This window comes from Calidris pugnax, unplaced genomic scaffold, assembly GCF_001431845.1.
Source record: "Calidris pugnax isolate Ruff unplaced genomic scaffold, ASM143184v1 scaffold8, whole genome shotgun sequence".
Taxonomy (NCBI): domain Eukaryota; kingdom Metazoa; phylum Chordata; class Aves; order Charadriiformes; family Scolopacidae; genus Calidris; species Calidris pugnax.
In genome coordinates, this window is record NW_015090830.1 from 21226233 (window position 1) to 21298321 (window position 72089).

General features: G+C 42.7%; 1 protein-coding gene across 1 annotated transcript; it reads right to left on the bottom strand.

Annotated features, from left to right (window-relative positions):
- Positions 1-19843: 19843 nt before the first annotated feature.
- On the bottom strand, positions 19844-34772 carry CD83 (CD83 molecule). Its single transcript, XM_014940820.1, has 5 exons — positions 34712-34772; positions 34453-34583; positions 23624-23840; positions 23407-23510; positions 19844-21599 (listed from the first exon to the last, which is right to left on the bottom strand). The coding sequence occupies exons 1-5, from the start codon at positions 34752-34754 to the stop codon at positions 21441-21443; spliced, it is 654 nt and encodes a 217-aa protein (XP_014796306.1). The 5' UTR covers positions 34755-34772; the 3' UTR covers positions 19844-21440.
- Between the last annotated feature and the right edge of the window lie 37317 nt (positions 34773-72089).

Consider the following 72089-nt stretch of genomic DNA (forward strand, 5'->3'; position numbering starts at 1 on the left):
CGCAAATTGTAGGCAATTCTTAACAGTAGAAATGAATCCAGTTTCACAGGTATTGGGTCTTACCTCTCTGCAAGTAGACTCTGTTTTCACAAAGTAAGTAGATAAAGAGGTTGAGGTTTGGAAGCCTCCGAAGAAAACAAGTATTATGTTACGGGGGGGAGATGAAGACATTTCCCACATGTAGCATGCACTGAGCTAGTATCTCCATGGCTCATGTTACTGCACATCTCCTCACACTACATCTCTGAAGTGAGGCAGTGCGGTCATTGTCACTGGATACAAAGGGTCGTTTGATGATGGGCAGATGGGAAATGTGTAAGAAAGCTAGAAAATAATCTCGATTTCATGAGTTCTGGACCAGGAAAAGCAAGTTAGGTGGCTAAAAAGTGTTATGGATTAGAGTATAAGTCACTAGACTAGGAGACCAGAGTGTGTTTTGTCAGAGATTTATTGCACTTACTCTTTCTCAGCTTACAGTGGTGAAATAAAAATGTCAACAATTGACAAAGAAATTAAACTGATCCAATAGCTATTAACATTTTATAATCCTCAGGTGGCACTAGTCACAAAATAACCCTTGAGTAATACATGTGCTAAATATCAACAGTAAGTTTCAGTATTTGTCATCAAATGTGCTTTGGTACTGAAGCTACTCATGTACAGAAAAATGGAAGGAGCAAGTAATGTTTGCAGACAGCAAGAAGACTAGAGACTACATGTCTAATACAAAAGTAACCCTTCAGAAAACCTCTCTGGTTACTAGTAAAATAAAACTATTAAAAATAAAATAAGCATTAGAATGAGAAAACTATAAAAGACAAATACTTACATGTTAAATGCTAAATGCAAAACTACATTAAGCAGGAAAAAAAGATTTTCAGGAGATCTTTGCCAAAAATATAAAAGGTACAAGGGATTGTAATGGCAGCAGAATCAGCAATAACAAATACAACCACCTTTGGTACAGGAAAAGTGTCAATGAAACCAGTAGATGGTCAAGAAACAAGAGAAGTATTGAAGAGAGGCAAGGTCACTATAGAGAGAGGAAATTAATTATTGGTCTAACTGTTCACTATTTGTGAGTCAGGATCTCACACCAGAACTGTATTTGATGCTGAGAAGCCTAAGGACCTATCTAAAGCTGAAGTGTCAATAGAAGAGATTGCCAGTCAAATCACAAGAAGACGACAGAGGTCACTGAAGAGTTATAAGGGAGTTCAGATGTTAAATTATACAGCAACTAATTGTGGTATGTAACCTTTTTTTTTTTTCCCCAGAATAACGTACAGTGGCAAATATGTCACTAGTCTTTAGTAATGACTGTAGGTATCACTGGGAAGTACGGATCAGTAAATCTCCACTAAAGACCAGTCAAACTTGTAGAAACGGTCATAAACAGAATTCTTAGACACAAAAATACATACTTGTTGCTGAGGAAGAACTGAAGAGGTTTTGTAGTCTTGCCTTTAAAACATAGCAAAGAAACTTGGAGGAGCTAGGAACTACCTGAATAAATGTGATCCAGCTGATAAGAAATGAACTCACATTCGTTGCTGGGGAAGAACTGCAGAGGTTTTGTAAAGTCTTACCTTTAAAACATAGCAAGGAAACTTGGAGGAGCTAGCAACTACCTGAATAAATATGATCCAGCTGATAAGAAATGAACTCACATTTCACAATACTTTTGACAAGATTTCTCACCAGGGGTTTTTAAGGAAGGGAGGCTCTCGTGGAGCCCATGGGCCAAGGGACATGGCAGGGAGGGGAGTTACCGGGCAGCAAAGTTCTTGCTCTTGTTCTTGCTCTATGTATTTGTGTGTTTTCCATCAAATCTGATGAATCATGAAGAGATAAAGTCTGCAGAAAAGATAAAATTACTCAGGGTAATAAAATATTAGACAACTTCTTAAGGAGAATATCAAATAAGTCTTCAAATTTGGAAGTGATGTGGAGCAGGCAAACGGGGAATGATGATTCATTATTTCTGTCAGTACAAGACCCATGAGATACCCCGTAGATAGAGATTAACAAAAGCATTTTTTGCTGTAATATACATAAACTCTTATAAGGTAGTACTCATTGCCACTGAACATTGCAGACATCAACTAAAAACAGGTTCAAAACCAGATTAGGCAACTCAGGGCTATCAGTGACTAAGTCACACTGACCTGAATGAATTTCATGTCAGACTCAGCATGGCACTTTCAATACCCTGCAGAAAAAAGTCATGTTGCTGGTGGTATGAAATTGTACTTCTTGTCTTAAAGTGTTCTCATATTTAAAATGTGTCCTTAGATGGTGAAGTGAGCTGTCAAAGTTATGTTCTTGGCACAGTTGGTCAGAAAAATTGGAAAAGAACTGTATCAGAAATCAAAACCCCTCGCAAAAGAGGATTGCTTTCAGCAGACTCCTGGAAGAAAATCAGTGAGAAAAGTACTGACAATGTAGTATTGAAACATCCCAGTCTATATTTTATTTTGAAACAACTTTCTGACTTGATTTTTTTTTTTACTTTGTATTAGCTTTTTCGCTACAACATAATATTAACTTTAAAAAGTCAAAGTCAAAACAGAATGTTTCAGTTTCCATTACAACGAAACCTGTCAATCAACTTGAAATACGTAGATTTTTTTTTTAATTCCCCTTTGCTGAGAATTTCAGACTTTGGGGGTTTCACTGCAATTCAGAATAAAGTCAACTTTCAAAACCTGAAAGATCTTTAAAAAACAGGACTCCTAATCTTTAAAACTTGGGCAAAGTCACTCTATGTTCTTTCTCTTTCCATTTGCTTATCTGAAAAGTGGTAATAATGTCACAGATCCATTTTTGCAAAGCCCTTTCAGACTGAGAACCGAAGAATCACACATTTCTGTGTCTGATGTTAACATTGCACAATCTTAAGCACCATCCCAATCCCGTTGGTCTCAACTTTTCCCCTTTTTCCCCTAGTCATATGTTCACAAATTTCAAGGGTACAACATATGGTGTAATTCTTCTGTGAAAATTGCCCAGAATGCATTTTGGGCCTTTCTTTTTCCTCCTCTCCTTTTTCTCCTGTAATTGCCTAATGTTTTCGCTTTGCCTTTTTATTTGTGCAAACTGGTATTTTTTCCCTTCTGGGATGGGAGGAGGAGTTACTGTCTTGGGGACTATTGGATTTTTCCCCTGTCCAAGATCTTTTTATGGTTAGTGGCTTATCGAGTGGAGCATGCAAACTCCTGACAGTCCAAGCAGAGCTGAATCAACTTTGGCAGGACAGTATGAGGAAGCTTACAGTGCTGCCACTTGTGCTATAAATACAAAACTAAAAGGAAGATCTCATTCCCTCAACTATGCACATTACGTCCTCAAACTGGGGACTCAAGCATGCTTTGTACTGTACGTTAGCCATCTGCACCAGAGGGAATGTCTTCCTCGTTTCGTTCCCAGGATGGAGGCATCAGGATTGCTATGAGATAGCGTGAGGCAGGAAGAGTTTTCTGGGTCCTGGAATGCCAATAAGCACTTCAAACATCTCCCTTGGCTTCTGGAGTCCCTGCATCCAGCACCCCAGAGCGTGATTTCTTTTTATAAAAAGAAAGCCTGTGCTATTTTTCATACCAATCACATGCTGTTCTAAATGGCTTAAAAGTTTCAAGGACTCCAAATGCTGAAAAACAGCTGTATGCTGATGTGAGCAGCATGTGTAAGGATGATTTAAATCTAGTTTTTATCCTATTTAACTCCCAGTGGCTTTTATGTTTTCCATAAATGGCTTAGAAAAGTTCTTGGCTGGAAAGAGCCATAAAAACATGTAATAAATTCTTTGTAGTCTCAACATGAGCAATTAATCATATTTTGCATGTTTGTTTTCTGGGATTTTGTTTGCTTTCTGTGACTTTGACATGTCTTGGATTTCTGATGAGCCTCCCATTCCTCACTAAATGCTGATCCACACTGATAAACTGTCTTTTATGCTTTGGTTTCAAGGTAGTGACCCACATGTGGAACAGAACATCTGTTGCATGGGACGGCCACAAGGACAAGGACCACCTGTGTCCTGCTGAAATGTGAGTCTTCCTAAAAATCTTTCCTGTAGGATGATTATTCTCAGCAACCCAGAGGCCACAAGAGGCAGTAGGACTCCTTAGCAAGAGCTTAGCAGATAACAAGTAGTTTTGGGTTTTGACTGTGCCCTGTTGCTAACTTGGGAAAGTGCTCTGCGGTATCCAACCCAGCCCAGCAGAACTGCTGACAGAGGATTTCAGGTCCTCCTAAGCAGATCGTAGTGCTCGTATTCACGTCACATCTCCAGGGTCAGATTTAGTGATAATTTGACTCAAACTAATATCTACATAAGGGGATTTTGCAAATTTATAATTTCCAAAGGGCACATCTGCTAATATTCTATTATAATTTCTGAACTCCATTTCTTTCATTAAGGAGCTAATTTTGTTCCCAAGAGGATCATTAGCTTTTACCCATTTTGATTAATTTAATTCATATTACCAATAGCTACCTAAGGCTTTAGAACTGGATGGGAACTTTTAGCTTTTGCTTTAACGCAGTCTCTCATCATGAGAAATCTTGTCACCTCTAATTGCATTTAAAGGAATTTAAATTCACTTTTTCAGACTTTGGGGGTTTCACTGCAATTCAGAATAAAGTCAACTTTCAAAACCTGAAAGATCTTTAAAAAACAGGACTCCTAATCTTTAAAACTTGGGCAAAGTCACTCTATGTTCTTTCTCTTTCCATTTGCTTATCTGAAAAGTGGTAATAATGTCACAGATCCATTTTTGCAAAGCCGTTTCAGACTGAGAACCGAAGAATCACACATTTCTGTGTCTGATGTTAACATTGCACAATCTTAAGCACCATCCCAATCCCGTTGGTCTCAACTTTTCCCCTTTTTCCCCTAGTCATATGTTCACAAATTTCAAGGGTACAACATATGGTGTAATTCTTCTGTGAAAATTGCCCAGAACGCATTTTGGGCCTTTCTTTTTCCTCCTCTCCTTTTTCTCCTGTAATTGCCTAATGTTTTCGCTTTGCCTTTTTATTTGTGCAAACTGGCATTTTTTCCCTTCTGGGATGGGAGGAGGAGTTACTGTCTTGGGGACTATTGGATTTTTCCCCTGTCCAAGATCTTTTTATGGTTAGTGGCTTATCGAGTGGAGCATGCAAACTCCTGACAGTCCAAGCAGAGCTGAATCAACTTTGGCAGGACAGTATGAGGAAGCTTACAGTGCTGCCACTTGTGCTATAAATACAAAACTAAAAGGAAGATCTCATTCCCTCAACTATGCACATTACGTCCTCAAACTGGGGACTCAAGCATGCTTTGTACTGTACGTTAGCCATCTGCACCAGAGGGAATGTCTTCCTCGTTTCGTTCCCAGGATGGAGGCATCAGGATTGCTATGAGATAGCGTGAGGCAGGAAGAGTTTTCTGGGTCCTGGAATGCCAATAAGCACTTCAAACATCTCCCTTGGCTTCTGGAGTCCCTGCATCCAGCACCCCAGAGCGTGATTTCTTTTTATAAAAAGAAAGCCTGTGCTATTTTTCATACCAATCACATGCTGTTCTAAATGGCTTAAAAGTTTCAAGGACTCCAAATGCTGAAAAACAGCTGTATGCTGATGTGAGCAGCATGTGTAAGGATGATTTAAATCTAGTTTTTATCCTATTTAACTCCCAGTGGCTTTTATGTTTTCCATAAATGGCTTAGAAAAGTTCTTGGCTGGAAAGAGCCATAAAAACATGTAATAAATTCTTTGTAGTCTCAACATGAGCAATTAATCATATTTTGCTTGTTTGTTTTCTGGGATTTTGTTTGCTTTCTGTGACTTTGACATGTCTTGGATTTCTGATGAGCCTCCCATTCCTCACTAAATGCTGATCCACACTGATAAACTGTCTTTTATGCTTTGGTTTCAAGGTAGTGACCCACATGTGGAACAGAACATCTGTTGCATGGGACGGCCACAAGGACAAGGACCACCTGTGTCCTGCTGAAATGTGAGTCTTCCTAAAAATCTTTCCTGTAGGATGATTATTCTCAGCAACCCAGAGGCCACAAGAGGCAGTAGGACTCCTTAGCAAGAGCTTAGCAGATAACAAGTAGTTTTGGGTTTTGACTGTGCCCTGTTGCTAACTTGGGAAAGTGCTCTGCGGTATCCAACCCAGCCCAGCAGAACTGCTGACAGAGGATTTCAGGTCCTCCTAAGCAGATCGTAGTGCTCGTATTCACGTCACATCTCCAGGGTCAGATTTAGTGATAATTTGACTCAAACTAATATCTACATAAGGGGATTTTGCAAATTTATAATTTCCAAAGGGCACATCTGCTAATATTCTATTATAATTTCTGAACTCCATTTCTTTCATTAAGGAGCTAATTTTGTTCCCAAGAGGATCATTAGCTTTTACCCATTTTGATTAATTTAATTCATATTACCAATAGCTACCTAAGGCTTTAGAACTGGATGGGAACTTTTAGCTTTTGCTTTAACGCAGTCTCTCATCATGAGAAATCTTGTCACCTCTAATTGCATTTAAAGGAATTTAAATTCACTTCCTTTGACATTTTTTTCCAGATCCATACTGAGTAAAGTGCATGTTGCGCTCTTCATAATGCTCTCATTCTACCTTCATTAAAACCTTAAGCCTGGAGGGCTCTTTGTCCAGGATTTTCCAAAAATCATTCTCAGAAGGCTTGATCCCAAGAGATATGAGATTTCCTCAGCTCCCACTGAGCTACAGAGCAGCACTATAGATTTTCTTCTCCTTGTATTTGTTGCAGCAGAGTTCAGCCTTGGGCTTTCTTCCTCCACAATTCTCTCTGGGTCCTTACATCCATCTTTACAGCTATCTTGGGACATTTATGCACAGGAGAGAGGAGGTGGCCAAGGAAATTATCTTTCACCCATCATGGACATGAGGATGAGGTAACAACAGCAAAGAAGTGACCAAGGGACAATAACCACACTTTTACAGAAGTAGGAGTAGATGCTGTTAGTGAATGGGCCAAACTGGGCTTCTTGGACATCTCTGATAGCTACCATGCTCTCTGCAGCCTCTATTAGACAAAAGCCACTTTGCTTTCTCTTTTCCCACTACCACATTTAAGCACCAGGCACTGGCTGTGACCATAAGTATGTCCATCACCAGCAGCTTCTTCTCATATCCTGATGGTGACCTGATAGCAAAGTGCAAGTGTATGTTCCTGCATTCCCCCTTTCTTCCCATTTTTCTTTCAAAGGTTTGGACTTGCAAAGTCTACAGGGGTGTTCAGTTTTCATTTCTATTGACTGTCAATGGGAATTCATCCTCGCTGGATGAAAAATCACCCTCCTCAGGCCTAAAATGCCACTCTGCATGTTCCTAATTGCCTTGTTGTTTTTGGATGCTCAGTTTCAGCTGTGGGGATTGTAGTTGATCTTGCAATTCCCTGATATTATCATTAAAACTGGTGGGTAGTGATCACAGGTAAAACCACATGATGTAGGAAACAGGCTTTCAAAGCCCTTTGCAGTGGCAACTACAAATGACAGAAATGTGGTAAATGTTTTGCATGGACGCAGTACGAGCAGAATCTGCATTCTCCAAATGGCACATCTTGGGAGACCACAGGGTTGCTATTTAGAGACCTTGAACATTCACCAAATCCAGCAGGAACTGTGGGCGCTATAAATAGTACGTGCTGAGACTGACGTGGCAGAGCTGGAGCCGAGGAATAGTGCTGTGAAACCTCTGGGATAAAGGCAGAGAAGTGAAAAAAATGGGTCTGGATGCAGAGTTTGGCCCATACTGTTGAAGCTAAGGTAGTTACAACCACAATTATGTGAATTCCCTTGCTGCATGCATATTTTGTAGTGCACAAGTGGGAGGCAGCCTGCAAAGCCGTGCCTCGTTGCACGCTGATTTTGATATAGAGACAACGCTGAGTACCAGCGTGAAGAGGACCTTCTTCTGAAATGGCTGGCTGCCCTATACATACAGCACAAATGCAGTAAACTCCTTATCTTGCCAGCCTATAAATCTTTGTTGACCATCTCTGTACATGTCTCCATAAGAACATTTGATCTAATAGTCTTTTTAAAAATTTCCCTTCATTTTCCAGTATAACCCCCCAGTGAATCATTAATGTAACAAGATAAAGATCTCTAGCTAAGGAATTATTCTTATTATAAAGTTCCCAAGTTCTAGTAGCAAACCTCTCCAGGGTATATATTAAACCAAAAAGGTCCCACACAATCATTTAAATCTACAAAATTCAATTCATTTCTGACTCCCTCCAGGCACTTGTTTTATAGTGATCTAATAAAGGGGAGTTGTGGCTGTTAAATGATAAAGTCTCCAAAGGGGACATGGGAACTCTGCACACAAGTCCCCAACATTTGCTGGGAAGCTTTATTGCTCCATCTCGCCTGCATCCCTTTTGGAAAGAAAACCTTTCAAAGTCTTTCAAAATGAATAGATGATTCTGTTTTTAAAGAAAAGCAAAGTCCATAAAATTTCCTTAGATCAATGTACTGCTCGAGGATATAGGTTACAAAAAGATTAAGCACTTAATTGTTTCAGAAATTATGAGTATGCCTTCACCAAATCACTGAAACTGAAGATGGAGAAGATGCACAACTGCTCTGCTTCCTTGCTTGGGCAGGAATGTTCGTGGTGATGCTTTTCCTGCTACTTCCTCCAGTCTGGTTCTAAATTAGCTGTGAAATTATCATTGGTTCAATTCTGCCGTGCGATAATGCACATAGATTCCCTGGCAGACAATGTCTGATGGGGTTTTTTTTCCACAGGCTTAAAAATAGAGAGGTAGGGATGATAAAATACTAGCTCTCCTGATTGCATCAAAAGCATAACTGCAGGTATATCGGTATCATCCACTAAACCGCACTCAAGAGACATCAGAAGCTTTTTTTTACAGTTGGAAAATATATGTACATGAGGTGGTGTGATAGAAAAAAGAGCTGCTTACCTGATGTTAAACACAATTTCCTACCTAACGCAGATGAAGGGCTAGGTCAAGCTTGGTAATACCACTGTGAGTTCCAGTTCAGCTGAAAAACCCCAGGGCTAACCATCATCAGCTAATACAGGTTTTTCAGTATCCATTTTTGTCCACACTGAGAGAATATTTAATTTTACTTTTAACTGTGCGGGTAACTACTGTATTTTGCAATGTCTTGTATTTTCCTGGTAAAGATGAGGCACAAAAGAGAAAATTGGAGCTTCCATCCAAAATGTAAAAAACAACCTTTCTGAGGTGAACCCATAAGAGACCAGCTGAGATCCAGCTTTATTTCCAAGGAAGCCAATTCATTTAGTCCTCCAGCGCCCACACCTTAACACGTTAAGTGTTTTTTGGGGTTGCCACTGGGACTGAATGTTTTTTCGGCCAAAGGCAGGCTTTGTGAGAATGTTTAAAGAAATCAATATGTGAGGTTTGTCTAAGGTTACATGTTTGTTAATGTTTTATTGATTACGCTATTGGTTGTAAATTATGTAACTTAATAAAACCGGGGACTCTTTCTAATAAAGACAAAGAGGTTATTCCATTAGCTGGCAACTTAAGGCAAAGAAACTTAATAATATAGCACATTATAAGACCACAGCCCAGAGACTGACAAATCCAATTCATCATGTAAGTGGCTGTGATGTTGCAGACACTGGGCTACGTCCTCATGCAATTAGGCAGCACAGGTCAGGTATAAAAGAGGGTGAAGTTTGCTTTCTGAAGCAGTGATGTGGCCATAAAAAGAGGACAAGAAAAGTGAAGTGGCCTGAAAGGACACCTGGAGCCATTCTGGAGCCAGGGGCACCCCCTGAGCACCCCGTGCATGTGGAGATGGCATGTGTGCCATCGCAGCCTTGTTAGCCGAGACTACTTTTCAACAGCAGTTTTCCCCAAAACTGCTTCCCGCATCTCCTTGGTGATGAACCTCTTTTATTTATTTTATTTTAAAGAAAGCTCTCATCATACAGAAAAAAAACAATCCTGAAAATGCTTTTATAAGGAAATGAAACACTGAATTTCCAAGATTGCCTCACCACAATACAATTGCATTTCCACAGCTGTGGAGGACAGACACTGCAGCTCCTCGCGGCACATGTGGGATTAACAAGCGATTGGTTGCAGAAATGGGTCTTATATTTGACTTCATGGCAGTTGCCAGGCACGGGACTTGTTCTGAGTGCAGAAAAAAGCATCCCATGTCAGAGGAGGAGGGAGCACCTCCTCTCACTGCCTCGGCAACCTGCTGCTTTTTATTTAGCTTGGAAGCAGAGGCTCCAGAGCCTGTTTCCTGAGCGGTGCCCAGCCCTGACCCCCTCCCATCCACACACATTCCAGCCAGCACCCTCTCAGATCCAGGCACAGTATTTAAAGACAGGTGTCAGCAAGGCCACCCGGACCACTCTTTGGGTGCTTGAAGCACCATCAATCCACAGAAGGCCCAGTGGTCACTGGGATTTCCAATTAATGTGAGCCAGGAGCTGGAGGAATCTGTCTCTTGGGTCAATGAATCCGGGCAGATAAATGGACGTATTCAGGATTGCCTGGTTTGTTTTGCAAATGTAAGGTCTTTCAGCTACTGCATTAGGAAGTTTTCGGTTTCTCATCCTCCTAATTAAAATCCTTATTTTATTAAGAAATTCAGAGGTTGGGACCCAATTCTGCTCACCGTTACACACGTGTAAAGTCAAGGCAGTTACGAGGTGCTGCGTGCATGGAGCAGCTCCAACACCATGGATTTGAAGCTGTGAATTAATCCCACAGGAAGGCTCATTTACATCATTGAGAATTTAAGGGGAAAGGCGTAACAAAACTGGCTCTGTTTATTTGGGCTTGTTTAGGAACAGGTGTGTCCTGCCCTACAGTATCCATCCTAAACTGAAGTCCATCCCCACAACTAATACCATACCTTTTCACTCCAATCACTGTCCTCTCAGTCCTGGAAGAGTAACAAAAAGCTCACAGCCCAAGTAGTAACTCAGAAAAAAACCCAAAAGCTTAAAGGAAACACCAAAATAAAAATTTAAAATATCCTCAGGGACAGCGATCTGCTTTTATATGTCTCTATAGCAAGAGGAAGAAACCAGGCCACACTAGTACAAGAGCGATCATACAGCATGTTTGGAACAACTCTCAGAATGAGCTTGTGTAGCAGGATTTATTTTTAAAACCCAGCAATCAGTGAAATGATGGACTGCTGGTGCTCTGCAGGGCACAAAATGAGCTCCAAAGCATACGACCCACATAACAGCAAATTATTCTGACTTGACCGTTACCCACAGGTAATGAAGCTAATGAGCTAACGAGGAACTGCCGGCCTGGTGTTGGTCTCAAGTGGGAGATGATGGCCTGAACCTTTTACCATTGCAGCAGATGACGAGTTGCCTCAACCCCTTCATTTGTCTGGTGTGGAGGTAAATTTTGTGGGGGGCATGAGTAATGGTGGAAAGGAATGATTAAACAGTTCCAAACGTAAGGTCATGTTTGCAAGCAGAAATACTGCTGTAAGGAATGGAATCTCTCAGGTAATGGTTGTTTCTGCCACGTGGCTGTTACCCTGATTTGCGCTGTCACTGCCGCCAATTTAACCCTGACCCCAGCCCCCATCCCGTTGTTCCTGGCTCTGTCTGATTCCTGCCTTCAAGCAAACTGGAAAGGAAAAGGAAAACCAGAAAAGCTGCCACAGCATCAGGACGAGCACACAGCTCTCCCAGGTATGCTGTACCCGGTCATTACGTTTTTTCCATCTTTCTTTTGTCTTGCAACGTTGTGTTCACATCTAATTAGGACCTGATAGTGCAAATGCTCAGTGTCGTTTTAATATTTATTCCCATGAATAACCTTTCTGAAATGAAAGAATTAGTGATTGCATGATCAAAGCCACCATAAACTCTGTGTTCTCTGAGGTGGCAAGTGTGTTTTATATTTGCTCCCTAAGCTGCTTTGAGCACTGTGGCCACTGAAAAAATAATGCATAGCAATGAGTTTTCAATAACAATACTTAAGAATTCTTCACTGATGAGAAGGGAAAATGTCTGATTCAATCATAATTTTTTATGTGTTGAGTTTTTTTTTTCTTTATGGGCTTGTTAAATAAGCATGAACGAGGTACAGTATCCTGGGTTTTATTGGAGGCATAAGCATCAGACTCATTCACAAAATGCTCCCCATTATTGCCTGTAATTGAAAAACAAAAGAAAATAGTCTCTTTGGGAGTTTAACATATATTATTTCTTTTAAAGAGCTAATGCTGGGGGAGATAGGCAGCATTAATTCTTTGTGCTCTTTTTAATTTGCATTATTTTTTAATCCTTTCAATAACTCAAGACCCAGCATTCATAGTTAAATGTGCTTTTTCTTTTCTTTTTTTTAATTAATGCTTACAGTCCAATGTCAGGTCACTTTCTCTATGCGTGCCTTGGATACTTAACTTTATTGCTCATTGATTTATGTTTTGGTGGGACCCAGCACTATCAATCATTGTGCTAGATACTCTACAGACTTCTGATAAAGATGATGGCCCAATCTACATGATCAGAAACAACAGTTGGACAAAAGCACTAAGCAGCAGCTCCGGAGCAAGGGGGATGTGGGAGGGAAGGCAAGGCCAAGAGGACAAGTTCAGATGATGTTGTTGTGGAGTTTTGCAGAAACCTCCACCCTGTTTTCCCAGCATACCTTCTCTGTGCCTTTTAAAAGCTTTTTAAAAATATAAATCACTATAAAGTAATAGAGAAGTAAAACTAACACTGGAGAAGGGGGTGGAGGACAAAGCAGTCTCCTGGTGGGAATTGTGTTTTATTAAATGGCCCCTGGTAGAAAAACATTTAGCAATGACTCTAGAGATTTCTCGTCCTCTTCAGTTTTTTTTGTTCCTGGGAGAAGTTATCTTGCTGACTTTCCCAATTTTAGTGACTCCAAGGACAAATGTGTGCTGAGGTAGAGACTTGTCACAGAGCGATGGCTGGAGCATGCAGAAGCCCCAGTGCAAGGGGTGTCATGCAAATGTACTGAGAAGGTCTTGACTTTTCTTGTGTCTGCAGGGGATGCTGGTGGCAACACCCCTTTCACATCTTGGGACAGAGTAGTTCTCGTCCCCAGCCACGAAGAAGCCAGGGAACTTTCTCCTTGCCACCCTTGCAGCATCTGGGAACAGCACAATGGGAGAAAGTGGGAGGAGAGAAAAGATGTTATTGAAGATCATAGGTCACGATCTGGGAAACTCTTTAAACTTACCCCAATTTTGTCTACTTAGCATTTCATCAAAATGCAGCCATGTTTTAAACAAATCTCTGAAGCCTGTCTCTCCAGTGAAGCCCATTACGTTTTGTGCTGCACAACTTTGATCTCACAGAACAGTCTCTTTATATTAAGTAATAAGGCATCATTTGGTTTGCATTTCATCCATTCTTTATCACATTTACATTCAGGTAATTGCTTCCACATGCTCTTTAGTAAAAGAGAAATCCAACTGCAGTTCAGGCATGTTTACGTTTATGGATGGATCGAATATGTCAAGTGTCGACGTTTTATTTCATTTTTTTTTCCCCAAAGTGGCCAATCCTCAAAGACTGCTCTGGAGGGGGGAGGAGAGGGAGAGTCAGTAATTCATGTTTCAAAATTTTCCAAAATTGCTCCCAACTGAGATGTTTTTCAAAGCCCTAATTTACCATACACAAACCTTTAACGCTTACCATGCCATCATGTTTATGTCAGGGTAGGCCTCCTGTGCATTCAGTTGTGTGTTGTTATTTAATATGGAAAAAGCTTTAACTCTTTCTATGCTATGAGATGTAAATAAGTTAGGCCTGGGAGTATTTTTGCAGAGTAGGAGAAAGCTGTATTTTGTCCTTCCTAGGAATTTACGGTGAGTAACCCCACTTGTCTCCTGCGCTGCTAGCAGAAAAAGGAGTAGTTTGCCAACTACAGCATGAATCGTGAAGCCTGTGAGAGTAGCAGTGTGAACGTATTAATGCTAAAATACAGTGAATTTAATTTTTATTTTTTTCTTTTTTGCATGAAAACAACTGTTGGGAAGGATTGGAAACAAAGTACGGGCTGTACTGGAAGATGTAGAACAGATCCGTGTTCTGTGTGCTATATAAAGATAAATCTTCATACGCCGACAGTTGTTGTCAGCAGAGTTGATGGGTTTTTTTTCTTTTGCTAATGTTAATGGTAATGTACTAGCACAATTTAACAGAGACATTTACAGCTGTTAAGATGGAGTGAAATGGAAGGAAGCTGTGAGAAGACAAACCCAGGAGATTTGACACGTGCTTAGGTGACAGGAAACAAGAACTGTGGGGAGAATCTCTTATTCTGAGGTCATGGCAAACTTTACCAAATTCTGTTGTTTAGGAACTGTAGTAAATGTTGTAGGACTGCTGCTCCTCTTTGTTTGCTGATGTTGAGTGAGTTGGGGGACGGGAGATGGGGAGGTTTGTTTCTGCAATGGAGGGAGTGCTATAACCAGTCCCTCTTTTAAGCAGAGCGCAGTGAGCCGGTCACAATTGCCTGGATCTTAATCCACTTGACTGTATTTGTGTAATAAGTAGGGCAGAGGGCCCAGCAACCCAATTTGGGCACAGATACTGCTCCGTGCACTTAACAAAAGTACTACTATAGTATGCAAATCTCACATTTCTGCTTGGGACCCGGGCAGCCTCCAAAAAGTCCCATGCAGATCATCTGTTTATACTAGGCACTTACCATAATGTAAGGGCACTTCACAGCACTTAGTGTAGGTCTCCTACTACTGTCCCTAGAAAGTAAGACAGCCTTAAAGAGCTCCTCAGTAACTTGGGTCCCGTGAAATGCAGGTCTAGAGGGGCTTAGCTGAAGGACCTATCCTCAGGACCAGTGTCTTGCAGCCTAGCAGAAAGGTCCCAGCATCTGATCTGAGATTGCAGTTTTTATTAATTTAAGGGCCCAGTTGCAAGCCCACGGATGGGAGCTGCGTGAGACAGTACAGAGAAGGGGGACCTGGCTCCCCCAGCCAGGAGAGCCGTTTGGCTCCAACTCCATGAGCAGTGGCCCACCTGCTAAACTGCCCCATGAGGCAGCAAGTCTGTGTAGAGCATCCCAGCGTGAGAGCTGTATCCTTGCCTTGTAAGCAGGAAGCTGGCTCTTTTGCCACCTTATGCCACAAATTAGGAATATTTTTTTTTTACTTTTTAAGCTGTGGGAAGCAGTCTTAAAAGTTTCACTAAGGTCTAGGTAGACAGCATCCACAGCCTTCCCCTCGTCCACTAAGCAGGTCACCTTGTCATAGAAGGAGATAGGCAGGTCCTGCTTAACTAATCTTTCATAAACCCACACTGACCGGGCCTGATCACCTGGGTTTTCCTGTACATTCCATGTGATGGCACTCAAGATGATCTGCTCCATAAACTTCTCCAGCACTGAGGTCTGTAGTTCTCCAGATCTTACTTCTGGCTGCTCTCGTAGATAAGTGTCACATTTGCCAACCTCCAATCAACTGGGACCTCCCCAGGTAGCTGGGACTGATGATAAATGATGGAATGTGGCTTGGTGAGCACTTCCCCCATCTTCATCAGTACCCCTGGGTGGATCCCACCTGGCCCCATAAACTTGTGTGTGTCTAAGCGGTGTTGCAGGTTGCTAACCATTTCCCCTTGGATTATGGGGGCTTCATTCTGCTCCCCTTCCCTGTCCTCCAGCTCAGGGGCTGGGTACCTGGAGAACAACTGAACAATAATTACTAACTTCCTCATGGGTACTGAGGAGAATGCTTTTAGGTCTCCCCAAACCCATCTCTTCTCCAGGCTGAACAAGCTCCAGTCTGTCAGCCTCTCCTAACAGGGCAAGCACCCCAGCCCTGACTGCCTTGGGGGTAGTTTGGGGGCCCAGAACTGGACAAGGTATCTAGGTGTGGTCTAAGGAGTGCTGCGTGGGGGATCTACTTGATATGCTGTGTTCCTGTCCATGTAGCCACAGATGCTGCTGGCTATCCAGACCTCTGGTGCTCAGTACGTACCTGCAGGGTTTCTTTAGCAGTAATGTGCTCAACACACTCTCCATTTGTGGAGCTGACACAGGCCCATCAGCTCAGCTGCCCACCTGAGCTCCAGCAGCCGCATCTCAAGAGAGGCATGCTAGCTGGTGCTAACGAAGGGAAGGGGTTAATTTCTCCTGGCTTGTACATAACCCTACACTTCCAGCTCAGTAGATGGAAGGAATGTGATTAAATCAGTGTTGATACCAAGTCTGAGAACAGATGTGAGAGTGAATTGGCAGAGCTGGAATTCAGATGGGATGAAAATAGCAAAAGGGAGTGGGTGGAAACTGTCACACATTTGTGTTACAGGTGCTTGGTCTAGACCCCAGCATTTGCAGAGACTCCTGTACTTTTCTGCTTATCAATTCTTATTAATCCAGTTTCTCTTGTCAGCAGGGCCTTTTTCCTTCAACGTTAATGTCCAGCAGTTCAAACCTCCTGTTCTCTCCCCTGAAGGACAGCTGGGGTAAAAAGTTCCTTCCAGCTCCAAGCAGGCAACAAGGTGTAAATATTGCCAATTTCCCCACCTCTCACACAAGACAGCACTTGAACTCATTCACTCCCATTTATAGACAGGGAAACTGAGGCACACAGTGCAAATGTTTGGTGCAAAACCACCAAACAAACAAAAAAAACCCCTAACCAATACAGGCTGTTTTTACTCCCTTGGCAGAAGGCACTGAAAGACTCTGCAGAGAGCAAAGCCCATGTTTGCACTGGGCTTGTAGAATGTGTGTTTCCATTAGGACCTTAGTTGTTGCCCCTTGCCTTTGATCTGTCCATGGGGTTGGCTTTATTGGTTTTGGGGTTGGGGTTTTTTGTTTGGTTTTTTTTTTGCACTGCCTGTGATCTCTGTTTTGTAACCGAGTAAATGCTTAAAATCAGCCCAGACCATCCATTTGCAGCGCAACCGATGCACTTGTAACTCAGCCACAGGGATGGAGCAAGTCTTTCCATCAAAGGGAGGGGAAGACTCGTATGGCTTGGATGTAAGATGAAGCCTTCAAAGGATCCACCGCTGCTTGCAGCGACCCATGTCGGTCTTACCACCACCCATCCCCTCGGTGGATTTTTCAGGATTTACGTCACCCCTCCAGAGAGCTAACAGCACTCTTCTTGCAGCTTTACCAGAAAGTACTATCAGCTGTAGTCAGCAAAAAGCAAAGCACTGCAAACACAGGTCTTGGCAGGGAGGTGAGGAGAGAACAGACCATCAACCAAAAAAATTTGGTATTGCCTTTATTTGTAACTCTTTAATCTCCCCAGCAGTTTGTTCCGCAAGTGGCTAAGAATCAGGGGTTTGCTGATATTTGCTTAAAAAGGAAAAACTTCCAATTTACCCTTAACGACGTAGCTGTGACATAGCGTAGAAGTGGTGCCTTTGTGTACGGAGATGAGGAAAATCAATTGCAGTTCCCGAGGGACAGGGGCATTGTCTGAGAAGGTCGCCAAGTACTCGCAGTTGCTAAATGGACTTGGAACTGGATCCCCCCCCAGCGCTGCATGGCTGCTCAGCTCCACGCCGAGGGGGGGAAGAAAGGGAATGTGTGCACCAGGGACATGCTCTCTGTGCTCTCCAAAGTGGTCTTACCAAGGGCAGAAGAAAGGAGGGAGGCAGGCATTCAGCCTGCCCAAAGAGCCGTATTCTCTTTGTATCACTCACGGGCACGTGCCGAGGATTACTTCAGTCCACGTTGCTGAATAGAAGCCCGTTTGTAACTTCTGCTTGGGAGAAATAGGTTGAAAACTGTTCAGCCTTCCCAGGAAATATTACTGTTGCAGTGCTATCAAGGTCACTGTCAGCCTGGGTTATCTGCTATGTAAGTGCTAGCCGCACAAATCAGGCTTAGCTAAGGGCTATAATTCATACACTCAGCATTTTGTGGATGATGTCCTTTACCTTTCCCTCATTGCCATTTTGGATATTCATTTAGCTCTGGTGCATGGCCGTTGCAATTTCTCTTTGGGATCATTTCCCCATGTAGTGCAGTGTTTTGCTGTATATTCCTTAATCACAGCTGTACACACTTGCTCTGTATAAGTAATTTTATATATAGTGCTTATTGTTATCTTTGAATGCAGATGGTTCACCTTTGGACAAAACAAGAGAAAAATGCAGGTTACGGGGCAGGAGGGGGAATGAAAAAGTTAGAAAACCCACAGGAAATATTAACAAGGAAGCTCCTGTGATTAAGGCACCCAGGGGAGAGTCAGGAAACCTCAGATCTCTTCGCAATTCTGAGCCAGACTTCTTCAGGAGCTTTTTGATTTCCAGGTGTCTTAGCTTTTATTTATAAAACAAAGATTATGCTATTTCTCACCTCACAGATTTGTTGAGATTAACTAAATTCCCGATTCTAAAATGTATTGTTAGAAAGTATTACGAAGAACTGTTCTAGCATACACATATGCTTTTATAGTGTCTTACAAAACTACAGGCATCAATAATAAGAGTGGTGGAAAATAATTCTTTCTGTCTAACAAAGCAATTAATCTCTATAATCAAAACAGTTTCTTGATTGTGCAATCCGCAACACGTTGCCTGTAATAATGAAGTGTTAAAGCCTAAAGAATGTGTGCATGGGCTCATCCCCTGTATTCTGGGCTGGCTGAGGCAGTAATTTTGAAATATGAATAGGTCCATATTGCAAGGAAGGACTGTCTCTTCTGAGATACTATGTTGAAAAATGTGTGGCTCATCCTGTAAGATTTTCAGACGTTATTTTATTTTATTTTTTTTTCCCCTGTTAGTGCTGAAGTTGCTATAATACATTAGCCTTTATCCTTCAGTTGCCTGGTTCTGATTCGTAATATTAGGTTAATGTTAGGTTTTGTCCTACAATGCCACAGCAGTATCTTTACATCCCAGATGTGCAGGCACCTTTTTTGCTTTAGGTTACCTGTTTCTCTCCAGCTCTGTGGCTCAGTCAAGCATCTCAGCATAAGACTTTCTCACTGCTTATGCCTTCTAAACTCTTTAATGCGTTTCACTGGCCTTGAACATGATCACTTCTACTGCACAGCTGGGCCTACAGCAAAGCCCCAGAATCAACCAGACTTAAAACTTCTGAGCCTGAAATGTGACTCCCAGTGTTGTTGCCTCAGGCCCCATCTTCTGGATTGCAGACAGTTTGGCTCGGGGAAAAAGTAATGGGTATAGTTGCTCACACAAAGTCCCTTTTTTCATTCTGTCCTATCTGATCTGATCCTATTTATATACTGAAGAAATTATTTTTAAAGTGTTTCAGCCTTTGCCACTGATTAATTTTCAACCCCTTTCAACTTAATTTTCCCTTCCTTCCTCTTGTCCTCTCTCCTAAAAAAAAAAATTGATGGTAATCAAAACTTAAAAAAAACTATGACAGTCAGGGATTAAGCCTTTCTGCCCAAATGGAGAAACTTCATGTACCCAGGGGCATTGATGTATCTCTGCACATTCAGTTTGTATTACTGCCATCTAAACATACATGTCACCCGTGGTGAGGCACCACATTTAAAAGTCACCATGGGTAGACTTAAACACCCTTGCATTTTCCCTAATGACTTGCCTGTCAGTAGGGAACAGGTGTTTTAAAAGGTACTTTGGACACAAATTGAAATTTTGAGAAAAATTTAAATTATCTTAGTTCCTTAGAAATGCATAAAATTATCCATTGCTTAATCAATTATACACACATACATACCCTCTCCCACAGAAGAGGCTGGATCAGGCATCTACATTATTTGATGTAATTATGTTGGTTGTAAAATCAAATGCAATTGATACGGAGTATTTCTGGATTTATTTGCCATATGTGGTACACAAAGACAAATGGTAGGTTACTTCTGAATCTTTATTTCAAGTGTGTTCCGCACATTTATATGTAAAAATGGATTATAAAAAAAGCAAACGTGGCATTAATTTACCATGCTCTAAGTAAATCGCATATCCCTTGTAACCGTTCTTCTGGTCAGAAGCCCCTTGGACTCCACCAATGCAGACATCTACTCTGCTAACAGAGGTACTACTGAGTGATGCACGCTGCCTTTCTCCCATCAGCGCTTCAAAATGAGTCAAAGGATTATGGAAAGAGCCTCCTTGTCACAGCCTGGAATTCCAAACTCCACTAAAAATCCTAATGTTGCAGTTTAACTCTTGAAGGATATTTTTTTTCTTTTTTAAGATTGTGTTCTTAAGTCCTTGCAAATTCATGTTTTGGCTCAAATTCTCATACTGTGGCATAAACACCCACAGTCACTCTAGACTCCTCTTGCTCCACCTTCTGCACCAGCATCCAGATAAGGGAGGTTCCTTGATTTCAGACTCCAGAATCTCTCTCTTGCTTTCTTTGATCTGAGAGGACAAGTCTTCTCTCCCTTATATATTGTGTGCTCGAGTTCAGCTTTTCTCATGTCCTTGTTTCATATACACTGCACACTGTCAACAGCAAAAGCAGGTGCTCACATGTCTCATCTCCCATTCCGATATCTCACCGCTGACTCAGCACATCCCAAAGACGTGGATGGTTGATTTCTTCCAAGCCATGGCTTTGGTTATCCCTTGTGTAACTTGACTGACATAGATGTCGCCTACATTTGACTTCATGTTTTATAAACCACAAAGTAATCTTTACATGTCCTTAATATCACTGGCTGCTTCATTCTTATTTTTGTTGCTTTAAAGTTAACAGTCCATTCAATCTTCCTGTGCATTGACCTGTCTAGAGATGCCCCTGGGAAACGTGTCCCTACTTCTCTCACAGAGATAGATGGTTCCTCTTGGTCCAGAAAGACTTCCAGAATATTTTCTCCCTTCTTACATTTCAGCTTGTCTGTCACTCTGAGATTTAAAAGTGAATGTTGATTTGATCCACACAGGACAAGAGCCTGAAATTACCTCTTCAGCTTACTTGAACATCACACGAGAAGTTACATCCCATTTGAGTAAAGGAATCTGCTCTAGGTTCAGAGCAGAGACAGCCCCACACACTTAGCTTTTCATACTGCGGTACCTGTTGTGTTTGCTTTTGAAAGATGAGAGCTATTAGTTCAGTGAAGAGCTTAATTACCCAGCTTTGCACTGCCATGGCCTCCTCGTAACCTGGTCTTCGTATCACAGGAGCGTTCTTACTCAGAAGAAGAGGGCTGCACAGCAGAGTGAAATAAAGTTGATATCAACTTCATAATAGCATCATAACACTGTTGTGTAGCTGCAATGGCAATTCTTAGCCGCCTAACTCCTAAAAGTTACTGTAGTGCATAACAGTGCTTTTCAAAGGCTTGCCCAGTGCAAGCAGAGTGCTGGCAGGTTACCTATATTTTCAGGCTGTTCTGAAGAGGCCATATATTACCATTTATTTCCTCTCCATACCACTCAGCCATCCAGCTTGTGTCGTGCTTACTGATGAGCCCACGGTCCCGTCAACGTCAACTTAGACAGAACTTGAAGTAAGCCCATTTTTGCAAGTGTTGTCACTGTTTAAATCCTGGAAAGTTGTCATTTCACGTACATTGATGAGGGTGAGCATGTGTTTCATATCTGGTCTGGTTTTCTGGTAATTGGGAGACATACTGTCTTTCCTTAGGCATGTCTAAAACAGAAAAGAGAAAGGAAAGCTTAAAACTGAGGGTTCCTATGAAAGGCTTTTTTTTTTTTTTTTTTCAAAGTTTTAAAGTGTTGATTTTCCTTCTTGCTAACCATACGTTACACCTTTTCCATTTGTTTGTCACCAGAAGCACACAATACAAAGAAAAGCTACTGTTTCTTTCTCAATCAAGGAGCTTTATAGGACAAAAACCTTAGACATAAAAGGAAATTTATATTTAATTCATGTTTTCATATGAACAGACCTTGCATCAAGCTCTTGCAAATCTGTTTCCACCTGCCTTCAATACAGGTCAGTCCCCAAAATATTTTCATCAAGTTGTCAAAGTAAAGCCCCAATCCTGACACTGGTCTTAAACTTAATGTCAGTGTTGAGTTTAGTGGAGATTAGGCACAACTTCCATTAGAGGAGAGGACAAGGCAACCTGTAAGAACTTAACAGGCATTTTAAATAATGAAGCTCACTTGTGAGATCAGGGCAATATTAAACTTTGATGAAAACTAAGTTGATATCTGAGACTGGACCTCACCCAAGAGTAAGATACACGTAATTCCATCGGAGTGATTATCTTCACTACATAGCTCTGGTTTTTTTTAACTGCACCACTACAAATGGGACTTTTTTTACATATGGGGAAGGAGAGGTCTCTTTAGAGAGCTGAAATACTTTCAGGACACTGAGCAGAACAGGGGCATCTGTCTCTTGTGAGTGATATCCTTGCTTTCATACTTTCATCCTAACAAATTCCTACAAGACTTATCTTGTCAAACTTTAGTCTGAACGGCACAAATTACTGGCAGGATTGTCAATCTAAAAAAGAGACAAGCATAAATTTAATTGCTCCCTGAAGATACATGAAAAGCTACATTTAGCTGCAGCTAATTAGATATTCTCCAATCAACAGTTATGATTCATCTGCCGAGGAACAAAACAAGAAGGCAAACGGGAAATAGGGAGTAGAAGTTAAATCTGACCTTCCAAAATGCTGGGGTTGGTTTTGTTTTGTTTTTAATTAGAAAGGCAGACGGAGTTGCACTGTACTGACACCAAAGGCTCATGCTACCTCTAAGCCAGGAGGCGCAGACCTCTACACAAGGGGGTGAATTCAACACTACCACAGATAAAGCATAGATTGGCTTCTGTGAAGTGACCTTCCCAAATACCTCCTCTCTCCAGCTACCAGCCAGTGTTAATGGTATGGATGAAACCCCAACAAGGTTCTTTTCCAAGGATCTTTAAATGTCTGTTTACCAAGAAAGATGGAGCTTCACAAAGACACCCATCTGAAACAGGGTTGTCACCAATTTACAGGTATGGAAACTGAGGCAAAAAATAGGTGGACTTGAACTTGTCCATCATGCTGCCACACAAAGCAATGCCATAGGTGGGAGAGGGAACCCAGAGGCCTGTGCCTCCATCTCGAGCAAATGCTGTTCCCAAGTTCCAAACCAGAAGAGCTGTTGATGTGCCCTTAACCTGAAGAGTAGCTTGCACTCAGAGTAGCTGGAAGCAGAAATGGGCAGTGGGGTGCAGGAAAATAACTGTCTGGTTTGAGTTAGATCAGGGTGTAGTGAAATGTTTTATCTCTTTGGGACTCCATCCTGTGTTCCTCATGCACTTGAGTTTCTTCTGGCTTTTAAAATACCGTGTGAGTATTTAAAGGATTTGATCATAAATTAAGTTTGAACAGTGATTTCTAACCAGCTGTGTTAAGGTGGTACTAGCAGAGAAAATAAGTGGGAGTTTTTTGTTGGGTTTGGTTGGTTTGTTTATGAGAAAGGGAATTACTTACACAGGTGAAAAAGATGAGCAGCAAGTAAAAAATTCCAAGGCAAGTCAGCATGAAAAGCTCAGTTTTGTATTTTTTAAGTTTTTCGTCTTCTATTCCAGGGCAACCTAAAACACAAAGCAAGGTGTTACATTGTTCCAGTGTTTGTTAAATATTTTTAAACTATTTCCTTCCTGAAATGCCATGTGGAGCATGGGACAGTCAAGAGTGTCTACTGTACCTGTTACTTTTAATGTGACTATGCTGCTCAGATTGCGTTCTCCACTCTGTTCTGCCAAAATGCACTTATATGTCCCGCTGTTTTGGCTGGTCGTGTTTTTGATCTTCAGTGAAAAGGAGGTGTCATTGGAGAGCTCCAGGGACCCTCTGAGTTCTTTTGGATAATGAGATTCCACATCAAGGACTTTCCATGCTATTCCTTCGCCGTTGCCAGCCATCTGGAAAACACAAATGTATTTTTCATCTTGGGCAACAGTGTCATCCTGAGCTTTAGGGGAAAGAGAGTTTTAAAGAATGAGAGGGACTCTTTGTCAGGAAGTGTAGTGACAGGACAAGGGGTAATGGTTTTAAATTGGAAGAGGGGAGATTTAGACTAGATACCAGAAAGAAATTATTTACTGTGAGGGTGGTGAGGCACTGGTACAGGTTGCCCATCAAAGACTCGATCTCAGAGGTCCCTTCCAACCATGGTGATTCTGTGATTCTGTTGTGGCTGCCCCATCCCTGGAGGTGTTCAAGGCCAAGGTGAATGGGCTTTGAGCAACCTGCTCCAGTGGGAGGTGTCCCTGTCCATGGCAGGGGGGTTGGAATGAGGTGATCTTTAAGGTCCCTTCCAACTCTAACCATTCTGTGATTCTAAAGCCAGTTTATGGCTGAAAATGCAGAGGCTGAAGAGAGGCAGGAGGGGACACACCTCAAAAGCATCGAACATGTTCATGCTCACAATGAAAAAGTATTTGCTTTTTTGCTTATATAGACACTGTATTTATAAATAGATACTACAGAGCTATTCTGTAATAGCTTCTTGAACTGTCTCACCCAGACACAATCCTAGTAGAGATGTAACATGATAAAAGGCAGCAGTAGATTTTGCTCTCACAGTCTCTACGCAGAGGCCCCAAAAGAGTTCAAACAGAGAGAGAGACGGTCCACGGGGATGGAACTCAGGCAGCAAGAGGCAGCCCTTGCCAGCTGCTTAGCGGTGGCTCTGGGGACCCGATGTCCCCAGGAGAAGGGTGGCAGCAGGCAGGTAGGCTCCATTGCTGCCTGCGCTCGGCCTGCCAGCACACTTGCCACCATGCCCTGTGGGGAATTATGCACACCACAGAGGGCTGGCATACTCCCACCGACCCTGCAGCCCAGACGTCCTTGTGGGAAGGCAGCCCTGGAAGCTGCACCTCCCCATGCCAGTTTCTGTGCCACTGACCCCTGAGACCAGGGGGCTTCCCTGGAGGAACGGGGTGAGGGGGAGGTTTCCCCCCTCCTCTTCCCCTCCCGCTCTTCACTAGAGCCAAAGAACAAAAATTGCTTCGACTCCTTCAGATTCGGTTGCGTGAAGGTCACAGGCAGGTTCTGGTGCACTCGGGGAGCATTTGTATGTTGAATTTCTTAATTGTAACCAGAAGAGCTACATTCCTTGGCATTGCTGAGAGGCTGCTGGAGGAATGAAGTGTATTCCCAGAACAGTTTGTACTGCGGGGCGATAGGATGCACTGAAAATGACAATTGGCTGGGAACCACAAAGAAGAGAGAAATCACTAACTTGATGTGATAGATGGGAGAAGGGTTTGAATTAGCCTGTGTCCATTCTTATTCATCGACGTTGCTCCTTGGGATTGAAGGCAGCGTGCCCTCCATGAAGGTTTCTTGAGTAATGAATTCAGTCTTTCTGTGGACCCACACAGCCAGACCCAGCTCATACAGTCCAAGGCTCAGCTTTTCAGCCAAACCTATAACTAATGTAAGCCAACCGTTTTTTTATTTTTATTATTTTATTTTAATAGACACATTTTTGGGTCGCATGTTGGTGCTTACTTTCTATCAGTGTGGCTACTGCAGCAGGGTATAACAGTTACACTTTAAGTTATTAAAATTAACACAATTTTCTCATGCTGGGGCTAGGAGTATCTGGTTTCTCTTTCATGAGGAAAAGTGTGAGGAAAGCATACGTGGGAGTCTGGAGAGAAATACGGGCCTGATACTCCAATATACTTTGCTACGTTTGCAGCCCCAAAATGGCGTAAAAACAAGCTGCAAGTTGGGGAACTTTTCAGGAACTGAGGAATCAAACTAAAGCACAAGATTTTCATAATTGTAAAGATCCTTTCTCAGAAAGGTTTGGGGTTTTTTTAGTGCAGCAACTGAAACAAAGAGCAGTAATTCCCTGGGGCTTTCCACACTTTACCCAGCAAGAGGGAAGAAAGTCCCTTCCTCCTTTTAATCCCTCAGTAAATTTACCCCAGCTTCTCTTTCTTATTCCCCTCAGCCTCAAGCAGCTATGAGAGAAGCAGTATCTATGGTGGTTTTCAGGCTGTAGCCCCTTCACTATGACACGGATTTAGGTATTTTTGGGCCATGCACATTGTCAGAGGAATTCCAATAGCCAGGCTTGGCTCAGCTCTGGTTACAAGTGGGTCAATAGCAGTTAAGTGGATAGAGCCGACCTCCCGCAGATCTAATTTTTGCCACTCTCCCTTCCCTTACCACCCCCTTCCTCAGTGAAATTTAAAACTGCCCACAGGGCAATAAAGACAACCAGGCTGGATGCCCTTCATATCGCCCTAAAATGCAGACAGGAGGTCTGACCTACATGCAGAAAATCAGTTTGGGGTTTTTTGTTTGGTGGTTTGTTTTTATTTAAATTCACTAGTAGCATAAATAATTGCTGTTTCGGGTGGCAAATGGTGCTGTGATTCTTGTGGCTGAGACCTGGGAATCAGAAAACACTTTGATCTTTCTGTGTGCAGCTCTAATCACTGCCGCTAACAGAAGAGAGAAGTAAATTAAGTCCATGTATCCTATGCACTTATTCCCAGTGAGATTTTTGGTAAACGATTCAACTTCCCTGCTTTATGGGGACACTGAGGGATAGGATTGATTTTTGCCTCCAAAGCTTTTCGAGGTGATCGGTTGCTGTCACACGTACAGTGCCGGTGACCCTGGAGACAAGTAAGTCAGAACTCTGCCTTGCACAGACCTCCACAAAAGGCAAAGCACTGTCCGTGAAGCTGCACAAACAGCCTTTCTCCAAAACAGGAGAAAAAGTTGCTTTGTGGCCTAGCCTGGCTTCCTCACTCTGGGAGAAACCAGTTGCGATCTAGATGGGGGTCGTGAAGCTTTGCATTTGGGGAGGAGGAGGAGGAGCGGTTCATAAGTGTGGGTTTAATTCAGGGTTTGCATGGCTCGCTCCCTCCATTAAATCTCCCCTTTACTGAAGAGCACAGGCAAGGAAGGCAGTCCGTGCTGGTGCTGGTGTGCCCAGCAGCCTCCCTACATTTTTTAGGCTACAGAGACATCTGGTGGCATTTTTCCAGCCTCTACAAGGCAGCACATCCACCCCTGCTCAGAGGTCACAGCAACCCTCTCTCTGATGCCTGAGCTAAGCCTTTTTCCACTGCAATCTCATTATCTATTATCTTATCAAAAAAACATCACTACCTTCCTTTTTAAATTCTCTAAGTAGTGAGGAAACTTATGAGCAGATTTGCAGAGTGTGTCCCCATATCCCAGCTGTGTAAAAGGAAGACCATGAGATATTCAGTAAGGTCATCATTCTGCCTCTTGCTCTATTCAAGCTAACCTCTTTCCCCCCCCCCAAACCTAATTAAAATTACGAAAATGCCACTTTGTTTGCCACCTCCTGTGAATTACTTGGCAGACTCTCACCAGACAGATCATTTCGCAGCTCGAGCTCCTGTGATAATCCAGCACTAATTCATGCCAAGCGTCCTCCAGGTGATACCGCAGCCCAAGGTAAATGCTAGGGGTTTTTACCTAATTAATTCCGCACAAGCTTAGAGGGATCGAAGCGTACTGCTGTCGGTGGCAGCAATCCACTTGTGTAGGGACCATCCTCTTCTTTAATCGGTGACAAAGTGTTTTTTCCCTCCACGTTTCGTTTGCATTTTGTTTCCCCTGCTCCCCGCCGCCAGCGGGAGGAGGAACGGGAGGTGGTCTTTTCCCCCTCCTGTGTGTGCTGTGAATGGCTTTACCAAAATTCAAAAGGCAAATGGTGCCTCGTGCCGCTGGAAATGGCACCCCTGCATCCATTTGCATGAATCGGGTCCGGTTGCCACCCTGTGCTGCTGGGGGTTACTGGAGCAAGAATTGAGCTGGGAAAGGGGGGACCTGCAGGCTGGCAGCATCATAGAATCATAGAATGGTTAGGGTTGGAAGAGACCTCAAAGATCATCGAGTTCCAACCCCCCTGCCATGGGCAGGGACACCTCCTACTAGAGCAGGTTGCTCAAGGCCCCATCCAGCCTGGCCTTGAACACTTCCAGGGATGGGACATCCACAACTTCTCTGGGCAACCTGTTCCAGTGTCTCATCACCCTCATAGTAAAAAATTTCTTCCTGATATCTAATCTGAATCTATTTTCTTCCAATTTAAAACCATTTCCCCTTGTCCTATCATTACACCTCCTGGCAAAGAGTCCTTCCCCAGCTCTTCTATAGGCACCCTTCAGGTATTGAAAGGCTGCTATAAGGGCTCCCCGGAGCCTTCTCTTCTCCAGGCTGAACAATCCCAGCTCCCTCAGCCTGTCTTCATAGGACAGGTGCATCCATCCCTCTGATGGAGCATCATCCCACCTATCTGCATAAAACTACCCATTAAGAAAATTAAACAACAAAGGAAACGTGAGTTTATGTTTATTGCCACACATGCATTGGCCAGCAGCAACGTCTGTGACGGGCTTTTTCAGAAATCAGCTCGGGGGGGGGGCCCTGAGTCTGTTGTTTTCCATTACCTCCATAGCAATGAGAGGAATTGCTACCCCCAGGGTCTCATACTGTCCAACACCTTCATTAATGGCCTGGACACTAGGACAGAGTACATTCTCAGCAAGTTTGCAGATGATACAAAGCTGGGAGGAGTGGCTGATGCACCAAAGGGACGTGCAACCATCCAGAGGGACCTTGACGGGCTAGGGACGTGGGCTGACAGAAACCTCATGAAGTTCAACAAGGGGAAGTGCTGAGTCCTGCTCCTGAGGCACCAGAACAGGCTGGGGCCAACCTGCTGGAGAGGTCCTGCTGCCCTGGTGGAGCCAGCGATAAGCCCTTGTGGCAAAGAAGACCAAGAATCTCCTGGGCTGCCCTAAGCAGGACATCTCTATGGAAGGTGATCCTTCCCCTCAGCTCAGCACTGGTGAGACACACCTGGATTGCTGGGTCCAGTGCTGGGCTCCTCAGTACAAGAGAGAAATGAACACAGTGGAGAGCGTTCAGTGAAGGGCCACAAAGACTGTTGAAGATTTGGAGCTTTTGACATATGAGGAGAAGCTGAGAGAGCTGGGATTGTTTACCCTGGAGGAGACAAGGCTCAGAGGCATCTTATCAATATGTACCTGATTGCCAGGGGGATAAAGAAGCTGAAGCCAGAGTCAGTGGCCTCCAGAGGCAAGACAAGAGGCAATGAGCACAAACCGAAATTCAGGAAATTCCATTTAAACATAAAAAAACCCCTTTTTTACTGTGACTGTGGTTGATCAGTGGAATGGGCTACCCAGAGAGGGTGGGAAGTCTCCATCCTTGGAGATATTCAAAATGCAACTGAACACAGCCCTGAGCAACCAGCTCTAGTTACCTTATTTTAGTGAGTTTAATTGAAAGCTATTCTAGTTCCCAAAAGCTTGGAAACACTTGGTCTAAAGAGGCTGCGATTTTCCCACATGTATTCTCAAGTCAATTGACTGATCCCTCTTAAGTTTCTCCCAGCCTGGAGCCGTTGGGTAAGAATAGTGGTGGTGATCCAGTGGATATTACGATGGGACAGGTTTGATTGAAAATACCACTGAGCTGATACATTTCTGTTCTGTGACTGGATGAAATACGAGAAATAGGTAGAATAATTAGGCCTCCAAAATTTAAGTGCTCTTCACCAAATATTTCTTTTTCAGAGAACTGAAAACAAGGTGGAAGAAGGAGAAGGAACACTTTTCTTGGTCCTAGCTGGCTGGGTTTTAGCTGCAGTTTTGAAAACGGCTACAGCATTACATGATATTGCCACTAAACAAAGGCAATTCGCTTGTGCTGTAGTACTTAGACCCAATTAATCAATTAAAACTTAATTTTATCTTGCACGTGTAAGAGCAAGCAGTTGTTAAATTAACTCATGCTCTCTGCTCTGATTAAATACCTTTTCCCATCAAACTTTTCCCAGACTAAGGTGGTATGTTGGCTCCCAGGTAAATCAAAGTGCCAATATAAGCCACTTTTCCCATAAAAGAAAAATTTTATGTCAAACAAAATGGTTCAGGTCCAAAACTGATGTCAGTTTAAAGGTGGAATGTATTAACATTAGTTTATTTTCTTCTGAGGGTGGGATGATTGTAAAAATGGTTTTGTTTAAAATTATACCAGGAATAATGGCCAAGTTTAAATTTCTGACTGCTAAAGAGATCTAAAAACTATATACAGCCAGAAGGAATTTATTTTCTGAAGCAAAATATCTAGAATTCTGGCAATGCCTGATAACCAACATATAATGAATCACAACTGAGCTGAAACCACTTAATAGGTGTATTTTTCAGCACAAAAGTACTTTCACATTTGATTAGTACTGAAGGTGCATCCATATGGTTCCTATACAGTGTCATGTAGAGATACCAACGTTAAATTTGAAAAAAACAGACATAAATTGTGGGCACATGTGAGTGAACTCTGACTGTGCTTTAGAGGGGAAAAAGAAGGAAGAAAAACCAAAACCCAACCCCAAAGCAACAGCAAAGGAACCGCATGTGACACATGAGCCAGCTGGAAAAGCCCTCTGACTCAGTCCCACAGCCTCCGTATTGGGTTTTTTTCAGCTAAGGGCATCCAGCGCCAGCTCATGTCAGGCAAAAGAATTGTTTTGGTCATGAAATCATTTCCACTGCTTCCTTCTCTAAATCATCGCTGGGTTGGAGCTACTTGGAGCTGAACGGATGTCCGAGGAGCATTTGACTGCGTCTCTTCAGGTGTGTTAGAAATTAGGCTGAAGTAATTTAGCAACTATTTACCTATGCTAATAGATAGTAGCTATGCATATTTAGCAAAAGCAATTTCCTTTGAAGGGAGGTGTGATTAGTATTACATGTCTATAAGATTCATTCTTGTTTTGTAAAATTACTTCCCCCTTTAATTCTGCCACAATCTTATATTTTTCAGGGAAGTGTTATAAAGTTAACAGACTTCTCTCCACTGAAGTACAGCCTTCTTTTCACTTGCTTAAGATTTGTTTTAGATTAAGGCTTCTCTGGCTATCACATGAACAAAATAGCAAAATATCCAGTGGGACTTCATTTGTGTGTGTTTAAACTTGGGTTTTCAAACTGGATATAAAGTCCTAATTATGAGGTTTCATGAAGTGGTTCTCATTTTCAATGTGCTACACAAAGAGAAACTGTTCAGTTTTCAATAGCCCTATGAGGCAGAAAGGTAAGTAAAGTTTCATTGCCTAGATTCTTTTTTTTCATAGGTGGGCCGTGGAGATTCAAACCAGTATTTCCATATACAATTCCCAGTGCCTGGGTGCTTATGCAAAAATGACCTAGTTCTCAGTTGGCAAACTTCTACACTCCTCATATACTCTTTTATGGCATGCAGTTTGCCCTATGAACTCGCTAACTTTCTCATGGCCACATGGTGAATGGGATGAGAGCTGCACCAGGCTGGAAGAGGACTTGGTGCTCTACCTTCTCCCTCAGTGTGTTAGGCCTGCCAACTTCAAGTATTTAGAAGTAAAAAATCATTTTGTCTGAGTTGACAGACTGTGGCCCTAATTGGGCACAGAACTACTTACACGTGTGACTTCATGCATGCGAATAATCTAATTAGCTACAAGGATGCTGTGATTCTGTGATACCGGGCACACGACATGCCCATTTTTTGGCAGTACAAGACATTAGCGAAAGTGAAGGAATTGCTGAATGCAATCCTTACATCCAGTGGGACTTTTGAAATATTAACTCCTTTAAACAATTATTTCTCCATACAGAACAGAAGAAGCAAGTACTTTTAAGTAGTTTTGTGGTTTTTAAGAGCAGATTGTAACGAACTATTTAAAAGTACCCCTTAATTGGCCAGAGGGCACAGAGGTGCCCGTGGGATGGAGGGGCTTGTTCCACGGGCGCTTGCCCTGCGCAAGCAGCTGCACCCGCAGCACCGTAACGTTGTCACCATCAACTTTTCTAAAGCAGCAGAAGCAAAGGTTAATTGCTTGCATTTACCGCACAGTTCAAAGTGACCTCATACAAAAGATTTGGCCTAACAGCTGCTTGAATTTTACAGTCTGAAATTTCATCCCATTTGTTGGAATTACCTTTTAATTAGCCCTTCGGGGGTACAGGTAGTGTTTATTGATTAATCTTTCAGTAGGTGTTTTTTAAATAAGAGATTAATTCTCTATGTTGGGTCGCCCAGTCATGCTCCACCATTCTCCCACCCTCCTTTTGGAGTCTGGGATGGGGACAGCCGCACACAGCCAAAGTGAGGAGAGGAAGAGAGGAGCTCCAAGCTGCTGCCTGCTTAGCTAGCCCTACAACTAGAAGAAGTGTTGCTTCTTTGGCACAAAACACTGAGCCTAAATTACTTTTCCCTGCAGAGAGTCAGGCTTTTTAGCTTTCATGCTATGTTTTTCCTAATATGGCTGTGACTGTGGCTTGGGTTAGCATCACCAAGAGTGGCGTTAACTGCCTGTCCCCACTTCCCATCTCTCTTCTGGGATGAGTAACCAGAAGACTGTAGTACAATGGTTAGTGCCGTCAGCCCCTGAGGATGGTCACAAGAGCTGTAGATGGTTAGATTTGCTAGATTTTGTTACTTCTTATAGTTTTGGCAGTGCCAGCAGAGAAAAAAGCATGAGGTCATGTCATGATGGGTGGGCACTGGAAAAAGAGTCTTTTCGTGAGTGAAATGGATGAATTGGGAAGAGCAAGGAGACCATGGAGGGAGAGGAGATTGGTGGGACAGGGCAGGGGACATGCAGTGGCAGTCTGGGCTGTAACAGCCTGACTGCTGCAAAGGGGAGCAGCACTAGTGAGGGCTGCTGAGGAAGGGGCTCACACAAAAGACACCATCCAATATCACCCTCCCCTGCATATGCAGTTGTTTTGTGCCCAGGTGGGGCTGTAAAGAACTATGAGACAACACAGAATTTGGTTCTGGAGGATCCTCACCCTTCAGTCTGCTCAAACTGTTTTCATTTTTGTTGACCTCCCACACTGGCTTGGGGGAGAATTGTCAGGTATCTAGTCAACCTCTCTGTTTATTCCTCCCCCTGCCCCTCATCACTTTCATTCAACTCCACCAGGTCCACCAGGCTGCATGCTTTGCCTGCGATGAGCTCCCTGCCCTGCCTGGGCTCTGTGGGAAACATGGGGCCTTAAATAATTAGCATGTATCTGTATGGAAAATACATGTCCTTATCCAGCTTTTGAAACAGAGGGCAAAAAAGTGTACGTCAACTACCCCAGCTCCCATAGTAATGTTCAACCAAACACACTATTCTTTCCCCTCTGTCTCCCACCCACGCTTAGTTCAGTATTTTGGAAAAAGGAGGTGACTACAGATGCTGCACTTGATGATGGGCTGGTAGCCAGCTGTTTGAAACAGCTCTTTCATTCAGAGTTAGGTATCTTTGGGTTGCAGTTGTCATCTAGTCAGTAGGCAGATGCTCATTGTTGTACCAGCACTGAAACTCAGATGCAATGCAGGTTTCAACCACAGAAGCCGTATCTAGTAACACTGTTTGTTGGCTTACTGTAGGGAATAAATTTAAAACTATATCTGACCAAACTGCTGGGGAAGCCAAAGCTGTGGTTTTATGTTCTCGTAGAAATATATTAACAGTTTTTGCCCACCAAAAATAGGGCTTTTTCCCTTCCCATCACATGGGAAAGTAATTCAGTTCTGTAACCCACAAAATCTTTATTCACAGATTGATTTTCCACTATTACAACAAGCAAGAGAAAGTTGACTTAACAGGCAACCAGAACTGGCCCATGGTAAGCAGCAGGAGTGCATGGCTGGGAGCGGTGAATGGGGGAGACCAAAACCTTCCTGCAAATACGGCAAGTCAACAGCCCCTTCTTCAACCACTGGGCAACTCTGCCTCTCTATGAGAAATTCCACCTTGAAAGTGTTGAGCAGGACTTTTCTGCTCATTAGCCAATTGATCCTTGTAGTGCCACCCGAAAATAGGTGGTCAGCACAGCTCTCCTGCTGTGGAGATGGGAAATCTGAGCCAGGGTAGTCAAGATATAATTTTTACTTCATGACTGCAATGAGATGACTGAGAATTTCTAGCTCTCTGTCTGCTTTCTGCATACCCTGCCCTAATGTCCACCCCCACTAGCCCAAATCTTCCTAAAGAATAGCTAGTACCTGATTAGTTCTTTTATTTCAAAGAAAAAATCAGCTCCTGTTTGGGGGGAGATTAAGCAAGGAACAACATCACTGATGTTGCAAGATTTGAATACCATTTTTTTTCTCTGAAGAAAAATCATGGAAAGGCTCCTTTTTGGAGTAGTATTTGGCAGGCTGTACGTGGGACATCCCCTGAATTCTGATCCCGGGAAACCACCAAGAGTTAGATAGAAAAGCAGGCCAAGAGCATTTCAGGGATCACACTCAAATCTGTTTACAAGGAAAATGCCTGTTCTCTGTGATTCAGCTCAAATGCTTTCAATGCTGCCTTATCTCTGCTGCACTGACAGGTGCCTCTTCATTTAAAAAAAAAAACAGAAAAAAAACAACATTTTGTACAAGGCAAGCCAGTCAGTATCGTGTAGGAAAGCAAAGCAAGACTGCTCAAGTAACTTCAAGTAACTTAGGCTTTTTTCTTACTTTATACCAAGATGCTGTCTGGTAGGTGACTGAGGAGTCCCGGAGAACTTTACAGGGCAGCAGCACTTCTTCAGCACATCTCACAGCAACGTCTGGGACCACCACAGAAGCCCCGTGGATCAAACACCAAACTGCAAAGCACAGGTACGCATCGCCTTTAAAATAGATTCCCTAGGAATTCCTTCCTGTCTCCCCAAAACGTATCCCCACAAACTAAAAGTGAAAGACCAGAAAGGAAAACGCAAGGCTCCCCACTTACCATTGCACAGGATGATGAGCAGAGCGTAGACTACCCAAGACATGGTTTTTACTGCCTCAAATGACAGAGCAGCAGCAGCAGCAGCAGCGTGCCTCTGTGCAGGACGGACCGTGAGAGCAGAGTGAAACTGCTACTGCTTCTAGAGTGATATTTCTGGAGGCAAACTGGGGAATCCCCAAGCGGCTTATCTTGAAGCTCCCCGTCACAGGGAAAATCCCTACGTGTAGAAGCCAGTGCTCCTCCCATTAAATCTCTTAGGCCACTCCCATTTCTGCAACCCATTGCTCCTCCTTTTTTTTTTTTTCCTTTTCTTGATTTTTTATTCTTTCCCCCCCCCCCGGTGTTGATCTGAACAGAAATAAAGTCGATGGTGGGTCGCTGTGGATAGGTGTAAAGGGCATCAAAAACAGCACGGAAAGAATCTCTCTCTTGAGTGACAAAACAGCAGGGGAAATGGTTTGTCAGCCTCCCAAAATGCCCTCTCAACCTTCTCTCTGCAGCTCTAACAGAGCAGTGCCTGTGCAAGGGTTGGTCGTAGGCAGCAACATTTTTTTAAACCACATTTAAGCGCTCGGGTTGTAACACCACAAGGACACTGTGACTTAAGTCTAAAGGCTAAATAGGAATTTACAGCATGACTGAGCAATACAAACTATATTTCTGTAGCGTTAGGTGTGTAACTCCCCATGTAGGCACTCATGATGTAGAAGCAGCATCTCTTCTTAGTGTATTTTTTCATTTTCAAGGCAGGCAGGGGCAGCTGAAGTGACATTAATTCTACCTAATTATATGCTGGAAAATTTCCTCATGAAAAACATTCAAGGTGGCTCCCAGAAGAGGAATGATTTGGACATCCCCTCTAGATATCTGAAGAAGGTTCTTTCCTTGTAAGAGCTGTTTCCCCCTGGAGAATTTTTGAGGAAGTCTGAGGTTGATCACAGAAGCATTTACAGATCATGAAACTCTGAAAGTTGCTGACATGTTATTTTTGGATAACAGTTCTGGCTGCTGTCTTTAGGCTACTGAGATCATGATGGAGGGAAGCCATTTAGGAGGGGCTTTTTTGAGTTTTGATGAGTGAAGAGTGAGCCTTGAAAACCAGCTTCTTGGAAGCCACGTCAGGCCAGGCATCCTAAAGCCAAATTACCTCTAGAAAGCTTTGTGAGGAGCAGTTTGAGAAGTCCGTAGCATGCAAAAGTCCAACTCAGATGGGTAAACACCGTGGGTGGGTAACAGTTTCGGAAACTCCAGTCCTCTGTGAGGGAAGTCAGAGAGCAATTTCATGGGGGGCCTTGCTGTTGAAATAACCTACTTAATATTTAAAACTTTTTACTCCAGTCTTCATTGACCGGCATAGTAAATATTACATGCTCTGAGCTTTATTTTTCTCCTTGTTTTTTTCCAGTTTCAAGAACATCAATCCATTACTTAGAAGATAGGTACAAGTAAAATGTAAATCCCAGTGGATCTCTTCTAGAGGGAGAGATAATCCTGAACTTTAGCTTCTTTCTCCTATGTGAAATAATAGAGTCCTGGAGAAGGCAGAAGTGAGGGGGGAGCTGTTGCTGCAGGAAATCTTGGAGAGAAGAGGGCTCCAGTTAATATATCTCACATCTGTTCTTCACTAAAACGATGGCTCTCCTGCCCCCATGACTCAATCACACATCAAGCCCACTTCCAAGGAGGGCACTCAGCTTTCACCCAAGTGCCTCTTTCTGTGAGTCCTGCAAAGCTACATATTTATCCGTCATAAGCCAATCCAGAGGCTAAAACCTTTTCTACTCCCTTTTCATTGTGGGGAAACCTCTAGTGAGCAAACCACAGTAAGCTGCTGCCCCTGCTGTGGGTCAGCCCACAGCAATCTTTCCCAAAACAGCCCGACCAGATGTAGTCTGGATGCCTAAGGCTGAGGTCACAAGTTTGCCCGCACAGAAGTGCACTGAAAGTAAGCCTAAAGGGTCAGGCTTCAGTTTGATCTGGGAAATGTACACGCCACACACGCTTGCCAAGGTCACGTTAAACAACATTCTTCCTCTGTTAGTTAAAATATAGGAGTTAAGACTCTTAAAAACACACGGGTTTTCCCTCTGGGACAGGCATAGCTTCAAGCAAAACAGCCCTTTTCCTCCAGAAGTATTTGCAAGCTCAGCTGCTGTTCCTCAGCATGGTATGTGAAGCAGGAGAGCAAGATATGAAGAACAAAAACTGAAACTCCCTTTGCTGGGTGAGGAGAAATCACTTGGTTTCTAAACTTTCCCTGGTTGGGATTTTTTTCTTTAGGGAAACTTTGAACAGGGCTGTACTTTCCGTCCTAACTTTTAATAAACTTAATATAGTTTCAAAGAGCAAGTCTATTATCTCCAGAGCCCTGGAAGCTTCTGTGAGTTTCACTCCAGCCCTGAGCAGTGGAAGCAATGGGAGCTCAGCGGGACAGGTTCGGGTGTGGGAGTGAGGAGGCAGTGATTGCCTGTCAGCTTTCTCCATGAGAAACAGACCCACATCTTTGCAGTGCCCTCAGGAACTGCAGGAACTACACAGTTATGTGAGCAAGTGGAAGTTTATCATTAAATGCATTGTTCCCTAGACCTAATGAGACTTGCTTTCCTGCAGGTGTGTCCTGTTGCCTCTTCCTCGCCTTCCTTCACCTGGACCACTCACTGCACCAACCATAAGCCCTCGGCCTCACTGATCAAGAAGCACCATCTGCTCTGGTGGGTCCAGAGCTGCACATGTGATGACTGACATTAGCAAGCAGTGTGTAAAATGGCTGCATTCTGCCTACCTTTCCCTTAGCAGGGGCACTCATTTGGATCTCCTTCTTTGACCCAGCTGCTGATTTTCATGAATTTCATAGGCACTTAATTCTCTTTGAGCACCAATCCTTCTGTCAATTTGATAGAAAGCAGGTTCAGAACATACTGGCTGATAGACAGCCAGATGGCACGATCACAGAAATTTCATTCTCTGTGGGAAATGAGGCTAGAAGCACAAGGATGTGGGATGGATTCATGGGATAAGGTTAAAAAGTCAGGACTGTATATTTTTTCAGTGTTGATAGAGCCTTGAGAATGCTGTTCATAGAATCATATCCTTTTTCCATGAACCAGGTAGGTACTGGTTCCCTCAGATACTTGGGCAGTGGGGTTTTCTTATTTTTTATTCCAGTGTGTGGCTGCAAAAGGTATGTAAGATTCCTTCTTGTTTCATGTATTTGCCTCTGAGTGCCAGCATTCAACAGGAAGCACAGTCTCGTAAAAAAAGACTTTAGGTCTCTACAAGGAGTACAGTGCTCTCCACAATGAAGAATCAAAGGTTAAGACAAAGATGTCAAAACAGTATTTAGCATTTCTGGCAAGGCACAGATTTTTCTGTATTGGGATATGATTACCAAATATCCACTGTTCCACTGCATTTAGGTTCTTGCTTAGAATAAGGTCCATCCATGTGCCTCATGTCCATTGTGAAAACGCTGGCAAAGGGGAGCTCTTTATTTATTTTTACTATTATTAATCTCCCATATAGCAATAAAAACTGTGTGCTTCGGTTCAACTGAGAAAGCCAGGAAGCCTTTTGTTTTATGTTTTAATAGACAACCATTTTTTAAATAATATACTCTGTGATATGGCACTGTCAGCTGAAGGAACCGTGACAGAAGAATCCACAGCCACAAATGCAGAGTAGTCAAGTATTCTGAGGGGCCCAGCAGAGCTGCAGTCACAGCGTTTACCTTCCTGTCATGCCAGAATCTTGACGCTCACCACACCAACAATTAAAAGCAACTGAGAGTTTCCAGATTGCAGCTAATGAGAGGGACGTAGATTACTCATAAACTGGAGTTAGGAAAGTTTAAGGCCAAAGTTCTTTTCTCTGCCCCTTCATGGCAGATGTTGGGTCAGGGTCTGCCTTTGCTGTTTAAACAGTGGCAATCGAGCAATACTGAGAAAACAAAACACTGGGACTGTGACCTGCTGGGCGGCACAGCTTTGTGCTACAGCTCAATAAATAACACCCAATAAATTATACATAAACAACCACTCCTCTGAAACACCTGGACTTCAGAACGAGCTGTTTGAGATGTGCCAGCCCTGTTTATCAAAGTAGTGATTAAGCACACTCATGTAGAAATTGAAATGTGACCCAAAATATAGACCCAAAATGGAGGTATCCAAAATCAGAAGCCTCTTTAGAAACTGTTAGCCTGGGAGTTTAGGAATTGCCTTTAAGCAAATAGGAGCAAGAACATATTCCATGTCTATACATGCAACTGTAAGAGCTGGAATAAGGATGTACTGAAGCTCCATCTAAGCCCAGCATCTTGTCTCCAACAGCAGGCAGTGAGCTATTGGATAGCCAAGCAGGCCAAGGCGCTGCGTTCAAACTGCAGAGTATGCTGGAGGTGCACATTGAAATCTAATTTTTAACAGGTCCCTGGTTCCTCTTTTATCATCAGCGTGCTAGATGGTGTTGGTGTCACCAGGACTAGGGACATCTTGGACCCCGGTTTGCAGATTTCAGTGGACTCTCCATTGCTCACCCTCCATGTGGGGTTATCCATGCTGCCTTCTCCAGAAGGTAAGGAACAGATTATTGCCTGCTGTCTCTACTGAATTCTGCAGTAGTAGTCCCCACGTAGTCCAAGCCTTGCAGAGCTCCTTCTTGGACCTCGCATCTCCTTACACTGTTTTAATACAGATCTAACGTTCAGCTGGTCTGCCCTCAGATCATGTTGTGGAAATACTTACTCCTCCTGGTGTTCCTCTCACTTTTCTCTTGCCTGTACATCCTCCCAAGACACGCATGCTATGGGACTTCTTATACTGCAAGAGAATGAAGGATCCCAGTTGGGTACCTTGTACTGCTAGCTGATCCCACGGCCCACCAGGAATGTAAGCCAAGAAATCCTCCTGGGAGCAGCCTGTGCTAACAGCAGGTCTCAGAAGGTGCCCTGACTGTTGTGCAGCATTTGGGGACCCAACCATGCACGCTGTGCCAGGCTGCAGCCCCTCTCCTGGTGCCTCCAAAACCTCTTGTTTTGGGGTGGTTTTTTTATATACCTTCCCCATCTGAAGTCCCACTGAGTCATGGGACTTCCTGATCAACTTCCCCCACCACCCCCAGAGGCAGAAAGAGGAACCACCTTGTGACATGGTCAGGGTGACTGCAGAGCCTATATCCATTCCCTTTTCCTTTTGGGTCTCCCAGCACAGCACTGCTGGGCACGGTCTGCTGGCTCTTCAGATGCCTTCAAGGTGGCATGCCCTGCATCCCCCTCTGGTTCCCTATTTGTACATTTCTGAGCCTTTGACCTTGATCTTCCTCTCTTCTCTCCTTTGTTGTTCACTGTGATCATTTGGCTTTCCCCAGGTCTTTCAAAGAGCATCAAATTAGTGCTAGCATATAGGGACACTTCAACAGAATACTTGTCTAGCCTGAAAAGAGTTAAGGCAACTTGACTCTATTGTGTGCAATAACTTTGTGCTTTCACCAAATTGTCTTCTCACCATATGCCCTCCTTTCCAGTTAATTTATAAATAGGTTCAACAGCAGGAGCCCAGGAACAAAACCCCCTCAAACATCACTGGGGACCTCCCTCAACTGGGAACGCTGGCCATTTATACTCCTCTTTTAATAGGTTATTCACATGAAAACTTTTTCTCTTGTCCCATGGTGCCTTAATTTCTTTCAGAGCCATTAATGATGGACCTTTATGTCATTGGAAATTATTGCTGGGATTCTGTATGGCTGACCTTGTTGTGGTTTTCATTGAACTTGCCAGAGTTTATGATCCTTTCTATTTTCCACTCTTGGACACAACTTCTATTTTCTGAAGAAAGTCTTCTGCTTCTAATAAATTCCTTTATCCTGCTGTTAGCCATGTCAGCTTTCCTTTTGGTCTTTCCAAAGTCTTTGTCCATACACAGAGGCTTAGAGCAAATTTACTCTTACACATTATGTTTAAATAGTCACCATGCAAACATTTTAGCCTTCAGGCATCCATTTTAGTTTCTTTCTAACAAGGTTCCTTGTTCCTATGTAATTCTATTGTAGCTGGGTATTTGGCTTTTGTTCCCTAGGCAAGATCACTGAGCAGGGGCATTTTGAACCAGGTTCTGCATGTTGCTCAGGGCTAATATTAAATTTTCTTCTTTTGTAGGCTCTTCCGTGCAGCAGTACTATTTTCTATTCCTACAACATCCATCCCTGATGTGACATTTGCCCAATATGCAGTTGGGAAGTTGATATTTCCTGCTACTTTTGCATTTCTTGCCCTCTCAGCAGCCCTGATCTCCCTCAGCATGTAATAGAAACAAACATTTGATCTAACCCTGATACAGCACGTTACTGACTTAGGCCAGGCATGTCAGGCTATATAGGTTCTGTGCTGGTTTTAAATACAATTGGCTTTTTACTTTGATTCGGCACAAAGATTTCTCTGATACATTACCACTTTTCTACTGCTGTTGCCTCCTCTGTCTTTTTTTTTATACTTTGTTCTCTGATCAGGCATCTGATCAATCTCTTTCTTCCCATCTGATACATGTTTTATGAGACTACCCCTGTTTGAAGTCAGGCATTTTTGCTTTCCCATCTTGTTTGCTACACTTTTAACATTCACAGAGAAACATGTAATTATTTTTTTCTTCTCTGTAGTATGGGATACTTTTTGTTTGATTATTCTTCCTTCTTTCTATTTAAGTTTCACCAAGTTATTGTTATTCACTGGAGGATAAAGTTTTCCTGACTTCTTTGAATCATGTTTTAGCACTTGTCAGCTTCTCCTTCCCTTCAGTTTAAAAAATCTCCTAGCACCTTTTTAAGTGCCATCACTGGTTCCATTTTAGTTTACCTGAATCTGAGTACGTATGTTCTGAAAGTTTTCCCATTTTCTAACAAGTCCAAATCCTTTGTCTTCAAGCATGTCCTCGCCACTCACTGAGAATTTCTCTCTGTTTGTCCCACTTCCGCGCTGCTCATGGTATTGGAGGTATTTCAGCTGAAGCTACTATGGAGCTCCTGGCCTCCAGCTTACTGCATGTATTTTGCCTCCAGAAGCCCTCTCCTCCCTTCCTGAGGTCGTTGCTCCATACGTGATATGCAAAGTCTCGCTCAAGCCTTTCCCAAGAGCCTGTCCAGATACTCCACACCTTCCAGGAAGCAGATATTGCATCCAGCAGTCTAATCACCACGCAGTCCTTTCTGGTATCACAAAACTACATGGATATACACCTAATATAACATCAGTGTCTCTCTCCCAGCTTACCTTCCCGAAAACTGGGATCTGAGGTGTAATATCAGTGCAAAAGCATATGTGGGCTCAAGCTGTGAGATCATTTCTGCCCTCCCCAGGACAAAACTTCCAGCCACACGGCCTTCTCCCACCTCAGCAGCTTGGGAGCTCTATAAGCCTGGAGGTAGGACTGCTCAGTGAAAATCCTAAAGAAATGGTCAGTGTATCTGTCTGTTACCCTGAAATCTTTTAGTTCAGGTAGTGTGGCCTCCAGGACTAAGATGTTGGGCTCATTGCACTGGATACATATGGTTGTTACCCATGAACTGAGCACGTAGTGATTTATAGTACTCAGTGAAGTGAGCTGAGGACTCCTTGCCCCCTCACTGTTTAAATAGCCAGCTGCTGCTTTAGTTTGCCTGTCTCCTTGGTTTGGGAATCTGAATGGCTCCTTCTTCAGGGATCTGTGCCTGGAGCTGGAGATGGATTCTGTCAGGCCCCTCCTAATCATAAGCAAACTCCCCCTCTGGCAGATCTCCTTTTACATCACCTGGCTCCAGGCGCTCCCCAGTGCTGCCTGTTGGGATCTGCTGTGATCCTGCGGTGAGTCTTTGGTCTCTCTTACTCCCTGTAACTCACATCCAGAGAGAGGAAAGTGAGAACAAAAAGCACAGTAGAAGGGATGCTGAAAGAAATGGCCGTTGGTGACTATATTCTGTTACATTGCTGCTTTGCCCTCCAGTAAGCTTTGGATCTTCCTTTTTTGGATTGGAAGGACTTTTTACAAATGTTTCAGTTCAACTGCACTGAGCAGAGACATTCCTCAGGAGTCAGGAACGGAGACTTGGGAACAAGAGACCCTACGCTAGGAGCACTGTTGGGGTTGAAATGTGTTCAGTCTTTTTGCTTACATTTCTTCTATATATTGACAATTGGTCCTTCATTCTCCTTTAGCTTTCAAAGCAAAGACCTACCACCTAAGAGCTTCACACTCGTGGAAGATAAGAAGATCCAGGAGGCAAGAGCAAAACAAAGAGCAGCGACACGCAGCAAGGACTGTGAAGCACCAGGTATGTAGTCACCACTGGAAAAGCAGATCCATGGGAGATAACCTAGGATAGAGCCCAGTCTGCCTGAAGATGAAGGACCAGGACACCTAGACAAGGCAGCATGCTCATCTGAGTTCAACTGAAGTTCCTGGGAAATACTTTCATCAAAACATTAGGGTCTTCCAGACCTCAGCTCCCGCAGCCTACCTCTTTCCTTCAGCCCAGGGCTCTGCCCACGTGCTGCCGTCAGCAAAAACTTTAGTAACCGTGCTGATGCACATAAGAGATGGAAAGGGGAACCACTGTTTCTTGAGGGGGAGGCTGAGGAAACAGGTGACGCGTGGTGGGAGGATGAGCAATGAGAAATGGAGAAATGAAAAATAGAAAGTTTTTGCTAGAGCTGTGACAAATATAGCTCTTCTAAATGTAATGGAACTAGACGGCAGAGTAGGCAGAGACAACTTGGTGGCCTTTTAAAAGAGGAAGGAGTAACAAATATGTGAAGATACTAAAATGACCTATGTCCTTAGGGCCCTGACTCTCAAGCTTTGGGGGTTCACACTAACCTAATTTTAAGAAGCTACTGGTCCAAGTTGTCCGCCCAGTGCCGTGGCTTATTGCCTCATCACTGACTTGTCAGAAACAGCAGTGTGCCCACACCATGAGCACCAGACTCATATATTGACATAAACTGAGGCAACTGTGGCTAATTCAGTTTAGGATGTGGACTTTGGTGGCCAAGGGATCTCCTTCTTGATCCCTATCAAATTTAGTTGAATAAGTGACCGGCTGAGGTCAGAAGCCTCGTGAGCCACCACAGACAAACCTGACAAGAATCAAGAGTTGCCAAGAGCGCACTAGGAGAGCCTTGATACTATTTTAGCCAATTTGCTTGTCTTTAGACCTCCTTCTCTCTGCTTTTCACAAACTCCTTTGTTGCCCTAGCTTGCAGAAGGCATTGGAGAAGGTTTACAAAAGCCCTGTAAGCTTGTTCTTTTGGTTGTCTTTCCTCTAGGGAGCCGAGTGCCCAACTGAGTAGCACAGGTCGGGGGTAATCCCTTGACATGATTGAAAGAGCACTGGTAGTTTTATAGCAGGGTGCAGCGAGAGCCAGGGAGAAATCCCAGTGTGACAAGGCAGGGTCTGGAAGCCAGGGCCCATCCCACCACCCTGGCCAGGGCAGCATGGGCAGAGGCAATCCCAGCCCCAGGTATCTGGCACCTCCATGGGGATGGGACCATAACCATGCAGGGCAGGGCTGTGGGGGGCTGGAGACCAGCCCTGCTGCAGCATCACTGGGGCAGGGATTCACAGCCCTGGGGGATGGAAATGGGATCCTGGGCTCTGGGCAGGGTTGGGGGAGCCCCAGGGCAGCCGGGGCAGGGACAGGCAGGGCAGGTGATGCTCTCAGGGCATTGACAGTGTCGTTGACCAAGACCAACACTTGGACCATCTCTGCTCATATAAAGGAACTACAGAGAAAAACCTACTCCAGCAAATGAGTTGCAAAAATAAGCTTAATCCACTGTAATAAAAATTCGTTATTGTTACCTTGGTGATGTGCTCTGATAACCACAGTGCAAATTACCCCTATGGAGCCAAACAGCTGCCAGCCTTACACTTGGTGCCAGCTTTGCACTGCTTTTGGAGGTTTGGTTCAGCTCTGACTACAGCGATCCCTGCACGTGCTAGGAGGAACTGTTAATAAATGGCAAGTAGTCCCACGAGAGTCACAACTAATGGCTCTTGCTCAGTTAGATAATCAACCATTTAATAAAGGGTGAGCTTCTACCTCTTCCCTTCCATGGGGAGCATTGATGCATTATTTTTCCCCTCCTTAGCCACTTATCCCTGCAAAACTGGTAGGAATTGAATATTTTTGAAATTACTCTTCCTCTATTAATCTTAGCTTAAATTGCTCGATGGGTTCAAAAGTTATTAGGAACAGCTAGATAGTTGTACAGATGTTGACAGAGACAGACACAAAGCATTATTATATTAAGGAAGCACTCAAGTTTATAGCAACATAGATTTTTAAATAGTGTTAACACGCAGCAGATAGCTACTAGTATGAGGATTATGTTTCATTTCTCCACAAGTGTGCCTCCCTCACAGGCTGAGAAGCTAAAGGAGCTCAGAACAAAGTGGCCATTGCGTAGACTCCATGCATTGATGGTCTGCTCTGGGAAGGAATGATTGCATGGTCAGGACTTAGCAGGAGGGCTTGCATAAACATTTTTCAGAGATTAAAGGTTTTGCTTCGCACATTTGATTCCAGATCTGTCAAAGCTCCATCTAGCGTCTTCCTTCTCCCCATTTCATAAATTAAGCTCCCTCTCACTCTCTCCACTCCCCATGTTGGCCTTTTCTTTCTTGTACCTTGAGACTTGAAGGAGCGGAGGTTGCTGCTCTCACTGATGCTGAGATTCTCAATAGTTCAAAAGCTTTATGTGAGTATTTGTCTCTCTGGGAATTTCAAGCTTTAGATATAAACATTTGTGAACAATTTCTCCTCAGAACTATTTAAAATGTAATGTGATCTACATTTTATATTGATTGGAGCTTTCGTTTACTTGTTCATATATTTTTGAAAAAGAACAGATGCTGCTTGAATGTTTCCTATGGGGCAGGTTAAACACTCTCTAGAGAGCACACCTGAGCCAAAGGTCAATCTTTCCCAGCAAGTCAGCCAGCAACAAACTGTTCCATGGTTTCCCAGTTTTGGTAATGAAGGCTTATAAAGTAGACTGTAAATAAATTAATTTTTATTTATTTTTATTTAAACTTTTCCAAACTACTGAAATATATGTTTTGAATTTCTTTTTTGCTTTGGTGGCCTTCCGAAGATAGCATCTGGTTTTCTACCTACAGTATTACTTAACTTGGAAAATTCCAAGTCTTCCAATAAATTGATCTGGCAGCTTTCACTGCAGAATTACAAGTTGAGTGGTTTCAGCTACCAGCCGTGCCTACAATTCTGCCCTTCTGAGAAGTATACTTCTCACAAGACTTAAGCTTCATTCCAATTAAAGTCTGAAATGGCTTTGCCAAATCTATGGGCCACTGTACTTTTATTGTAAAGCACCTTGTTTAACTAATCTCACTGCCATTGGCTTTAAAATGATGGTGTTTGTGCCCAAGACAAGCACTCTGTTTCCTCTGTGGGAGGCTTGGTTACCTCAGAGAGTTGTGTCAAATATGTCAGGGAAAATCATCTCCTCAAAACTCTCCATGCTAGCCCTAAGCAGAGTAGTAAAAACAGATGGGTGAAATAAAAGCTGTGGTCTGTCACCATGTATGGACAGGAGGAATTACTGAAAAGCTCATTGTGTTCCCTCCTCACCCTGTGAATCTGTCTGGGTGTAACAGTTTAGTCCATGTATTTCAAAAGCAGAAGAGAAATCAGTGTTGCATGAGTGTTCAAAATGTCAAAGCCACCCAAACAAGCAGTGGATGTGTCATTTGTTTGTGACGATCTCTACTTGCAGATTGCTCAGTAAACTGTATCTTAATCTAAAGCTCCAGTTTCTTCATTTTCAGAAAGGGATGGGGCAGTTTTTGGAGAGATGAAGGAAGAAAGTAATACTTTTTTTTCAGAAAGAAATTTTTATTGCTATTCATCCAAAAACAGAGCAACTGTTAGCTGGTCAGTTGGAGGGGTTTTCTTAAAGGAAGGTGGGGAATAACAAGTCACAGGAAGCCTGGCTGAGTTTCTAGGAAAGAACAGAGCATTTGTCTCCTATCTGTCTAAAGTGGCCAACCAAAATGGCAACTTCCCTCAGCAAAAAGCAGAATTATATGAATTTAAAAATACCACAAACATTTCAGTACATAGCTACATATGCCATGAAGACTGAGACATTTCCTACTGACAGTTGAAGCAGAACATTTATATTATAAATTATTCTTGATGGCTCTGAATGATGAATGTCAAAAACAAGTGATCCTAGAGGGAAATCTATTCTAGCAGAATTCTAAATCAGCTCTGAAAAGCATATTCAGCCTGAAGAAATTGATGGAACTGATATTTTTCAGAAGCCCTTGGTTTTCTTCTTTCATCTGCAGTTTCTGAATACAGATCTGTAATATTTTTCCCACGCATTTGGAAGATCTGAATTTCTCCTGAGATGACTTCCTAACTTTTTCAGCCACCACTTCACCCCCATTTCTTATCTGTCCTGATATTTCACCTTTCTAAAGTTTTGATTCAAGGAGTTATCTTTGTGAAATGTCTGGCCAAGCGGTTACAGATAACAAAAGCTCGTGTTGTGGGCTCTTTATCTGGTAGACATGGGAGTTGAGAGGGACCAGGCAGTCAGTGAAAAGAGCCAAAGTATCTCTAATCTCCTTTACTCTCCTTTATTCTATGCCTTCAGAATGGTTGCAGTTCAGAATGAATATTACAGAGACACTTTTTTTCTATCTTTTCTGAAGATTTCACTAGTTGTAGTTGCTCTAGGATTCCCCAAGATGATATTTGAGTATAAATCATTTCTAAATTTTTATTAAAAATTGATGTGTGAGAGAGAGTACTGAGAACAATATTGGGATCTTAGTCTGAATTCTGTTTGGTTTCTGGTTTTCAGTTATGCTGAGTATAAAACGTGAAAAATATACAAGTGGATAAATTGATTTTGTTTCACTGTAGAAGTGGATCTATATAAAAGAAGGGTTGTGAATCTGCACTGGTTGTTGAATCTTCACTAGGATTTTATTTTCCACCAGTCTTCATTTCCACATTTCATTTCCTTCCTGGCCCCGTGTGCTGTGTATCCAAATCTCTGTGTGACCAAAATCAGCAATCTGAGAACCTCATAGTTTGAAGAAACAAAAGGGAAGGTGGGGTGGGGGCCCTTGATCCGGATTCAAGGCCAGGCTGGATGGGGCTTTGAGCAACCTGGTCCAGTGGGAGGTGTCCCTGCCCATGGCAGGAGGGTTGGAACTAGATGATCTTTAAGGTCCCTTCCAACTCTAACCATTCTGTGATTACCCACCAGCAGAGCACCCCAGCAGCCACACACTCAGCCGTGGCACTGCACCGCATGCGCTTACCGCTCCCAAGTTATTTGGTTTAGTTGAAGAGGGCAGAGCTGTGCTTCCACCATCAAGGTCAAGATCACTGATGGGTGCAACTGCTCCCTCTGCAGACCCTGATGAAAGTAAAGATACAGGCTGCCTTGCATTCCCCAGGAATTCAGGTAGAGGTAGTTAACTTGTTGGAAATGCACATTCGTGGTTTTGTTTTGGTTTTTTTTCTAGGGGAAAAACTGTCGCTAAGTGAGAGGATGGGGCATGTCTGGGTATGTTGGTGGATTCCTTTTTCAGCAAGTGAAAAAAGACAGGCAGAATTTCTGTTTTGATGAACTGACTCTAGGTGGCAACAACACGCTGTGTAGCCTTACCAGAGCCTTGTCAGGCGAAGACAGCATTTTCAGTACTGCTTCTAGAAAATTTTCCAGTTGATTGCACCAGCTGCACCTTGCTAGAAACGTCTCCAGATTCTGTCAGTTTTCACTGTAATAGGGGACCTGGTTTTCAACATGTATTTTTAATAAGATGCTGCGTGTTTCTTTTTGTAGGCATAATACTGCAGGTGTGCGGAGGAAAATTAACAAATTATTCTCTTTGGATGGGCAATCTCAGGAAGCATATGTATAATCCTGGTTTTTAATGATGCCTGTAAAAGTGCACAGATGGGTATGTACAATTGCAGTTCTGTAGCATTCACCAACCATGCTCTTGAAATGCCACTTCATCACCTCGTCAAAAAAACAGCCACACAGATACCTACAAATGCTTGCCACATCTTCTGTGTAAAACACAGCATTATCTGCCAAGAGATTTGTAATGCCCTATTTCATTCCCTCTTCACTACATATCCAGCTTCCTGGACTTAGCAGTAGACAAGCAAATGCTTGAATGATGTAAAAATTTTTACAAGTATGATGAACTGCAGCACTTTCACATTTTTCTCAAAAGTCAGATTTACTGTTAATGCCACTGACCTGTGAAATTTTTAAATCTGTTATTGATGAGTTCATAGCCATAGGGAGAAAGCAGAGAAAAAATACTAGTTTTGATTACCCGTTGCAGGAAAAAACTGTCATTGTAACTACACTATATACTAATAATGACCACAGAAAATCTTTCAAGTGTGATGCCATCATGTTTGTAGCAGGGCCAAAGCGTCTGATGGCATATACAGGATATGATAAACTTCTTTATTACTGTCAAAGTGATAAAGCTGTGAAACCCTGTGATTAAATCAGCTGTTTTGTGTAAGTGACCCATTCACCTGCATGTTATTCATTAATCTCTGGGGCTTTTTCTAGGATTTCAAACCTCTAAGCTGCTTCCAAAGAGACCGGTTCTTGAAAACGTAAAAATGTATCACCTGAAAGCAATTGCTTATTTTCTTTACAAAAGTGTGGAATTTCCCTTTAAATACACTGAATCAGGTTTCCAGATTTATAGTATTTTAAATCAGTATCTCATAACCCTCTATAAGACTGATTTTTTTAAATAAATATGTATAAATTAATCACAACTTATTCCTACTTTGTTTAAAAATCTCCCTCGTTTAAATAGAGACTTGCTTTGTTAAATCCATCCAGTGATTTGATTGTCTTCAGTAAATTAATCATATGCAAAAATACTTAGCAGATGTAATATTTATAATTACAGATAAATACTAGTTATCCTATAATAGAAGATAATAGAGATGTAATAGAAACTTGCATTTCTTTTTTTGTTGTTTGAGCAAATATCACACCAATAATACCATGATGTTTAGCGTTTGACCAATAACTTGGAACACATAAATCTCTTAAAAAGGAAAAATAGAATTCACTAACCCTTTAAGTATCAAGATACTTTGTGTAATGCTTGTTTTTATTAGCTTTTCTTCCTTTCAATTAAACAGTAGATTTACTATACACTTTTCAGAAAGTGGAGACGTGGTGGCAAAAGTCATGGAAACACAATTTGAAAAAAATGGTTGTCTATGGCATATTGTCCAAATACATATCATCATATATTGTCCTTCCAGTTTTCTTGTGTTAAAAAGGCATATTTGTGTAAAAAACAATGATGTTAATCATGGTGAGTGTTTTCAGTTGTATTCCAAGATACCTACATGTCATATCAAGGTTCTAGGACCCTTACTCAGAGGCACAAGTACCACCCCAAGAGCTGAGGTGTGAGAGCTGAGTACACCAGCAATGAAGACTCATTTTGGAGATCCTTCTCAACTTGTCTCCTGCACAGCTCAAAGAGGCTCTTGATAAAGTATCATCAGGTACAGCTATCATAACACCCATCCCATACTAATCTGCCATAGCCCTCAAATCCAAAAAGTGACACTTTCATTACAACCATTGTGGCTATTTTCAGGAGTCATTCACATTGTAGCACCTGAGGTAGGCAAGGCTTCTTGAAAGGAGGTTGTAGAGGCAAGGTTGAGGCAAGGTTGAGAGGCAAGCCTCCTGAAAGGAGGTTGTAGAGAGGTGGGGGTCGGTCTCTTCTCCCAAGTCACAGGCGGCAGGAGTAGAGGAAATGGCCTCAAGTTACGCCAGGGGAGGTTCAGGTTGGATATTAGGAAAAATTTCTTTACTGAAAGGGTTATCAGGCATTGGAATGGGCTGCCCAGGGAGGTGGTTGAGGCACCATCCCTGGAGACATTCAAAAGATGAATTGACATGGTGCTCAGGAATATGGTTTAGTGTTGGGGTGTGTGTTTGTTTGGTTTTTGGTGTGGGTTGGTTTTGCTTTGTTTTCTTTTGTTGTTGTTTTTTTTTTTTTTTATGGTTGGACTAAATGATCTTAAAGGTCCCTTCCAACCTAGGTGATTCTCACATCTGTCATCTCCCCACAGGTGTCCCTCGTGTAGCCTCTGCTTTCAGACAGGAGCTGCCCTCATTTTGCTCATGTGCCCTCAATGCTCAGAATTTTCTTTCTGCTTCCCATGCAAGGTGTCCTTTTCTCCCCCTCTGATGTCAGAGTAGGCTCACCTCACACTCTTTAAAGGTGGCACAGAAGAGTGAAGACCTAAACCAACCTTAATAAACTTCTATTGATTATACAAGTAAAAACAGATTTTATGTTTTGTGCTTATAAGGTAAATCTTGAAATGATGAAAAGTGGAGTAAAGGAAGACTCCAAATGAAGTATAGACTGTACCAGTTTACTTCCTTCATTGATAAATAATATTTCAGAACCGTAGCTTTCTTACCTAACCAAAGCCTACCTTCCTGAAACTCTTCCCTTGTCCTCAAATTCAATTCAAATCTTGGAGTTACTGACTACTAAAAAAATTTTTTCTGGGTTCACTTTCCACTTTGGTTCTCCAATTAAATTTCACCATAAATAATTTAAGGAATTCATTTCCCACGGCAAGCAACATTTAATGTAAGAAGTAAATTTATTGCATGTAAAACTGGATTTAGGACAGTAATCATTAATTAATGACAAATCATTGATTCAGATATTGAAATTAGTATTGGGGCTTACAGATCTTAGTGATGCAGGAACTTTTATTCAACATTATTCTGCCTGCACTGGCCTTCTTACTATATGCATCATTAACTCTTTTATGTGCAGTTAACCAACTAACAAGAAAAGAATAAATTCAAAGTAAAGAGGAAGTTGACAGGAAATGCTATCGTGTCTTTCTTTCACTTCTCAGGTTTAGTTTTTTAAACCTAAAAGCTGCAGTGTTTGGTTTTCTTGGTTTCATTTTTTTAAAACTTTAAGCAGCAGCAAACAGTGATTAAACAGGCTGTGAGCATTAGGGCTTCTGATACACTTTCACAGTGTAATTAACATCACCCTGCCAACTCCTTTGTATCACACAGAATATGCATTTCCTCTGGGAATTAGTATACCTCAAGAAAACTAAGACACTAGCACATCATGTGGATTCTACCAATTTCATGCCACTAGTAGACACAGACTCACATCCCAGGGACAGCTGAGCTCCCATCACACTGGTATTTTTTTCCTTACTGTTACTGGGGGCAGAATTGGAGGTGTAATGGTTCATGAACACTTCATGGAAATTCATCCTGGTTTAAAAACAAAACGAAACTGAACAAAACATTGTATGCTGATGGCAGATGACCACTGAAGTGCAATTGTTACACTTTTTTGCAGTTTCTGATAGCCGTGCCATCATGTTTTGTGATGAGGATGATGATGCAAAGGGAATCAGCCACTGCTGGTACCAAATTGCTGGACAGACTCCAGCTGTGAGCCAGTAATTGTTTTGGTTTTTTATGTGAGGCAAGAAAAGATGGGCACATTTTGAATCTGTTAAAGTGTAGTACAGGTTGGTCAATCTACTTGAACAATCTCAGGCTGGTTTAATGCACAGATAGCATGGAAAAATGGTGGTTGCTGTTAACTGAAGAGATAGCTTCAGCCTGAGGACTTGTTTGGAAGACGTAGCTTTTAAAAGAGTAAGACAGTATTGGTGTAGTAGTGCTCTGCAGTACTGGCATCAAAATTCACCATCAAATTTAAGTATGATCCCAGTTTATATATAAGTAATGGCTGTGTGAGGTACAAGTAGTTTTCAGTTGGCTGCACACCTTGGGATATGTGTGGTCTTGTCACATTATTATCTTTCCCTAGGCTTATGAAGTCCCTACTTTTTTTGCCAGGCACATTTAGTATGCTGTACTGAATTCCCACTATATGAAAAATGTATGTATAAAATGGGATAATCTAATTTATTATGGCCAAAAGTAATAATAATAGTAATTTTTTTAAAGTCCTAACATCTTCTATAAGATTTTGGAGTTCAGTATGACTAATGGCTGGAAGGCTTGAGGTGAAAATTTTGAAAATGACTCATTGACTGGGGATCGTGACACATCAAAAGAATAGAAATAGCCTAGCTTCTGCTGGTTTTCACCTAATTAGTTTGCATCTATTTGAGGAAGCATTAACGGTCACATATGCAACCCACCCCTGAGCTGGGTTAAGTATGAAGCACATGGTGGGTTACTAGCATCAGCAGTCGAGGGGTTTTCAGATGGGAATCAGCTGGTGCTTGGCTGGATTACTTAGAGCATGGACCGCACAAACACAGGACTACACCTGACACATGGATGTGCCTTTAGACACCCGAGTCCCTAAAAACCATATTTTCAAAGAAGTTTAAAATGAAGGGTTTGCAGTTTCCCAGCAATGTAGTCTTGGTGATCCTTGAGAAGAGAAACACCCAGTGCTGTGCCTATCTTCTCCCCCTAATCACCAGCAGTAGATGCTTTAGAAGATGTTTGAAGAAATTCAATAATTTGCTCAAAGAAGAGTTTCTGTTAATGCTCCTTTCCCTGCTGCTTGTTCTACCTCTGGCTTAATGACAGGCTTATGCATTGAAATATAAAGGTTTCAATCCCTTTACACTTCTTATGCAATCTAATCCTTTCTTTAAATTTTATCTCATGTAACAGTGAATGCTTTCACTCTAATAGCTAATATTTCCTCTCATCACTTTCAAACGTGTATCTTTTTAATTCCACTGGATGAACTCTTATTCTTAAATTATGGGGGGAAAAGGTGACTAGAAATGCAGGATTTATCTTCTTTGTGCCATTCATTATTTTTTATAAAGCTCTATCATGTCCTTTCTTCATGCCATCCCTGAACAGATCGAATCTTTTCAGTTTCTCCAGATACAAAATTTTCTCTCCCAGCCTCTAATCATCTGCATTGCCTGTCTCTAGATACTCTCTGTATCTGCTATATCAGTTTTGCAGTCAAGTTCCCAGAACCAGACAAAGTATTCAAGAAGTAGCAAATAACAGAATGTTATTTGCTGTGGGAATTACAGTATTTCCAGTCTGATTTTTTTCTTTCCCACTAGCGTTTTGTTCAACACTGCTGTCCACTGAGCTTTCCACAGTAATGCCAGGATCTTTTTTTCTGAGCAGTTGCACTCAATTAAGATCCCAGTAGGCTGTGTGAATAACACAAAATCTGCCATCCAGAGGTATGCTTTCCTAGCATTAATCCCTTTGGCCACTGTGGTGTTTGTTCAGCTACTTAGGCAAGGCTTCTCTTCGCTATCTCTCAGGCTCTTCTCCAGTAAGCAAAATTAAATGATAGCATGTGTTCTGTATGCAGCTGCATCATTTTCCCCCTTTCCAGATCAGTAATATTTTTCATGTGCCCTTTTAACTCACGTGCTTCCTTGAGATGCCACGTTGTCACAGGAGGGCTGCAAGTGCCTACATTTGGGACATATCAAGGCTGCCCTGCACGGTGAGTATAAACACAGTCAAGCGTGTCTGTAAGGCTATAGCACTGCACTTCAACCCGTATATTGCCTGTTTCTCAGCAGGCTACTTCACTGCCTTCTTCTCAGTACCTGTGGCATCTCAGCACAGCACTACCTGGTGAAGGGCAGGCCTGAGCCTGCTCATGTTGAAAGTCGACCAGGTAGCAGTGACATTTGCTTTCTGACGGTTTTGGATGCCCAGCAGTACTTTCTCTCTCACCACAAGTTTGCATAGGAGCCTTTATAAACCTCTGATAATTATTTTGTCAAATGATCAGCTGCAAGTCTGAGTATATTTATACAGACTTGATTTTCCTTATGCTGGTTATCTCCCCAGTGTGTTAAAAAAAAAAAAAAAAAGTGTAGAAATAGAAAGTCTGGGAATCCAAGCGTGTACCTCAGATACCGTAGATCTGGTAACTACAGTGCTCCCTCTCAAGCCCTCCTCCCCCCAAAAACCTTTTTGTTTCCCTCACCCCTAAAAACCACTTCCAGCCACTGCCCCTGCTGGGGTGGCTCTGCCCGGGCAGAGGTACCTCTGAGCAGCAGCTGGCACAACCTGTGTCCGCTTGGCACTCCCGTCCCTTTTGTACTGCTGCAGCTTTGTCTCTGCAGGACATCCAGAAACCTCAAGCAAAGGTTTAAAATACACATTTCTGCCCAAGGGGGGGAAAAAAAAAAAAAAAAAAAAAAAAAAAAAAAATGGGCAGAGGTACCTCTGAGCAGCAGCTGGCACAACCTGTGTCCGCTTGGCACTCCCGTCCCTTTTGTACTGCTGCAGCTTTGTCTCTGCAGGACATCCAGAAACCTCAAGCAAAGGTTTAAAATACACATTTCTGCCCAAGGGGGGGAAAAAAAAAAAAAAAAAAAAAAAAAAAGATATCTCTGAGGAAACACAATTGAAAGATAGCCCTGGGGAAAGCATATTTTCCTTTTACAAAGCCAGAATCTAGGCGTTCATCCCCTATTTTAGCATATTCATGTTTTATTGCTTCCTTCAATTATCCTTTCAACTCATTTTCCAGGTTCCAAAGTCTCTGATTTCCAAAAGGACTGCTAGCCTATAGATGCAAAAAAATGGTTTTGCACTGTCTTCTGACGATTATTATTACAATTATTACATTATTTAAAATTTATATTACACATACCTAAAAGGCCACAATTGAACTAGGCCTCACTGCGCTTGCCACTACCCAAATGTGTAACTAATGGCATTCCAGACCCTCAGGAAAAACATTTAATTTTAAGGCAAACCCCTCAGGACAGAAATTACCTACATTTTTCATCTGTGGGAAAACAGTGCCTGGTGCTGGAGCAGCCTAGAGGCTGCACCACAATGCTAATAAAAATAGTAGTAATGATAATTAACATTAGTATCAAGTATTGTTACTTCAATTTTACCACAGCTTACTCCCCTCTTTTTTTTTTTTTAATATGATGTGCTAAGAATGTGTTTCATCCCTTTGATTGAAGCATTCTTTATTTGATGTTTCAGTGCTCTGCTAAGGATACTTTACGCCGCTTACAGGGAACAAATAGTCCAATAGAATAAGTGTTTGGTGGGACGAATGGTGTTTGGAGTGAGGACAAATGGCAAGAGAGGGGACAGCATCAAAAGCTGTTCTGCTCCATGTGAATGTTAACACTTGTTCGATGTTCCACAATGAACTCCTTCAGTACACCGAGTTACAGGAAAAAATACTCCACGCTGAGAAAGACGCACATGTCACTGCTGAGTCAGACGCTGGCAGTGGCCATATCAGCACACATTTTTTAAAATGTTCTTATGTGGGTTTTTTTTTTTCTTTTCTCACCCTCCCCTAAGTAAGTAATGTTCCCTAAAAAAACGTTGCCAGAAGGGATTCCAGTTGTAGATTTTAAAAGTATTGTCTTTGACCCGAACTGGAAGAAATAGGGACAAAATGTCAAAACACAAGGGCAGGATAGCTTAGTATTAAAATGTTACAAAATGCGATGCTGATTTAATACTTCCTTGTTACTGCAATGCAAGAGTTTAGTATCTTTTATGTTTCATTCCACTCACTAAAACTATAGAGATACTGTGACTGCAAACAGCCCAAGCAGTTAGTGCCCTGTTTGGTAAATGCTATTACAAAAGTTAGGATCCATATAACATTAAGCTAGTTAAAATTAAATACATTTCAAGCAGAGCATTTTTTAAAAAAACAAACCAAAACAAAACCAAACAACAGTAAAACACTTTATGAACACTAGAATGGTGAACTGGCTATAAGGCTCTGTCCTAAAGATCCAGGTGATATCCAGCTACAAAAATCTGACTGGCTCATCTCTGACAGTAAAATATCATCATAACCTTGATAGGAATTGTAGCCTAGAAAGCACAGAAATCTGCACAATACTAAGACACATCCAGTTGTGCCTGCCTGTAAGTCTTTTAAGGTATCGCCCAGTTGTCTCAATTGCACCTTCTGGAAATGCTATTCTTTACCTTCAGCTTAGAGAAGGAAACATGTTTGAAGTCTGTGTGTAAAACTGTGTTGAAGATTAAAACCTCCAGGAACACAGGAAATAATACCAGTGCTCAAGTGCTTTGTATCAGTGAAGACCAGATAGGAAGTCAATCTTTCCTATCATTTTTCTACCCCTTCCCGCGCTTCCACCTGGGAGAAAGTGCTATGAGATTCTTTTGTAAGAAAAATGAATAGGAATCATAGCAACAACGTTGTGTTTCTAGCTGTCAAAACAATGACCATTTCTTTTAGCAACATTTGTGTTGCTAAATTCTCTCTTTTCTAAAGACGTCTTAAGTTAAAAAGCATCCTTACTCTTCCAGAAGGTTTTAGAATATGAATTGCTTTCCAGCTTTCATTTTTTTTAAAGAACTATATTCATTATGAATAATTGATTAAAACATCAAATTGATCCATTTGACTAAAAGAATTAGAGCATTTTTTATATACAGGAAAATTGAGCAGAATTTCTCTTATGCTGTAAGATCCAGTGTGTGGCAGATCTTTCACTTCTCTATGTTACTCTTCCCATCTCAGAGCAAGCGAATTCACCGTAAGGTAAAACAAAAAACATAATTCAGCTCTGCCATGCTCTGACTGGATTTATCTTTTTTTTACTTTGGAAATATTATTTAGCATGCAAATTAGATACATAAATATGTGGTGACCCTCTGCCTTTCATACCCAACCTCCTATCTCCCTCATTTGTGCCGTCATTGTCCTTTGGCTGTGTTACAGTCTGCCAGCAGCTCTGCTGTAAGCTGCGCTGTTTTGTGAAGAGCTCCTGTGGGGGGTCTTTCTTGTCTTTGGCAAACTCTTCCTAAACAGTATTTTCTGCAGTGTGCCAGCAGCTCTTGGCACAGATTCGTCAGCTCACGGTGACTTGCAGTGCTGATACTTAACAGTCATCCCCAGTAGCTTAGCAGTGGCGGTAGCTGAGATGGATAAAGCAGGCTCTGAGTTGCGCCTCACACATTGGGTTTCTTCTGTTTGGCAAATTGGAAGGCCAATTCAATCAATATAAACCAGGGAAGGAGAAAAGGAGAGATCCATCTTGTGCTTTGAAGGACGTTTTATCAACTTTACTACTACTGAAAGAATAAGAATGTTTCAGGGAGAGAAATTAGAAGAGAGTAGATCCAACAAGCCGAGACCACTGAGCCTTCACTGGAGGAGGAGGAAAGGAAGAAGAGAGGAGGGACGGCCTTGGCTTTTATCAGTCATGCCAAGCAGGGAGAAGGAGAGGACAGGAAGATGGGAGCCCATGACAGGCCATAGACTGTCACTGTAGGAAAACATACTATCCCCCAGTCTCAGGATAATGCAAGGGAGACCCTGAACCTCGTAAGCATCAGGACTTTATGGTATTTCCCACCCACATGGCTGCTTTACCTTGACCTCAGCCTTTCCCTCCTCTTCCTTCCCACCACCTGCATTTCTCTTCCCAATTGCTGCCCACCCAGGACAACAGGCCCTGCTCCTCCTCATCTTTCAGGGCCTGCTTCATCAGAAGAAACGCATCACAGCTGCCCAAAAACCCACTTTGCCCCTGGATCTCCCTTCAGGGCCTGGGAGCTGCCCTCCAGAGAGCTCCCACAAGAAAACAGATCCTCACCAGAGGACATGGAGCTCAAACATTTTAACAAAACGAAACGTTGTTGCTAAAAAAAGTTTGGTCCTGGGCTTGCGGGTTTGTTGGTTTTGGGATTTTATTTTTATTTTTTTTTTGTGGCCATGCTCCGTGACCAAACAGGCTGCAAAGGTGGGGGGGGTGGCAGGAGCGGGAGTCCAGGTCAACCCCCGCCATTTCGCGGTGTGGGGTCCCCGCTGCCCTGGGGTGTCCGTCCTCCCCCACGGAGCGGGCCAGCCAGGGAGAGAGTGCGGGCGGATCCTCTGTGGCGTGTTGTGAGGGGAAAGCCTCCCCGAGGAGACGGCGGCGGCGGCCATGGGGCGGGGGCTGCTGCCAGCGGAGGCGCCCGGGGACGCAGGTTGAGGTGAGAGCGGCCAGGCGCCTTCCCACACCGCCGGGCTGGGCGGTGCCGAGGGCTGGCTGCAGGCGGAGGAGGAGGAGGAAGCAGCAGCCGCCAGGATATTCCTGAATGAACGGCTCTTCCCTCACCCCACACCTCCGCCCGCCTCCCGCCTCCCGCCCGCTACTCGCCGGTGTCGCTTCGCGGCGCAGCCAGTTTCTATAGCGACGGGGGCCGATCCGCGCCGCTACCCAGTAGTAACAAAGCCGGCTGCCCGCTGCCGCGCCGGGGCTGAGGCGGGGTGTGGGGAGGGGAACACCGGCTCCCTCTCACGAAGGCACCCCAGACAGGTACGGAGCGAGGAGGGGCTCCCCGCCGCCACCGCCGGGTCGTCGCCGTGCGGCCGCCGGCGCGGCTCGGGGAGCGGCTGGCGGTGGCGGCGGGAGAGGCTCCCCTGTGGGCCGGGCGGCGGCTGAGGGGCGGCGGGCGTCGCCTGAGGGGCGATGGGGCGGCTGAGGGTCAGCGGGTGTCGCCTGAGGGGAGGCGGCGGGGCGGCTGAGGGGGAGAAGGGAACGCGTCCGTCCTCCTTTCCTTCCCTCCCTCCCTCCGCGCCTGTGGCAACTGATGGGAGGCGAGGAGGGGGTGCCACAGGTTCGCCCCAGGTGGCTCCTTCCCGACTTGTTCGCCTCAGGGCCCGGGAGGGGGGGGCGGTTCGGCTCCCGAGTAACCCGGGTCGGGTCGGGTCACCGCCCGGCTGGCGGCCCCGGGGGGGGCCGGGCGGGGGAGAACCGGCCCCGGGCTGCAACCGGTGGGCTTGGCTTTTCCCGCTCCACCGGGGACAGGGCTTCCCCTCCTCAATTAACAGTACCCCTTGGTAATAATTATTGTTATTACTGTTGCTGCTGCTGTTATAAAAATATGCTTTGTGAGACCCCCCCCGGAAATTTGGGGGTTACAAAGTTTAATTTGTTCAGCCTTATAAAGTAATGATCGCTAGGATGTTAGCTTTAAAATACACTACTTATTTAAAAAAAAAAAAAGATTCTAAAGCGCTGGTATTGCAGAGTAATTAAGAGATTACTGGCTGTTTTTAGGAGTAAGTGGAGCAAAAGATGTTGTGTGAAATGAGTCTGTAGCTTTCGGAGTCAGCCTCGCTCGTTAGCAGGCAGAGCTAAGGTAAGATGGTAGGGATAATGGTAAAACATAACGTGCTTGGTTGTCTCGGGCAACCCAGGTTGGCCAAGAACTAACCACCCTTAGCTCTTGAGGTAGTAATGTCGGAGAGTCGACGGGAAGGTCATTAGCAGGACAGATGCCTGAGCACGGTTGGTAGTGGCTCTCTGAAGACTGTCTGAATCCTAGTGGCTGTATGAATAGCCCTGCGTTTCAGCAGAAGTTTAAAATTCAGAGCATCTTCCCAGTGATAACAGGACAGGTGACCTTGCATGATGGGGTCCCAAGGAGCAGCTGTTATGGTTCGGGTCTGAGTGATTTAGGAGATAAACCAGTTGATGGGCCAAGGCAAAATTGTACTGTGACACGTATGCAGCCAGCCAGGATGCTCCGGGTGGCAATCCTCTTGGATGTGAAGAAGAAAAAAAGAAAAAGGGAGATATTATGTGAGATGAGAAAAGTGTGGCTATCATAGTTACTGAGTGGGTGGACAAGAATTGCATTTTCAAGTGTTATGTAATCTAAATATCAAATTATTTGTGATTTAAAACACTATACATAAGGTAGTATCAGGGTATCAGAACCAAAAGGTTATTGACTGGAAGAAGTTTGAGGGGAATATAAAAATAGTGACTGTGAAATGAGAAGTGGAGCTACCAATACCATTTAAGTAAACAACGTGGAAATATTTTATAGGTTGGAAAGAGAAGATACAGCTCTCTTCAGCAATCACGAATACAAGTAGTATATAAAATGGAGAGAGGCTTCTCTTGCAAGAGATATATAGCTGAAATTAAGTTTTAAATGAGGGTTGATCAAGGTTAAATATTTCTCTATAAAATTTAAATGAGAAATATCGTAGGAATAGATACAGTGGAATTCAGATCTAGTTTGTTTAAAAAAAAAAACAAAAACAAACAGTGCGGCCGCCGGCGCGGCTCGGGGAGCGGCTGGCGGTGGCGGCGGGAGAGGCTCCCCTGTGGGCCGGGCGGCGGCTGAGGGGCGGCGGGCGTCGCCTGAGGGGCGATGGGGCGGCTGAGGGTCAGCGGGTGTCGCCTGAGGGGAGGCGGCGGGGCGGCTGAGGGGGAGAAGGGAACGCGTCCGTCCTCCTTTCCTTCCCTCCCTCCCTCCGCGCCTGTGGCAACTGATGGGAGGCGAGGAGGGGGTGCCACAGGTTCGCCCCAGGTGGCTCCTTCCCGACTTGTTCGCCTCAGGGCCCGGGAGGGGGGGGCGGTTCGGCTCCCGAGTAACCCGGGTCGGGTCGGGTCACCGCCCGGCTGGCGGCCCCGGGGGGGGCCGGGCGGGGGAGAACCGGCCCCGGGCTGCAACCGGTGGGCTTGGCTTTTCCCGCTCCACCGGGGACAGGGCTTCCCCTCCTCAATTAACAGTACCCCTTGGTAATAATTATTGTTATTACTGTTGCTGCTGCTGTTATAAAAATATGCTTTGTGAGACCCCCCCCGGAAATTTGGGGGTTACAAAGTTTAATTTGTTCAGCCTTATAAAGTAATGATCGCTAGGATGTTAGCTTTAAAATACACTACTTATTTAAAAAAAAAAAAGATTCTAAAGCGCTGGTATTGCAGAGTAATTAAGAGATTACTGGCTGTTTTTAGGAGTAAGTGGAGCAAAAGATGTTGTGTGAAATGAGTCTGTAGCTTTCGGAGTCAGCCTCGCTCGTTAGCAGGCAGAGCTAAGGTAAGATGGTAGGGATAATGGTAAAACATAACGTGCTTGGTTGTCTCGGGCAACCCAGGTTGGCCAAGAACTAACCACCCTTAGCTCTTGAGGTAGTAATGTCGGAGAGTCGACGGGAAGGTCATTAGCAGGACAGATGCCTGAGCACGGTTGGTAGTGGCTCTCTGAAGACTGTCTGAATCCTAGTGGCTGTATGAATAGCCCTGCGTTTCAGCAGAAGTTTAAAATTCAGAGCATCTTCCCAGTGATAACAGGACAGGTGACCTTGCATGATGGGGTCCCAAGGAGCAGCTGTTATGGTTCGGGTCTGAGTGATTTAGGAGATAAACCAGTTGATGGGCCAAGGCAAAATTGTACTGTGACACGTATGCAGCCAGCCAGGATGCTCCGGGTGGCAATCCTCTTGGATGTGAAGAAGAAAAAAAGAAAAAGGGAGATATTATGTGAGATGAGAAAAGTGTGGCTATCATAGTTACTGAGTGGGTGGACAAGAATTGCATTTTCAAGTGTTATGTAATCTAAATATCAAATTATTTGTGATTTAAAACACTATACATAAGGTAGTATCAGGGTATCAGAACCAAAAGGTTATTGACTGGAAGAAGTTTGAGGGGAATATAAAAATAGTGACTGTGAAATGAGAAGTGGAGCTACCAATACCATTTAAGTAAACAACGTGGAAATATTTTATAGGTTGGAAAGAGAAGATACAGCTCTCTTCAGCAATCACGAATACAAGTAGTATATAAAATGGAGAGAGGCTTCTCTTGCAAGAGATATATAGCTGAAATTAAGTTTTAAATGAGGGTTGATCAAGGTTAAATATTTCTCTATAAAATTTAAATGAGAAATATCGTAGGAATAGATACAGTGGAATTCAGATCTAGTTTGTTTAAAAAAAAAAACAAAAACAAACAAAAACCACAAAAAGGGGAATTTCTTACTGATGTCAATTGCAGTGTTTTGCCCAGTGTTTATAAGTGTTTGTCCTTTGCTTTTTTCAGAAGCGTCACAACAGTTGTTTTGTTGAAAAAGTTATAACCTTCTGAATGACCTCTGTTTCTCATGCAACACTGAAAAGCAAACTCTTGAGTTTATTAAATGTGTAAAAATGGAGACCTCAGATTAGTTTAGCATGGAAAATAGCATTTCAAGACCATACTCTAGGCTATCTGAAATTGAATGCACCTAGCAGGAAATAAAAGGTCAGCTGTGTATAATAAACACCTGGGGACTTCTATTCCCTTAGCTGCGTGGCAGAGAATGAGAAACACCAGAACTCAATACAATCTTGCCCTAAAAGCTAAAGGGATTGGCAAAATATTTATGGTTACGCTGCTATGTGACATTTCAGTGCTGCAATTGTTCCATGTGGAACAAACTTCAGCAAGTGGAGTTTGTTCTTTTCCTCTGATAACTGCAATGTAGTAGTTGAGGCAGTACCGGGAAAGGACAAGATAGATAGTTCGCTATAGAGAACATGTCCCATAGTATAGCCTGACATATCTAAGGGGTTTTAGTGGTCTAAACAGTTCTGGCACTTAAATCGCAGTCTCTCAGACTGTCATTTCACACTTTTCTCATGCTCCTCAGTCCAGACTAGGCTTATAGAAAGCTTGTTCTCAAATTGTCATGGAAGCATCCTCTAAGGCTGTGCACTCTGTACAGTGATATAAAGCCACTGCAGGACTCTGCTCGCCAATATTCCTCTTGCTTTTACCAATCTGACTTTAACATGTTTGTCTATATCTTAGGTTTGATGACTCTCAGTGAAATGTTTTCCTTGAGATGTAAGTGTGCTAGCTGTCGCCCGCAGCTATTTCAAGTACACAGGGACACTTATCACCTGCTGTCTAGAGGTTGTGATTTCAGTCCTTGCAGCAAGGTTGCTAAGGAGCATTAGGGATCCTTGGAGAGCAAACTGTGGGAAATTCTCCTGTGGCCTTTGCACGCGTTGTGTGCCAAAGCGCTTCCTATCCAATGTAAGCTATTGTTCTGACAGTAATGTAATATGGGCAGGTGTATGCCTTAGTGTGACGTGATAATTGTGACTTTCCGGTATAAAGAAAGCATTTGCAAGTGTGGGAGTGCTGTAGTAAGCTGCAAAGAGCTCAGGCCTCCTGAAAACATACCCTAAGTTTCAAACCCGTTTGCAAAGACACATGAATAAGTACAAGATGTGCAGCTTTAACCTACTACTGTTCTACAGTTTTTTAAACCTGATCCTCTGTGGTTTCATTTAGCTTGCTTTTCCTGCAGAGATGATGCAGCACAGCAGTTTAGGCACAATACATGCCATCATTAGGCATACTTTTCTTTTTCCCATTTTATCTTTTTCACTATAGACAGATGAACCCAATTTTTCGGATCTCGTGGTGCCTTACAGGTAAATTATTTTTAAATGAGGGGATGCTCGTGTTGGGGCTTAACTTTGGTAAATTTTCAAATGGATGGAAGTCTTTATTAACTCTCCAGACAGAAGTCTTTATTAACTCTCCAGACAAGATCTACGCAAACATTCATTGAAAGTCTGAATTTCACGGTAGCAATTTAAGTTTAATCCAGGTAGTGTGAAAACCTGACATGGCTCAACACTTTGGAGATGCTGAAGCAAGACTTGAAATTCATTAAGGGTTTGCCTGATGTCTCTTGCCATTTCCAGGAAATTTAGCCAACAGTGTAATAAAGTTGTGGTTCTCTGAAAGACTAAGGTTCACAAGTGTTTTTAAGATATGTATTGCACTTTGAAAGTAGCATCTGTAAAGATTACTACTGCTGGTGCTGCCATGTTCAGAAATTGGGAGAGTTGTTGTCTTATCTCCCAGCTTTCCTGCCTCAATTAGGAGCTGCCCAAGTTCTTAGGAGAAATGGCAGCCAGGAAAGGGGTGTGACAATCTGGGTTTGAGAATAGCTGTAGAGAAACTTCAAAAAAACCCGATGACGTATGGGACTGCACTAAGAAACAAGGTGGGGTTTGATGTGCAGTCTGTGGTGGAGATGTAGCTGTGGAGACAAGGGGCATGGTGAGAAAGTTACCTGGGACTGGTATGAGGAGTCAGGTTGAGATGGGGCTGGGACTAGGATGAGCTGGTGGAGACTCTGTCAGGAAAATCTGGAGGTATTAGGCTGTGTTCTTCAGTTCATCCCAGTGGATGTCCCAGGTAATGGCTGAAGGCTTCTTTTAGGCCCCCTTTTTTAAGCCTTCAAGGCTTCAGCAGCAATATCTGTGGCAAAAGGTGTTGGTCAGGAAACCCAAACCTTCCCTTAATAGTTTCAGGGCAGTTCTAGGCAGGGGAACTCATCTTGGCAGGCAGTTCATGGCAAAGAAAACTCCCATTTGAGGTAGTAGATGGATAGCCAGTCTGTAAATCTCAGGCAGGAGATGTGCTCCTGTGAACAGAAAGGAAATATTCCCCCCTGTGGTGACTCATAAGCAGTGACCTGATCAGAGCCTGCTTGAAAAAGCATCTGACCTTGAAGCTTCCACTGTGGAATAGCTTAATGTGAAAGTATGGCCTGAACCCTAAGGAGCTATCCTGCAGGTGTTTACCAGGAACCTGCAGAAGCCATTTGCCTCCTAATACATGATGAGGGATCTGGAGTATCTCCACAGTCATATTCTGTGCTGGAAACAAACCTACTCAACCCTCAAACTGATACCTTTCGCTCCTTAAGCAATTCCTACAAGTAACTCTCAAAAAAGCTTGAAAAGGGCTGCCAGTGCTTCTACCACTGTTGGAAATATTTAGCTTATTTAACTAGAATTTTATACACACTTTAAGCAGAAACTTTGGGTAGTGTTTGAATCACCCTTTGTCCAGGTGGAGTGTTGTATAATATGTGTGTGTGATGAGGGCTTTTATCTTCCTGTATCTTTTTCAGTTCACTGAATTACACTCATATGCTGTTAAAGTGACAGCCAAATGAAAGTCGGTGAAGGAAGAAACAGTGCTGTGTTTGGTGCTAGGTTTAAATGGGTTACAATGAGTGAGTTGCAGGGCTCAAATTAAACAATGAGAATAAAACAAAGCATTGACTAAATAACCACCAACTATCCCACATGCTCAGTGAAGCTTCCTGTGGAAGAAAATTATGTGTGATTGTATGACTAAAACTATTGTAATACATATATTCAATAGAAAGCTGATGCTTTGTAACGCTCTAGTACTTGTCTTTGCTTTCAGTATATTACAGACATTTTACTGTGTCCACTAAATCAAAGAGCGCTTTTGTACCTGATGCTTTATTCCTGAAATCAAGTTGCCTCTCATTCTCTGATAAACTAAACAGATTGAGCTCTTTAAAGCCTTCGCTGGAAGGAGTTTTATTCAGTTCCTGAATAATTTTTTTGTGACTGATCTCACTGTTTCTGTGAGAAACTGCCCAATCGTTCAATATCCTTTACAGACTGTAAACATCAGAACTGTGCAAAATATCTTAGCTTGACTCTCACCAAAGCACAAATTGTAATGGTATAGAGGGAAAATGGTGTAGAGGTAAAAAACCAGCTGTGTTTCACTCCTCACCCCATGTTGCTAAATCCATGTTGCTAAGATCTCATACTCAGTGGTTTGTTCTCTATGACTTCTACGTTCTTTCAGATTATCTGTTTTCCCTTAGATAGTTCCCCATTCTCAAGGACTGCTTTGGTAATTCCAGACTCTGTATGTGGTTGTATCTAGGTGTATTTTGTTTGACTGAGCCTGGTTTGCCAAATAATCCTGTCCTCTTAATCATTTCCTGCTTTGCCAAATTTTTGTGCAATCTATACAATTTATCAGAATTTATTTTATATTTTCTTCAAGTCCACTGGTGAAAAGACTTATTAGACTAGTCCTTAAGCCCCTCTTTAAAACATGCCTATTTGATGATCGCTTCTGGCAGGCATTGGTGGAGAAATGTCTGTGAATTTTTAATGTCTGTGCTTCATTCACAGTGCGAGTTAGGTACCCGCCTTATGGAAATAGTCATACTTTTCTCTATGACAACCTGCTATAATAACCATAAAACTAGAAAATAATGTTAAAAAGAAGTGCTCTGTCTTATGTTAGTATCTCATTTTGTTTGTGTCACTTGAGCAAAGTTGTTGTTAGGTGGAAGTGCTCTCTTTATTTTTGAATATTCTAATGTATTTCTCCTTTCTGTTCCCTCCATGACAGACGTGAAGTTGTCTTATCCTCCCTATAGATCTCTGAGATAAGTCCTTGATGTTTGTGTTAGTAAGTTCAAGGTTGACACCTTGAATAATGCTTGCTAAGTAAGTGGAAATGAAATATGATCTTGCTAGTCAGATCTATCTAAAAAGACCAAATGGGAGAGTGTCTTCTGACTGTATAGATTGTTATTCTTCATTGGCCATTAGGTGGTATTTTACACTTGAGAAGACAGGCATATGTACCTGCTTATTTAAAGATGAGCTAACAGTGAAAAATTTAATTTCTGGCCCTCTCTATCTTCTAAAAATTAGGAACAAGTTTCTATCCAGTAAGATAAAAACCACCCTCTTTATGCTGTAAGTTTCTCTTAGCCCGAAATATTAACACCTTAATCGTAAAGTACCATGTCTCCCACAGGACAGAGAGAGAACAGAGGACATACGAACAATGAATCATCTCTTTTTGTTATCGGTCATTCAGACACTTTGGTGATGGATGGATGAATAGATCGAGCCCAGAGCTGTAAGCCAGCTTGGCAGCTGGCAGGTAAGTCCCTGGAAGCTCACCAAAATGCTTTCTCAGGCATTGTATCTCTACTTTATATGTTGCAATTTGCCGAATCATATCCTAGAATATAAAGTATCTTCTTAAGACAATAGGACCACACTTAAGCATACATCTGTTTTCTGTGGAACTTAAGCATGCGCATACTTGTACATGTGCTCAAGTAGGGATCTGAAGAAGGATGCTTTCTTGGATGGGAAAATAGAGAAACAGCTCCTACAAGACTTGGAAAGAGCAAGGCAGAGCTGAAAATTAATGGTATACAGATGATGTAAAAACAAAATTATAATATTGCATATTGATTAATCCCACAAAAATCTCAAATGAACTAAGTTTCCAGTAAATCTTATGTCGTCTGTCTCTTAAGAATAAATGAAACTCTCTTACATGACTGCTTTGCCTATCTGTTCCATATGACAGGCAAGTTAAAGCATTTTATGACCCTGGAATGGAAAAACATTGAGTGCACTGGTGTCTCCGTGCTTTCCTGTGGCATATCTCCCAAGACAGCTTGTCCCACAGCAGTGTGCTGTGCTTATGGATATGGCAACATTTGCATTATGAAGCTTCATTTTATGAATTTATTGTAACACAGCCAAACCTTTTGCTTCATGCTGAAGTGTGGTTTTTAGTGACTGAGTATAATTTTCAGTGTGTTCATCAGTGTAAATATAAGGCTTCAGTAACACATGAATAGTCTTATTAGAATATGAATTCTCATTGACTTCGGGACAGGAAAAAGGGAGGCATGTCACAATAACACATAGAAACTTTCTGGGGTTCTTCTTCTGAATGCAGTTTTCTTATTTAGATATGGCTATGAATAAGTTGAACGACATTCTGAACTTCATACCCTGTTAAAAATTAAGTCGTCTGCCTCTTTTTCTGTTGCAGTAAGGAAAATTATTCATAAAAAGAAATGTCGGTAGTGCCAGTCTTGTAATTTGTTTTCACTTTTAAATAACATTAATATGATGCTTAACTCACTTTTTGTCATGTATATAGATAGCTTGTGTAGTGCGTGTTTGAAATTCTGTAGGTCTCTTGAGAGGGTAACAGCTTCTCTGTAGTTCTAGTCCACACACATGGGCACGCAGGCATATTTAAATATGCTACCCTCCCAGGAGAGCTATAATATTTTAAATTATGCAAATATGCACACATGTATATTTATATTTGCCAGATAGACCAAGGATGTAAGTTGCCATCGCAGATACATGTGTGGAAATTGCCTACATACAGTGCTGTAAATTACTGTACAAACAAGTTCATCCCTGTCACCTTTTGTTTGCCTGTTGCTCAAGGAAGAGAAACAATTTCACACAGTATGATCAGTAAAGAGCAGCTGTGGGCATAATTCGATGCAGTTGTCCAAAAAAGAAGTGTCTATTCACTGATTGTGTATTTGATGCATCCTACTCTTTACTGCTTCACTGTACACCTCTTTCAATAGTAGGGTTGTGTCTGTATACTTAGTTTTGTCACATCTGTTTTTTGTTTATGATCTTGTATGTGTGAGTACAGAAAAGCCAGCCTCCTTAAACATAGGTGTTTTTTGAAAGGCCATTTCAAAGACTTACCCTAGATGTTTTATTTTGCTGCTTGCACACTAGGAGTGTTAACCAAAGCACTGATAAAGAGCAAAAAGAAGCATAAAAGAATGCTATGATAAACAATAACTCCTGGGAAACAAACAAACAAAATATATACAGTGATCAGCACATGACTGTCTTTATCGAAAAGTAAGGTTAACATCACCCCATTGCTTCTGGCCTAGAGGTCTTTTGATCATGTTTGAAGAATTACATTTATCTTGGGACGTTTGTAGAATTGACGGGGGGTCGGTTTAATCAACACTTGCTTTGATGTTTGTATATGCATAAAATTAAAATTCAAGCGTGTATGTGTGTTTTATAGTTATGCACATAGCTGATGGATTAGATTCATTGTTTATTGTTAAAAAGTTGGCAATATCTTTGATGCACAAGGTGCAATACAGCCTGTGCTGTGAAGAATTTAGGGTCTGAACAGACAGAAATGCAGGGGGTAGGGCATGTCAGAAAATTCCAGAGAAAGAAATTAATATTATTTAGCATCACTTTTTAGTTGAAATGGATTGGAGTGGTTTGCTGGGGTTTTTTGGGGGGTTTGTGTTGCTTAGTTTCAGTTTTTGGGTCTTGTTTTGTTTTGGTTTTTTTACGGTAGGAAAGATGGAAGATATGGGCCTTTGGGGAAGAAATATGAATTAGGAATAGGATTTCTGGACTGGCACGTGGATGAGAATGAATTTCTATTCTGACAGTACGCCTTTAAAAATTCCTAACTTTGCACTACCAGTACACACTGCAACGTTTAGATCAAATTTTCTAGAGAATACGCTGAGGGAACATGGCGTGCTCAGATAACAGGCAAAGTCTGAAAGACTTGTAGAAAAAAAATATCAAACTGAACCCATGCATTGCAAGATCATATTGTTCTGAGAGAAGAAACAAATCTTGGGAAGGCAATTTCATCAGCATTCATAGCATTAAGCAAGCAGTGGCACAGTTCCTGTGAAGGCTGCTCCAGAAATGATGTCATTTGTCCACCGTGACATACCAGGCCACTCAGACTGGCACACAAATACTGAGCAGCTGCCCCACACACATCCAGTCGCGGATCTCTCGCAAAAGAAAGACTCTAGTCAGAGATATGAATGGTTATTCACCCATCCGCAAAGAAGAACTGCAGCGTGCCGGGCAGCAAACAGCAAGCATCACACATTCCCTGATGAACCCAGTTATAATGGGGAAAATCCCAGGGAATTGTGTCGATAGGAAACGGACAAAGACTGGAGGTTTGTTCTGTTAAACCCACTGGTTCCGGCAAGGACACTGTCAAGGCTCACTTCCTGTGTACAGCTCCAGATGTCCATCAAACTTTTTTTCCCCAATTTTCCTTTCACTCAAGCAAGGAATGCCATGGACACACCAGGGGTGGTCCTTGGTTGGCTGGAGGTCTGAGAGGAAGGGGACTGAAGCTGTGTAGCTCTGCTCTGCCTCTCCGAAGTGCCGGCTGCCCTGGAAAGACTTGAGGTTAAAAGCTGTGGCCATTGCGTGCCTACAGCTGGCTTTTAAGCTCTGGGAAGCGACAGGCAACACATGCAGAGGTCACACCAGCTTTACAGTTTCTCTTGGTTATATTTTGGAACCAAAAAGGGTGGTTGTTAAGGAATCGGGGAGTATTTGATCCCTTGCCTAGACTGAGTGAATTAGCTAAATGGTGAATATCTCGCATTGTGCAGTCATTATTGTTCATCATTGTGACAGGCCGGAAAGAGCAAACATAATAATTAATACGAGGCATTGTGATAATGGCATTGTGTCCCAGCTTAAATTGTTTAAACTGAGCTTCTGTTTTATTTAAGTAACTCCCTGATAATTCTGTTAAATCTTCAGAGGGAATCTTAGAGGCGGGGAATGTCTGTGTTGGTGTGTGTTACTCTTTCTCCCTCCATCAGTATCCCTTAGAGTGCTGATTGTAGAGCACAGCTATGACTGAATGTTTTCCTTGAACACTTAGATAAAAATATCTAGCTAAATATTATTGTATGCATACGCTATTTGTAGATGAAAACATGAATTTATCAATGTAATGTTTGAAGAAATATATTGAGCTAGTTTTCTTCTATATTTTCAGAAGTGCAGTGTTTTATTCCAGCTGAAGTCACTAGCAACAGTATTCTGCCTGATGTTGTTTCAACAGTTACTAGCAACAGTATTCTGCCTGATGTTGTTTCTTTGATGAGAAGATAGTAGTGCTCATTTTCAATGTGAAAATTGAAATTTCATTTTTTATCCTGAAGTATCTCGTACCTCCGTACTTTCCCCAACACATAGTAATGGAAGCGTAGTGTGCGAGGCAGCACACTCCCTCCTCTGCAACCCTCCCTGGAAAATGCATTGTATGTTAGACCTGTTTTTGAAAATCGGAATAATCAAAGAAGTAATATATTACAAAGAAAATGATCTGAAAATGTGACCATTTAGGTAAAAATATATACATGTAAAGTTTATTTTTATTTGATAGTGCAGTTCATGCATGATTCAAATAAAACTAATCAATGGTCAGTCTTGTTTGTATGTTTCTTTAAATGTTCATTCACAATGCCATGATTGTGTAATGAATAGAAGACCATGGATGAAGACAGGAATAAGAAAATTGGTTTAAGTGCCTATGCTAAAACTGAGGACACTCCCTTAATGGCCAGCCTCCTGTTAGATGTAGAGAGGAGATTGCCACCCCTCAGGCATGACTAGACACCAAGCTCTGACCCAGCTAGCAACTCCGTATAGGTAAGGGTTAAAATGGTATCTGCCAAACAGACTCAGGGAGAATTTAAGAAACCTGACAGGAGTAGCCAACATTTCCAAATAGGTATGCTCTTAGTTAGTGATTATGTAAGCTGAGGGGGTATTCTCCAGACATTTTGTTTCTGAGAATTTAAGAAACCTGACAGGAGTAGCCAACATTTCCAAATAGGTATGCTCTTAGTGATTATGTAAGGTGAGGGGGTATTCTCCAGACATTTTGTTTCTCCAGAGCAGATCTGTACTGGCTATAGGAGGTAGTGCTTGTCAAACCTCTCTGCTCAATTTACTGTCCCTTGTGTGGCTGTAAAAGCCTTCCTTATCATCTTGTGTTTGTCTTTTGTGCGGGGTAGTGATGTGAGTTGTGTGAGAAGTTATCTGCCCCCTGAATCAGTGAAAGCGCCCATAAGGGGTGGTG

Bases quoted from the DNA above. Each gene is read 5' to 3' on its own strand.
- CD83 (XM_014940820.1), bottom strand. From the start codon at position 34,754: ATGTCTTGGGTAGTCTACGCTCTGCTCATCATCCTGTGCAATG. The intron at 34,584-34,711 runs GTAAGTGGGGAG...TGTGCTTTGCAG, and splicing joins GCTCATCATCCTGTGCAATG to TTTGGTGTTTGATCCACGGG. The intron at 21,600-23,406 runs GTAAGTAATTCC...TTTCTGTTTTAG, and splicing joins TGCTCATCTTTTTCACCTGT to ACATGCCTAAGGAAAGACAG.